This window comes from Cibotium barometz, chromosome 6 (assembly GCF_041138505.1).
Source record: "Cibotium barometz isolate CiBa-2024 chromosome 6, ASM4113850v1, whole genome shotgun sequence".
Classification (NCBI taxonomy): Eukaryota; Viridiplantae; Streptophyta; class Polypodiopsida; order Cyatheales; family Cibotiaceae; genus Cibotium; species Cibotium barometz.
In genome coordinates, this window is record NC_141051.1 from 19,583,176 (window position 1) to 19,651,561 (window position 68,386).

Genomic DNA, 68,386 nt, shown 5'->3' on the forward strand with positions numbered 1-68,386 from the left:
CATCCACATCCATTCTTCACATACACATTCACATCCATTCTTCACACACACATTCACATCCATTCTTTACATACACATCCACATCCATTTTCACATACACATTCACATCCATTCTTCACATACACATCCATATCCATTCTTTGTATACACATTCACATCCATCCATTCACATACACATTCACATCCATCCATTCATTCACATCATCGCATCTCATCACATCTATTCACATCACATCTCATTTCTGTACAAGTTTTCAGTTTGATTTATAATATAAGTAGTATTTCTTGAATCAGTATCCCCAAAACTTCTTGATCGAAATTCTGAATTTTATACCAGAATTCCTCGAATTCTATAACCTTAATCCATAGATCAATTCGAAGGGTCTCAAGCTTAGTTTCAGATTTGGCGAGAGTTTTGAGTGTATTTTTCTAAACTGGTCACTCCTTCTTTCCTCGAAACTGACGAAAGAGTTTGGTCTTGGTCATAGTCTAATTCAAGGTTCGAGTCGGATAAGATTTTTCCTAAACTATCTTTCTCGAAAAGGTTTGATGATTCAGTTACTATTTTACTGAATTTCTTTCTTTGAATATTTACTTAATTGATTTGTAAATTAGTTACAAATTCCAATGAGGAATAGATTAATCATTTATCTGAATATTTCGATCTTGATAGATTTCCTGAATTCTCTTTTTACAATCCGTGTGAATATAAAACGATAGAAATTTCTCTCTTAGAGTATTTAATTATTCATTTATCAAATAATAATAGAATTTAAGAGAATTCTAATTTTGATATAAAAATTCTTTATGCATCTATTTATGCATAAAAATCAAATTTTATAAGAATAATGCTTTTATAATAAAAACTTTCGTTTATGCATCTTTCTATGTATAAAAATCAATTTATGCATCTTTCCTTTATGCATCTTTCTATGTATAAAAATCAATTTTAATGAGAATACCACTTTTGAAATAAAAATAATTCCTTTATGCATCTTTCTATGCATAAAAATCAATTTTAATGAGAATAACACTTTGAAATAAAAATAATTCCTTTATGCATCTTTCTATGCATAAAAATCAAACTTAATGAGAATAACACTTTTGAAATAAAAATAATTCCTTTATGCATCTTTCTATGCATAAAAATCAATTTTAATGAGAATAACACTTTTGAAATAAAAATAATTCCTTTATGCATCTTTCTATGCATAAAAATTAATTTTCATGAGAATAATATTTTGAAATAAAAATAATTCCTTTATGCATCTTTCTATGCATATTCATAGGTGAATATGTACATGGAGTAATTAGAATATTTCTTTTAGATGCAAAAAATGGTGGGAATTACTCTTTTGGAATAACATAAAAACAAACTTTCTTTCTCACAAAATTCTAGAAAATTTTGCCATAACCTCCTTTGTATGCCTGACCATTTCTCATTTTACATTTGAATTTAATTCAATCAACTGTAAAACATGAAAATCAAGAAAACCATAGATTTAAAATTAAACAGGTAAGAAAATTAAATAGGTAAGAAAATTAACTTACATAGAGCTTGTAAGCTCTCCTTTGGCTTGAGGGATTGAGGGTTCTACTCTTGTTTGAAGCAAGAGTGGCCACCAGTTCACTTTGGAGAGGAGTAGGCCAAAACAATTGAATTATTAAAAAATTCAATGTAGATGGCTCAGGACAGGAGCAGAGTAACAGTGCATAAACACCATTAAGCTTTTACAAAGGGGGAGGCTTCTATTTATAAGAAAAAGTGAGCCCCTAACCAAGCAAACTGGTTCTAGAATTTTCCATATCAGTTTGGTAAATTTTGACCATTTAGTTCTGAAATAGGAGAGAGGAGAGATGAAATATCTCATTTTATTGATTAAAAATTGAGGGTAATGATCAGAAAAAGGGGCCTACTTCATGAGGGGAGATCCCCACACTGAGGTGTCAAAATTCAGTTTTTTAATTGTTTTCTTTGGTCCTTAGTCCACTCTTCATCTTATGTGAGTATTTACTCATTTTTGGGAGGTTTTTCTTTTATTCTTCAATTTATTTCCTCCCTACATTTAGATTAAAAGAAATATGTACCCAACCCGAGTCACGTGCTTGATGATGAACAATTGATTTCTCCGACTCAAGGCCAGATAATGCTCCAACCTAAAGATATCCTTGACGTTCGAGAGAAGGTTCTCAGGAGCAGAGTCCTCAGAGAGTTTTTAGTCAAGTGGAAGTTCTTTCCTCTAGAAGACGCCACCTGGGAGAAAGAAGAAGAGTTGGCAAAAGATTACCCCCACTTTGCGAGATGAGGACATCTCTCATTTTTCAAGTGGGAGAGGATGTAAGATTCCTCCTCAGCCTGAGTAATGAATAAGCTTTTACCTCAATCCCCTATAATCATTTCCTATTTCAAAATACAAAGAAAATATTATTTTTCCTTGTTTTTTGTCTAGAGAAAAGAAACATTCTAGAGAGATAATTCAAACATTCTAGAGAGAGGTAATTCAATATTGAGATTTTTTTGGATATAAAAATTCTACAAATATCAAAAATATATTTCCTTGAAATAGAAGTTCAAAATAAATTCTCCAAGGTGCATTAGGACTTTTCTTCTTTGGCCTTTGAGTTTTGCGTTGAGGATGAGGTCTTGATTGTAGTAAAGCACCCATATTGGATTGGCACCTTTGTAGTAGCCTTAGCTATAAGAAGCTGCTTTTCCACCCACATTTTGATACCATTAAGATACCTTAACCTTGTCTTTCATGGTAGAGTTTTCTTTTTGGCTGAAGCAAAAGGTTTGGAGCCCTCCTTCACATTGGTTGGCACTGAGGCTGTAGGTTTGAGACCCATGGGCATTGTTGACGATGAGGCTTGAGTCTCTTATAGAGTGTTGGCTATTCTTGCTGACGTTGAGGCTTTTGAGCATGCAGTTTTCTCCCTTGGTGAGGTTGGTCGATGAGGAGTTTTCAAGATTGAGACGTTTCCTTTAAGTTCCTTTTTAGAGATAGATGGTTACGTTTGGGGGACTTCTTTAAGAACAGCTATTGATTGTGAGGTTTCACCATTGGATGTTGTTGGTGAGGATGGAGTTGAAGGGGTAATTGCTTTGTTGGAGTTGGTCATTGATGCAAATGGTAGGTCTTTGACTAGAGAGACTTTTGAGAAAGAGGCTTGTAGCTTTTTGCACTTAGCTTCATATAGATCCTTCAGAGTAGCTGCTTTCTTTCAGTATGGTATCATCAACTTTGTGTCGTTGACCATCAATGACCCTATCACTAGCAAAGCACAGTGGTGCTTCGACAGCAATAGTCCATTTATGTCCCAAGAACAAATGTGCTTCCAACACATACTCAACCACAAAAAACTTGCAAGTAAGGGGATTAGATTCTATATACATTGTTTGTTCAAAGTACCCTAAACATGGCATGCTCATGTCTTTTGTGAATGGAATTTTCTCTAGATGAGCTTTTACTATTGGTTGACCTAATAAATCCCATAACTCGAGGGTCATGAGATTGTACTCTCGTCATGGATAAATCTATGATTGGATTGTGTTGATTTTATTATAAAGTTCAAATCCAACCATAACCCTTGGGATATTCTGAGTAAGATATGTTGGGAGTTCCAGCTCCTCCAAGGTCTCTTCCTCCTGTAAGAGAAATTTCGCAATGCATGTAGGAGTGTTCAAGGTGACTGTATGCATGGATTCATCAATTGAATACCATGAGTCATGTACCCAAGTTCCACCAAGGATGACATCATCATCATATTCAAGGAAATCTGGGGTCGCATGGAATTCAAATTCCATGATTTGACCGATTGTTTGAATAGCATAGCTAAAGCAACCTGGAACTTCAATGGTTTCTCCATTGGCATCTATCACAAGAGAATTTTCTTTAGGGATGATTGCAAGTTGGCCCAATGATACCCAAGTGTCTATTGTCTCACAAGGTTATGGCTTGCTCGAGGACTAATCAATGTGCGTTTGCACTTAACTTTATTTCCCATAGGGAAATCTAACCATACCATGATAGAATCCTCAAGTAGAACCATGGAAGTTTAAGTTTTTGTTTCAACGTCAATTCCCGTTTTCGATTTCATATCCCCATTCACTATTATCCTCTTCTTGGCTCTCAGCTTTTTCAAGAGTGCCTAATGTGTACAATGCTACCTTGGGTCAATTGACCACTTTAACTGAGGTCTGTTTGGAAACTTACAAATCCTTATAGTTTCATTCTATGTAGCTCTTGAGATCTTGGTACAAGTCATGGTAAGCCTTTAGAGGTGCAAGGACTAAAGCTATGCTAGCCTCACCTCGAGAGAAGAGCACTCCTCCAAATGAGGATTTGAGAGGCTGCTTAAATTTCGTAAGGAATTTATCAAATTTCGCACGTGCATTTTTAATTGCATCATTTGTGCAATCTTCCTCTGATGAGCTTGATGATTTCATTTCTATAGAGAGTGTGTCTTCCTCTTGAAAGGGGAAACAATACTCCTCTTGTTTTTGGGTTTCGATTACTTTTTTAGGTTTGACATTATGAGACTCAATCACAACCGGTGATCCTGTTTGACATTCGTCGACAATGCTAAGCACACTCTTTTGAGCTTGCTTTTTGTGTTCTTCATATGTCATGTGATCATGATTTTTAATTCGGGGTGGTTGGGCAAGCTCTAGTTTCTTGATTGGACTATGAGGTGCACTAAGTGTCGAGTCAAAACTTGTTTCGTCCTCACTAAGTGATATACTAGAACTTATTTCATCCTCTGACTTGCCTTGAATTGTCAAGTTTTCATTATGTCTGCCCATGCAATGAGAATGAACTTTCTTTCGGGTTTTTATATCATGTGTCGCACATGTGGGTTTTGTGATTTCATCAGGGATAGCCTTTGAGGTGGATGCATTCACATCATGTGTAGCTTTTGGCTCTTTTGGGGTTAGGTCCTCCACAGGATCCTTTCCCTTGTCCTTTATTTCAATCTTGGTTTTGACAGTTTGTTGGCCCTTGTTTTTCTTAGGTTTACAAGGTTTTACATCCTCTTTTGGTTTCTTTCTACCCATTTTGAAGTGTGTTCTTTTGCATTCTTTTTGACTGTTTCTCGTGCCTTGGCTTGGCTTGCAAGCATATAAGCACGTTCAAGGGTACCATGGACAATTGCCCGTTTTGCACACTCAAGATGTTAAGAATTGTATTCTACAAGACAGGTTGCATTGAAGCAACTCACCTTGGGAAATCTTAGAATATGTGATTGATGCCACATGGTTCACATATGGGTTGAGGGAGCTCATTCTCTCTTGGATATTTCGGTTCAAAGATTTTAAGTAAGGCTGTGTAGAATTCAGGGAATGACAATTCCGTGATCAATTTTTCTTCAGCCTTTGCTTCACTACATGTAGATGAGGAACATCTCATATCATGATCATCCTCCATCATGTTGTCATCTAAACATATTGCTTCTTTACAACATTGATCGAATGTTTCTAGATTGGATACAAGGATCAAGTTGTGTAAGATGTTTTTCTTTATGCCCATCATGAAACATCTCTTCAAGTAAGCATGGTTTAGTTTCTCCCATGGCTCACATCACGAGTCCAAGATATTTGTCCGAAGGATAAAATCTCTAATGGTTTTGTTTTGTTTTCGCTCAATAGAATAGAGTTCTCTTGCTTCTCTCTACCGATAACCTTGTCTTGAAAAGCCGTGGATAAAGGTTGCTTTCAAGGTCCTAAAATTCGCCAAGCATCAATGTGATGAACCATCGACTAGACTTTCCCACTAAGCAAATGTTTAACGCATGTACCTTGGTAGGGCAGTTTAGATTTTCAAAGGCTTCACATCTCTCTTTAAACATTTGCATAAATTGAATAGGATTAGTCATTCCATTGTACTTGCCCATGATTTTGGAAATCTCTATGGCCGTGTTTTCGGATGAGTCACTAAGGCCATGTGTGGACCTCAAGGGCAACCCCCCTTCCTAGATTAGTCAATATGTCCAAGGTTTGGGCATTTAGGGGTTGCAAAGGGTTGGTACCTAGCACTTCTAAAGGTTTAGGACTTGTGGTAGTTCTAGGCAAGGGACCAAATCCCAGAGGAATTGAGGTGACAGGGGATGTAAAACTCGATGACATGCTTGTTATCAGCATGGCAAATGGTATTGGGAGGTGCATTTGGGGCATGGATCTCAATGGCTCGAAGATTTCAACCATTGGGTTCAGTTTAGGTGTGGGCCCATGTAATCCCTCTATCGTTGCCATATCTTAACGTTGCTAATTGCTCCTTCATGAGCATGTGCACGTGTTTTTTTTTCTTTTTAGGTTTTCTTATAGCCCGTTAATAATAGCCTCAGGAGACTGGTTCACCTTTCTCTGGGTCAAACGAGGGTTCTTTTGCCTTAATTTACTTACGTGTAAGTGCACGTTAACCTCTTAGATATATTTTTTCGATATATTTTTTTGAAAAAAGTGTGTGCCACTGGTGTCTCAGATGGAAGACAAGGTCTCAAAAAGCGCATGTGAATGCCCTCTTAGGATGAACTTTTCTGGAACACGTGCATGCTAGTAGCATCCTAGATGGAAAAGGTCTCAAATCCTAGATGGAAAAGGCGGTCTCAAAACCTATTTTCTATCATTGTCTCAAGATTTTTTTAAAATCCTAGAATGATTTTACTTTTTTCGTAACTCATTTTTTAATGTGTTCCAAAAGGAATTTGGAAAAAAGTTGTATGAGAGAGTTGTATTTTTGAAGTACTATAACTTTATCTCTTTGACTTTTTCATAATTTTGTCGTTTAGACACTCAAAAAGTAGCCCGAATATGGCATGTGATCTTTTCGGGCTATTTTGGATGATTTTTAGTACTTTTAAGCCCGTTTTTTGCCTCAATTTTTGGGTCAAATATTGAGGCTACTGGTCGAAGGCCAAAACGATGGATTTTGCCCTTGGATGCTTGAGACCAATTTCAAAGAGCTCGATTAGGGCTTTCGATGAGGACTAGAATGTGTTCACATCAGCCTCATGGTTTAGGAGATACGGGCCTCCAAAAAGGGTTATTTTTTACTCTCTTTTTTTATGATCTCCCGTTTCATGGAACTAGCCTACAATTTTGCGGAATAAGCTCGCATGCATTTTTTATTTTTTAATACTTCACACGGACCTATCTCATGCTGTGAAGTACCTCGCGTGAGGGGTTTTTTTTAAAACTTCATGGACCTATCTCACACTGTGTAGCTCGTGTGAGATAGTTTTTTTATTATTTTTCTTTTTTTGGAGTCTAGAGGAAATTTTGAGTTTTCTTGTGTGGAGGGAAAATTTTTTAAATTTTAAATTGGGGAGATATGGGCATTTTTCCAAAAAGGTAAGTGGAAATTTAAAAAAATCAACACTTTTATGAAACCCCTTACACGCTTCATAAATGATCCCCAAAATGGACAAGTCGACAACTCATTAGCATCTTTATATTAAACGCTCATTAGCCACTAATTAGTTATGTAAAAATGTGATTAAGAGTTAATCAAAGATTAACTCTTTCACTACTCTTTTTCTCTTTTGGACTAAGGACTCTAATGAACCACTAATCACTCATTAATTCACCATTAAGCACACCATTAGTGGATAGGGTATGAAATTGATAACTAATGTGCATCAACTAATGTGTAAATTAATGCATAATTAGAGATTACTTAAACTCTTAATTTTAGTCTCTTCTCTTTATGCAAAATTAAGCAAAAGAGAGCAAAATTCCTCTAATTAATGAAGAAATTGATGCAATTAGGTGTTTTGATGCATCTAGATGCTGTCAAAACACTCAAGAATACTAATTTCAACCTCTTACATGATCAAAATGGACTGAAAACAACATGTTTATGAAATTTTTAACACTTGGAATCGATTAATCGTTCCTAAACGAGAAAAACCAATCTATTAGTGAAGATTAGTCAATTCCAAGAGTTTTTTAATTTTTTTGAGGGATTAAGCTTCCCTAATTGTTTTTTAACATACTTATGCAAACAAATCTAACAACAAACATGAAAGTTAAGCAAAAATTAACGATTTTCACTCTATGTTAAACTATAAAAGGGAGCTAAAAATCACTAAAAATGCATTCTATTGCATTTTTTGATGCAATGGAAGCAAACAAAGCCTAATATACTCTAAATGCGAGCCCTAGGAACATTTTAAAAACAACAAAAACAGATAAAAATTAAGCAAAAAAGCGTTCTTTACAAAACAAAAAAATGGAGCTATTCCTCACGAAATCACACACAAATCACCATCAAAACCACATCTTTTTCATGGTAAACCATTCTTAAAGACAATAGGCAATGGGTAATGTGTAGATTAGAGAAATACAACGGAGAAAACTAAGGGATAGCTCCCTGGCAGCAATGCCAAAAATGTTATGGCTCGCCTAAACCCTCGTCGAAACACACCAACAAGAAGATTACCTGGTGAACCGCAGCTGTCATGGGGATCTTTCAAATGGCCAAGCTCGTAACCCTTGAGGTCTCCCAGCTCCATCACTCCTTGAGTAGCAATTCTGGCGTAGCCTCCTGAGTGCATTGTCACACCCCTGTGTTGCACTATGTGCACTCATCCCTCCTCTCACCTCACTTCACTCTCACACACACTCACTAGCATGCATTAGAGAGGGATTAGCAAGAGGATTAGTAAGAGCCACACTCTATTGCACAGTGGGAGAGTCCCTTGTATTATGAGATATTTTCACTTATATACATGGCCATAAGTGTTCACAAATCACTTAAACTATGGTCGATCGGGCACTTTAGGCTCATAAGAGGCTTAATGCTATTACAATGACTACTCTCATAATATATCCATGAAGTACTTCATCCTAACTTGTTACCACACACTCTAGAAATAGAAATCGCCAGAAGTATTCCGTTGGACCATTACGAGTGCCCGTCTAAGTTGTAGATTTGGAAACCATTGCTTCATATCTTGAATGTATGACCTTTTGGTGTGTCTACCTTGAGCCCTTGATGTAAGATAATGGTAGCAACTCTTGTTAACCCTAGAAATGGGTTAACATGAACTCAATTGAGAGGAGCTATTTCACCATTACTTAACCTTGCTTCTATGTAGTACCGATAAACTTGAAGATCCGCCTACCCTAAAAGCAAGCTGGACCCTTATACCCATTAACTCATTGCTCAATCATTGAGACATCAGCCTTAGGCCCATAAGCTACCCAGTAACCCCCAAGCCCATCAACCCCCAGAAATAACATACCCAAAAGCTACCCAGTAACCCCCAAGCCCATCAACCCCCAGAAATAACATACCCAAAAACCCTTTAAAACAACTTGTGAGAATCCTACAAAATACCCAAGAATCCTTTTTAAACTCCAGAACCCAACTACCCATTCAACCTTATACCCAAACCCTTCTAGGGAACTTACCCATGGAACCCCACCCTAACCCACCTAATTATGACCAAACCTGCCCAACCAATGAGCCCACTACTCGACTACTCGGGAACCTGTATACCCACCACAAACCCACTCAACCAAGAACCCACACACCACTACCTAGGAACTTGACTATGAACCCCCCTCCTAATTACACTTAATACTCGTCTATACCCAAATACCCTCCACCTTGAATGCCTCTATCTGTGCTGACCATTTACCAAAAGTTGAGTGCACACACTTCACTACATAATCTGCACCACATCCTCTCACAAAAACCTATGTGCCCACAACTCCGCTATGCAAATTGATAGGCGATATGGTGCTAGCCTTAGGAATCCCTTTGGTATGCATTCTCATCATGTCAGAAGTGCAAGTGGTTCCCTTGTTGAATGTGTTGGAAGAACATTTGTGCAAGATGTTTTGATGCTTTAAATAATAGGTTTCTTGATCTTAGAGTTTTTAATTCAATCGATCTATTCAATCCATCTACTTCTCCTTCACATATAATTGAAAGGGGAAAAAAGACTGAAGAATGGTTGCAGAGGCTTATTGGGGCAAGATTAATGTTGATGATTCAACAATTGACATTAGGAAATGTCTTAGTGAAGGAGAGGATCTTGTTGGCATGTTGTAGAGAGTTGCTAGGAGTAGAGGTATGCATGATACTTTGGCAATCTGTAGCAACTTAAAGACTTGGTGGGATACATTTCGATGATTGATACATGCATGGAAAATAAGCAGAGTTATTCCAATAAGTACATCATCATATGAGCAAGGTTTCACTTGATAAAATGCCATAAAGAATGATTTGCAAAGCACAACTTGTGTTTGGAGACCCTTGATGCATTGATGTTGTTATCACTTAATGCAAGTGATGCATCTCTAGTTTGTTAGAAAGATGTTTTTTATCAAGGTAAATATAGGAGGGCAACGCCACTAGTAGAGTGATTTGTTCTCTAAAGTCATGTCACTGCACCTATAGACAAGTGCAACACAACTAAATAGTGGGCCAGGTTTTTTGGAAAGATAGATGGTTGGACACAACAGCTCCTCTCGAGCTTCAACACAACTACTAATCGGGTGTCCTACTAGGGTGTTTGGGTCTATTTTGGCATATGGTTGGGAAGGCATGGTTGGGTAGCCTATGGGTACCCAAGATGGTTAGACAATAGCATCCAAGAAATCTAGGCTTAAACACAACTAGCGAGTGGGTCTTACAAGGTGCTTGGGCCCCATTTTGGCAAGCTATACACGTAGGACAGATGGCAGCCAGTTGGGATTGATACCCAAGATTGTTGAACAAAACTATCAGCTACTTGGGCTTGAATACAACTTGAGAGCAGGTCCTACCATGGTGTTTAGGCCCCATTTTGGCAAGTCCTTAAGGTCCCCATTGCATTTATGATGTTTATAAAAGTAGTTTTTGCAAGTCGATAATGCCAATCACAACCTCGGTTGGGATCTAGTAGGGATTCTTTTTATTTATAAACAAACAATTGTAGATATATCTATTTATAATGCAAGGATAAGTTGTCACGCACATGCACATCTCTCTCTCTCTCTCTCTCTCTCTCTCTCTCTCTCTCATAGCATTAGTAATCTTACATCGATGCTTTTCATTCTGATTTAAAAAGTACTAGATTGGGTGTTGCGACATATACAAATTTCATTGAGTATTATATATAATTTTGTACTTTAAAAAATGAAGCTTTATGATTGGATGTTTATGTATACAAATTTCATTGAGTATTATATATAATTCTATCCTTAAAAAATAACCTTTTCATTTTGATATATTACATGCCAGTGGAATTTTCATATAAAGAACCTTTTTTATTTTGATGTATTACATGCAGGTGGAATTGTCATATGTTTTATGTATACAAATTTCATTGAGTATTATACATAATTCTGTACTTTTTAAAGAACCTTTTCATTTTGATATATTACATGCCAGTGGAATTGTATGAATTTAAAGTTTCATGTCATATGAAAAGGTGCTTTAAAAACTCCTTGCGACTTGAAACTTTAAGGAACTCGTCAAACTTTGGCCATGATCCTACTCTTGGAGTGGCCACTGGTTCCACTCCTCTACCATCTTTCACACACCACTTTCGCGTGCCTTCTTGTGTATATGAGGAGATTCACCATGCTTCTATTAAGTCTACATCTCCTTCTCCATATTCCACGTCCCATCCCACAAGGAGGAGGAGATTCTTATCTTTGACATAGACCCTCCATACCTCACACCTCTCCATATTCCACGTCCCATCCCACAAGGAGGAGGAGATTCTTATCTTTGACATAGACCCTCCATACCTCACACCTCTCCAAGCTTAGATCACGTTGTCCCTCTCCAGCCCACACCTCTCCACGCTCACATTTCACCCATCAACCCTCTCCACCCAACACCTCTCTAGGCTTAACCTCGAGAGCCACCCTGTTCCATCTTCTCTATAGACGTATGCTTTCTAGGATTTATAGGAACCTTATCCATCTTCTATATAGGTGGATGCTTCCAGGAGGTTGCTCCATCTACTCTATTGGTGGATGATTTTTCCCATGTTCTAAAGGGGGTTGCTCGATCTTCTCTATTGATGGATGCTTCCCAAGTTTTACAGGAGGTTACTCCATCTTTTGTATTGATGGATGCTTCCCAAGTTTTACAAGAGGTTACACTCTATCTTCTCTATAGGTGGATGAATCTTGGGTTTTGTAGGAGGTTTGTCCCTCTCAATATCCTATCTTCTGTTGAGTTTAAATTAGCTCTTATTGAGTTGATTCAAATGTTGCTAAAATTCTGGTAGATGTACTTTGAATGAATTATATTTCAAAGGCATGAGCAAGCTCTTAGTTGATAGTGTAAAGGTCTTTATAAAAGTAGGTACATCAATGTATATGTTCAAACAAGAACAAGAATATATTATGGCTTTTGTCCTCACATTGGCAAGCGTTTTTAAGAAGCCTTTAGTGGATGTGGAATAGTTTACAAGAAAAGGTTCTAGATTTCTAACCATGAGAGGTCTATTTTTGTTGAGGCACCTCAAACACACATATTGTTGCCTAGATGTGGATGTAGGCATGATATAACCCATCCTATTTGAAGTTAATACTAAGAAGGTCATGCGTGAGAGTTATCAAAGAAAAATTTGTTTAGGTGATGTACACTAGGTCTTGGATAAGTTTTAAGTACTTGAAGCTTTTATGTTATTATACCTTTAGTATGTGGCACATGTTACATCTAATCCTACATTTATAATATCAACAATTCATCCTCATACAATTAAAAAAAGCTATACGTCTAAATCCATTTTTACTCTTAAATAATTGGTACATAAAAGCTATTTTTAATGAGAATTTTATAATAAATCTCAAGGATTTTCTATAGAGCTCATTCCTTGAATCATCACATTCTCATAATGCTTTTCCAACTTTTATTAATGTTTTTCTATTGCAGGGCTACCTTATGATTGAACATTTTTGTACATGTATATTCTCTCAATTTCAACATTTGAAAGTAGATTTGGAAACTTACTATACACTCTTGGCGTGGCTTTCTCTATTTTTGACTAAAATGCATCTGTGGTGTGATATACTCCTTGGCCTTTTATGTAGATTTAGTTGCAATTTTCTAATCCAATGATGCACCTCTTGTCTTTCTACATATATCCATATTTACAACTACATCTATATCCATGTCTATCTAGATATTGGTTTTAGTTGTAGTTGAAGCAGCGTTCACACAGAACCTCCAAACCTTTACAATGCACCTGCAAAATTCACAATCTGATCACTTGTAAAAAATAATTTTGCAATTTTAAAAATAGATAAAATTTTATGCATTTTAGTTATATTTTGATGAAAAAACTTGTAAATGTTGAAGAAAAACTTGTAAATTTTAAAATTGCAAGTCCTTCTATTTGAGAAGGAAAATATTCTCCGTGAACACTGAGTTGAAGTTCTAATTTCTAATTTCTATTCATTTTAAATAAGTTCCCCTGCCAAGTGGCGAGATTAAGGCCGTGGAAATATTGGGCGGAGGAAGCCATGAAGAGCGCATTAATTATGCTGTATTTTAGAAATAAATTAATCCTGTTTGAACTTTGAAATACGGCCAATTACATGCACAGATGATCCACAAAATCTAATCAAGTTAATATGGAAGCTGGGTCTGACATTAATCCGGACATTAATCACTCATCTAATTACAATTCTAATGTTGGAGCTTTGGCTTGGACTTCACGTGCTAATGCCTTTCAATCATCATCATCATCATCAAAGTTAACTAAGCAGCTATCAAGTTCTGCGCCTCGCCGCTCAACTGTGAGTACCGGATTTGCTGTGTTAGTATTAGGTACTACCAATTTGGTATAATGATGTGATTAGCAACGTTAATTAAACTTTCAATCTGATTTGATGAGAGTTACATGATCTGCTATTCTCATCACTTTCCTATCCTATCACCTTTGTGTTTAGGGCTTAATTTCATTATCAGTAGTTTACAATACTATCGATTAGTACGTCACATTCTATGTAATTATGATCTAATTACATTATAACCAGTATGGACTTATGATCAGTATGTACTTATGATGTAATTACATTATCTAATGATCAGTACATAGCCTAATGACCATGCTAATATGTGGATTATTGTCATGGTGATGGTTAACAGACCATCGCGGATGGATCATCTGACAGTAATGGCTCGAGCATTCGGAGATTGGGAGAATCCAGGAGGACCAAAAAGGGATCAGAGAGCAATAAGTATCCATCAATTGCTGATAGTATTGAAATGGGAACTGTGCCTGCTGCTGATATTAATCAGAGTTCTGTTAATGAAAATATTTCTGATCAAGAACCCCCCCTCGTCATGATGGATCCTCCCTCATCCAAGCCAACAATCATTAATCACTCCTCTTCTACTCCCCTTGATGCTACCTCGCCAATTAAGCTAACCAGCTGCAATATCACAGATCAGAAGATTGCTCGCTCTGCTTCATGTAATCTCAGTCATAATCGTGATTATGATGAGTTTAATCTGGATGATCATCCAGTCCCGCAAGGTGATCATATCAACGGCGGTATGTACCAGAGAAATTGCAGTAGCCTCTCAAAATCTGCTCCTTATCCTGACATGGCAGCTGATTTAGTGCTCACTAATCACGACAATAATCAAGATTCAGAGGCCTTGATCAAGACACAGATACACAGAGTAATGAGAGCTTTGCATAATGAGGTGAAGAAAAGCATTGAAAAGCTGAAGCTGATACACAGTGCTTCGATGTGCACATTAACATATAATTACAGGTTGATTAATCTTGGGTTTAATGAAAAGACTGCAAAGCTGAAAGGCGCTGTATTGCAGAGATGGTTCTGCAGTAGAAGTAAAGCAAAAAGCACACGAGAAAGCAAAAGCAAAAGGAAGATCATGTCAAGAAACGATGTGCCTCGCGAACCCATTTCAGCTGGGAGCAATCATACAATTGGGTTAGCTGCAGGTGATGATCCGATGAAGGCTAGTTACAGGTTTAATCACGCGATTAGCCGGAAAACGCTGGCTGCTAATCGTGATTTGGGAGCAATATCATCGCCTCCTTATAAGCACTGCAACCGTGTGATTAATTGCCGAATTCCTGCACTGCGCGAAGAGGACGAATTAAGTAATTGTACTCATGGCTACCGATCAGAAAGTGCAATGTCGCTGCATAAAAGCATTAACAATAAGAGACAGCTAGTTAATTATCATCATAAGCATGGACGTGTGAGTGCTAGCATGAGATTAAATGTGGAGAAGGCGAAGCTTAACCATGATACAGAGATTCTAAATCAATTCTTAAGACAGCAGAGGAGAAAGGTGGAGAGCTTTAATGGTGAAGAAAAAGATTGCCGTTTCCATATTCTTCTATCAAGGCCTGGATCAGGTATTAATTCAAGTTTTTAGTATTAATGTTCAGTTCCAATTACCCTTTTTTCAAAACAAATTTTTAATGCTTCAAACTTATTTTAAATTTTATTAGAATTAATTACCTTTAGCCAATTAATTATTATATTCTATTACATATTGACCATGGACAACCAAGGCACAAGGAGAGGCGAGAAAAAAGAAATCCTGGATTTCTAAAAAATAAGAGGAAAAAATCCCTTCGATTGCCGTTTTTAGCCTTTGTATTCTAGTTTCCATTCATGTGTTTCACTTCTTAATGTCTTTTACATACCGAAGCAATGCGTGGGTTGAGTACTAGTAATCTTATAATGTACTACCACCACCACCACCACCAAAACCCAAGATAGTTTAGGTTACCTTGTGCAGGTCTCAGCTCCATGATATCCACTATTTGTTATGCATGGATTCTTGAGCATACTAGTTTGAGTAGTGATGGAAGTGATTGGATACCTTTACCGGTCATAAACATCACAAAGCATGGCTTATGGAGTAATAAACCAGCAATATGGCTTTTTCAACAAGCTGGAATAGACATTGAAGCTCTTCTATTCTACAATGAGGTACTCTACTTTTGTAAATCAAGGATCTCTAACTTAAATGAGTTAGCATTGTTACTCGCCACATGTGCATGTGTGTGTGTGTGTGTGTGTGTGTGTGTGTGTGTGTGTGTGAGAGAGAGAGAGAGAGAGAGAGAGAGAGAGAGAGAGAGGAAGGATATAGAAGATATTGTGTGTGTGTGTGTGTGAGAGAGAGAGAGAGAGAGAGAGAGAGGAAGGATATAGAAGATATTTTTCTCAATATTAAGTGGTAGAAAAATAAAATCTCATGTTTCTCAAAAAAAGCGTAGGATTCCCCTAAAATCTTTAAACTTCTGATGTAAAGGTAGTTACATGTAGTCTTTTCCCCCAATATGATTATTTTACTAAATTTCCATCAAAGTGGTGGGATATCTAACATGGTTTTCTTCCAAAATATTTCATGTCACTAAAAATATTTTTTTTAATCAAATTTTGCTAGGCACTCATAAAAAGTAGCTAATTCTCATTTTATCAAATTTTGATGGGATCTCATAAACAATATATGATTCTCATTTTAAACAATGTCCAGACATGCTCTCTAAAAGAGAGACACAAGCTGTTTAAAGGGCTAAGAACAGGCCATCTCTTTCATATGGGGAGACCTATTAATGACACTTCAATAGCATTTAAGATTTTTTAATAGGATTACTTGTGTTTTAGACATGCATAGGACACCTTGTAATGCTCCATATTGCAATTCAATGGTTTCCTTTCATTGTTATAAGAAAATAGGTTCATCATGGCCTCTCATTAACTGAGTGCATGGATAGGTTACTTAAGTGCTTAAAAATGTTTAGAGATTAGTGCTCATAGATATGTTGGCTACACAATAGTCACTAACACAACACTGAGTTTTACAAACAATTACCCAGAACAACATATGCATGTCAAATATTGTAATGAATTTAGCTCACAAATAGTGAAAATTTTGTTGAGGATTAGACTAAGCTATCTTACTTTGTATTTTAAAATTAGGTCAAGTTGGACAACTTGGTAGAAACTGGACACTACAAGATTTCTACATCATGTGAAGACATTCTTTGCCTGAATCAAGAGGTTGTTATCTTACCTATATTTTTTTAGATCATGTTAGAAAACATAAAAATCCAGCATAAGCTTGGTAGAAACTGGACACTACAAGATTTCTACATTACATGAAGGCATTCTTTGCCTAAATCAAGAGGTCATTATCTTACCTATATTTTGTTAGATCATGTTAGAAAACAAAAAAATCCAGCATAAGCTTTAAGGCATTTTTAATTCATCTATTCTAGTTCAATTCATATAGTTCTTTAACATACACTTTTAAGACACTTGCAAGATGAGTGTAGAATGTACACTGTTAAGATGAGCGTGGTAGGTATATTCTTCACATGTTTTTGTCTCATGGTAGGTAGCATCTTGTTGTACCATCTTGGTGGAGAAATATTTTACCGAGGTTGATACAAAATTTCATCTACGTTGCATTGAGACACTTTTGGTATGAGAAGAGAGCTCATAAAATTTTGAAAAAGATTTATCCTTGTTACTTTTTCAAGATTTTAAGTGTCAAAAAAGGTGTTATTGAAATCTCCCCATTTATCTAGCTTGCAGGACTTATTCTGGATACAAGGAATATGGATGCTAGATTGGTTTCTTATAAGAGAAGGGACAAACTGGCATTTAATACTCTTGTACCAAATGCCCCTTTTAAGTGTCAAAAAAGGTGTTATTGAAAGCTCCCCATTTATCCAGCTTGCAGGACTTATTCTGGATACAAGGAATATGGATGCTAGATTGGTTTCTTATAAGAGAAGGGACAAACTGGCATTTAATACTCTTGTACCAAATGCCCCTTTTATTAATTTGTGAAAGTGATTTGAAAGGATAAATCCTTTTAAAAAAGTATTTTCTTTCTCTTCTTTGTGATTTCACAACCAACTATCCATTTTGAAGAAAAAATTTAATGAGAGTAATGAGACTATTATGTTACCCACCATTAAAGAAGTGAGAGCTTGACTATATGTATCAAATTCAATCGATTTCAAGGAGTGATCATAGTCATATTGTATTTCATAAACGCTGAAGAAATATTGATTAAATGAAGGGCTTATTGCTAGATAATGAAGTCACAACAATGTTAAGACCAAGTAATAACCACAATAAATGGGTTGTTTTGGCATAGATTATTAGGGAAAAAAATTAAGTTTTTTAAGTAAATCTTTCTATCCAAGGATAAAAACAAATCTTTCTATCCAAGGACAAAAACAAGAATATTCTTAAGATGGGTTGTTTTGGCATACATTAGCAAAAAATTTAGTTTTTTAAGGAAATCTTTTTATCCAATACAAAACAAGAATATTCTTAAGGATATCCATACTAATGGGAAACACTTACTTGAGACGAGCATAATACATGGTTTGCCTATATCTATTAGAATAGAACATTGGATTGCATATTTTGGCTCCACACTTGCCATCTAAATGGATGGAGTAAGAATAGTGTTGTTGGCTACATGATTGGCCTAGCCTTAATCTTTCAAATATGCAATTTTTATGTCTTCTTACCTATGCCAAGAGGTTTCCATTTTTATCTTGCATTTAGGCTCAAAATTTCTAGAATCTCCCTAATCCACACGTCCAAGATTGCCACCTACTATAACTACTATTTTTTCCATGAGCATGCCACATTTTAACTTAACTTAAACACCCCCTTAGCCCCATATTATAACTTAAACACCCTATTTTTTCCATGAGCATGCCATATCTTATAACTTAACTTAAACACCCTATTGTTTCCATGAGCATGCCATATCAACTTAACTTAAACACCCTATTTTTTCCATGATCATGCCATATCTTATAACTTAAACACCCTATTTTTTCTTGAGCATGCCATATCTTATAACTTAAACACCCTATTTTTTCTTGAGCATGCCATATCTTATAACTTAGCTTAAACACCCTATTGACCCTAATAACTACCCTTTCTAGACTTCATATAGCATTCACTACAAGAGTATCCATAGGCCCATAACGATGACTTGGAAGTAATAATAGGCGCACCGTTAGGAGTCTTGTATGGGATCCATTGTTAAATGACACTGTAGACATATTTAGTGACATATCAGCCTTAAAAAAGTGCCAGTGAACATGTCACTAGCGACACTATTTGTATCATTAAAGAGTTGCTAGACAGCTATCTGGATACCTGAGCAAATTGTCGTGTTTTTTCTACTTTTGTTTTTAAAGTGTTACACTCTCAAGCTCTCTCTCTCCCTCTCTCTAATCACTTGTGGGATGCTATTTTCACACATATGAGAGCATTCTTGTAATGTTTTATATAAGTGTCCATCAACTCTTTACACATTTGGCTTCATTGACATGGAGGTTAGTTATAATGACTATTTATATATCTCTCTTTTTATATATTGTGTTTAATCAATAATTTTTTGTTTGTTTATTTTAGTTTATATATATATATAATTTTTTCCATTTTGTCTAATGTTGAATGAATTTACATATGTAACAAATTACAAAGATTGAGAACAAAGGTCACAATATCTTTGTATGTATGTACGTATATATATATATATTAATGGTCCTATCACTCCCTCTATCCCTTGTTGTGTTTGTCCAGCCATCTCTTGAGCTACCAAAAGGCATTCCTTACAATAGCTTATGACATTCTAATAACATCATCTATAGACTTCATTCTTATTAAGGGAGTAGGATGAATTAGAAGTTCAACTAGAATGGGTCTTTCTAATGGTGTTGGAGAAAGTACTCTCGTAGTTGCTTCTCCTCCTATTGGAATAGCATGCACACTTCGAGGAGTGTAGGTAGGAGAAGTTATTGCTATTAATAGATAGCATTGGCATGCTTCTCACAAAAGGATGAGCATATGTGTGTTCCTTGTCAAAAATATGTGGAACGATTGTATTAACATAATTGTAAGGCACATATCTAAGATACCCATCATCATAGGTTCCACCAGTGAGAGAGTTGGGCACCATATAATCATAACGAGGTGGGGGTGTTGTTGGTGGTGCACTTTCTACTAGGGTATTGTAAAAGGTAAATTTAGGGAATCCACTAGAGACCCCTATTTCCTTTAGAGATTGCCTCGCCATCCCCTCTCCTTGCATTTGCATCAACATAGGTCGATCCAAAGCTAGATGAATGAGGTTCTAGGTGAGAGATGGCTTTTTCTCCCCCTGCCTAGTCTCTTTCAAAAATTACTCCACTTTTGGCTCATCACAAGGAATGTATCTATTATCTCAAACATCCTTGTAGAAATAAAAATCTTAAGTCAGGTCTATCCACCCAAAATATATTTGGGGTTTTTTTTATCTGGACTCGAGCTCATTCCCTAGTTGCGAATCACATTGAAAACTCTATGTTTTGAGTCCATATACACATACTTCCCCACGGAAGTTAAAACCTTTCCAATTTTGTTGCCTCCATAGATTTTCTTGCCCAATATCCACCATGGAGGTTCACTTAGAGATTCTGTTAGGCCTAACAAGTTTTGTTCCACTACAAACTATGGGAGCATGAGAGGCTCTATCCATCCACCTAACAGAGAGTTACCTATGACTCTTCCACTATGCAAGTTCATAGAAACACTACCTTAATGAGTCTAAACTCAAAGGGGACTTTGGTCTCAACAAATTCCCTTGATGACGGGTACATTTAGGCTAGTAAAAGTCAGAGAATTACTCTTCTTCCACTATGCTCTCAATTTCTTATTCATAGAAACCTAGGTCTCCACTTCTCCAGTCAGTGTCATCATTATTTGGCTACCGTGTGTCATGGTTTGTCCCACATGCTTGTATAAAGGTCTAAAAGACCTTAGATATAGGGTCAAATGACCCTAAGGCCCCCTCATCCCTCTACCACCCTTTACGGGTGTGTGGTGCACGTGGGATCGAAGGGCTCTGGGGAGGACACACCTCATTGGCTGTCATCGCATGTGCATGTTGCACTACCACTTCCAACATGGTATCAAACCTCCACTCTACCTCATCCTCTCCTGACCGTCGGTGAAACTCCTACCTTGTGTATATGCTTTAAGGCTATAGGAGGCCTTGATCAAGCCATTGAGCCACCCTAAGCCTGGCCATGACTCTGATCCAAGACATTGTAGCCATGGCCAAGCCTTTGAGCCTAAGCTTGTTGTTGTGCCTATGAGGCAAGTCATCATTATAAGCTACAGCCTCTATCGTGTTTTGTGTAGGGAGTCGCGCGTCGACATCAGAGAGTGGTGACGTCGTTCTCTGGCTCTACCACATGTCAGGGTTTGTCCCACATGCTTCTATAAAGGTCTACAAGACCTTAGATATAGGGTCAAATGACCCTAAGACCCCCTCATCCCTCTACCACCCTTTACGGGTGTGTGGTGCACATGGGATCGAAGGGCTCTAGGGGGGATGTGGTCATTGTTTGTTATGCTTTCACTTCCAACAATGTCTATTAGTCTCGTCTCAAAAGAGAAAGCCAATTATTCATCAAATTTAGGAATGGTCAGAAGTCTTGGAAAGGAGTTGCCCTTAAATTTTCAAAGTATTCACCTATATAGCGGTCTCAAGAATATCCAAAGGTGATAGTGACAAATTTAAGATGCTCTACAATTCCAAGGATGTAACATAGTTGATCATACACAAGATTCTCTTCCCAACCTTGATCCCAAGTAGTTTATTATGATAGCAGTCAACTAACAAGATGATCCCTCTAAGATCTACTATGTAAGATCAAGGAATCACTTGCAAAATTCTAAATTGGATACTCTCGGGAAAATTACTTATGTATGCATACAATGGATCTATAATGGCACTGTTCATGAGAGCACACGTCTCAGAACAAAATCTAGACTCTGGAAGTGCAAAACTATTCAATTTTGGGCAAAAAGCAAGACCGCTAAAAATAGAAGTCTCTGGGAACTTCACCCAAGGGAATGTCCAAGGGGTCTGTATGACTTGGGATGATCCAAACCCAATAACTTTTTGGGCAAAAAAAAACTCGTTGTGGTCATGGAAAACCAATAACTTTTCTTAGCATGGGTTTTAAAAAAACTCGTTGTGGTCATGGAAAACCATGAACTTTTCTTAGCATGGGTTCAAAAAATTTGTCCCACTAGGGGAGCTACCTTCATAGAGTGCCCGAAATACCTATTTTTCAAACCGTCTTAAGCTATGGGACTCTAGTCCTTAATGAGATTAGCTTATAGGCATAGCCCTAGGCTAATCTAGTCCCAAATACACTGATTTAGTCAAGTCAAGGCAAAATAGGCTAATCTAGTCCCAAATACACTGATTTAATCAAGTCAAGGCAAAACATGCTTAAAATAGCATGTATACCAAAGTTGCCAAAATGAGCTCAAACTTGGTGTGTAGATGTTCCATGAGCATGGCCCTATAAGTTTTCAAAACTGGTTCACAAATGAGTGTTCGAGAACTAGGCGCAAAAAACTGACCTCACTTGACGGCTTTTTTGATTAGTCTGCAGCATAAGCTCTCAGAATCTAGTCTCTAAGAAGTGAGTTGACAGGCATGGACTATGTGGTACAAACTAGCTCTACAAAACTTTATGAGAGATGGACTCATAAGTTAGGAGTTATAATTGCTCCAAAATTACTCTCCTTTAAGATTTTTCCAAGTTCCACACTTGGAAAAAATTTGGTGTTTTACCTCTAAAAGAACCCGAAAAAGCCTTCCAGCTTTTCTGATACTTGTCCAATTAGGATCAAAATTGAGAAAGTGGGCTTCTTAGGGTGTCAAGCACACTATGAATCCTTCAAACCAACTTTTCAATAATCAACTAATTTTAGCAAGAACTGCTAAAAATACATAGTAATCCCACTGTGTTGGGGATTGGGACCAAATTTGGCATAAGGGTAGCCCTATGTGCCGCCCATGCAAGTGTGAGCTCAGATTTGCAAACAAGCATCCATTCTAGGAGAAAGAGCCAGATGTTTTCTTGAGGCCCACATAGGTAGTCAAAACTTCACTTGGGCAGTTCTCTTAGCTCGGGTGCCCGATTTGAGATCTATCTGGATTGGTTGATAGAGTTCAATTGGGACTTTCTTCATGCAAGGCTGGTTCCAAAACCAGTGAGTGAACAAGGTGGGAGAATCATCTAGGAGAGTTTTTAATGTCTACATAGGGGTTGGGGATCTGGAGAGGATATTTAGTAAGGGAAAGCTATGCCCAGAGTGATATGGAGGTAGTTTGGGGTAAGAACAATCCATGTGTAGTTTTTGGTTAGATTCTGCTTCCCCGTTTTCCTGATAGAGCCAAGCGAGTTTCTCAGGAGCCCTAGGTTTGCCCAGCTTTGCTTCTTTGGGCACCCGATGTATCCAAAAGTCCACTTAGTAACTTTTGACCTACATGTTTGATTTGAGATCCATTTGGACCTACATGTTCGATTTGAGATCCATTTGGACTACCTATAGAGTTTGCTGACAACTTACCAAGGACCCATTATGGCTCAGATCCACTTTCATTTGTTACTATTTTTGGTCAGGTGGAAGTGCAAAAGTTAGAACTCCACCTGGCTTCCATTTTTGGTAAGGTGGAAGTGCAAAAGTTAGAACTCCACCTGGCTTCCATTTTCACATTGGACACATGAATCAAGGTATGTCTCCAGGATCCATCCCTATGGTAAGATTCACCCACATGCCAAACCTTGTTTATAACTACTTCTGGAGAGAAACAAGCGAGTTTCTAGGGAGTTCTTTGTCTTGGGATTGCTCTTCATTTTCCCACTTATGTCCTCTTTTCCAGAGTTTGCAAAAGGGTGTAGAATGCTCGAAATTCTACCAAATTTTATATTCTTAGTGTAAATGTTACACCAAACTTCACAAACCCAAATTAGCCCCAAAAACTGCTAAAAATAAGCACTGATATAATCTACATAGGCTTGTCTCATCTAGCATTAAAGTTGTTTGTTTGGGCTCAAGGTTAATAGAACCCTATGCTCAAAATTTCCAAATCCTAAATGTTGAGGGAGAGCAAGTCATGCATTTTTCTAACTTTACAACACTTTTTGGCATTGCCTCAGCTTGTCTGGGCTATATCTAGAGTTCTAAGACTCCAATTTTGATGTTTAGAGCTAAAACCTACCTGCAGAATTTAAAATTAGATTTCAATTCTAGACTACATCGTAAAAACTACAATAGTTTAGGGAATTCCTACTTCTTATACAGACACGTATCCTTGAACCCTGCTTTGCTCATTTCATTGTGTGGCGATTCTTTAAGTGTTGATATGATTTAAGATGTGCTAAGTGACCACCAATATGCAGGGTTTAATGTTTAGAACTTACTTGGATGTGGTAGAAGCTCCCTTGATGCCATGGAGATATCCAAAACTAGGTTGGAACTTCCTATTGGGAACCCTTTGTAAGCGGGTTGTCTACGCTTAAAATCTCTCCCTTTCTTACAAGTGTAAGATCCAAACTTGCAAAGACCACTTTCTTGATAAAAAGTTAGAATTTTTGTTAGAGTTTTGGTAATATTTGAGGGCATTAGAGACTTTGGACTAACAATAGTGACCCAAAAGAGTAAGCTGCTAATAATGGTGAATTGGATGCAAGGATGGAATACAAAGGCTTTTACCGCCACTTATTACCAACCCTTCTTCATACTTGTCAACTGACTTATGGATGTTGCGGTGCTTCTTAAGGACCTTTCTACATAGCTATTCATATGGCACCAACACTCTCTCCTGTCCCCTGAGGTCCTCATGGAGATTTGCTAAATACAAGCTAAGAAAACACATAAACATGTAGAATTTAAACCATTATGCAGAGAATCAGTGAAATAAGAGATTAAGCATGTATGAGGTGTAGGATAAGTGAGATCCATCATGTTGAATCCAACAACATAATCAGTTTCTCAATTCGATACCATGTTTAAGCATTATGAGCTTCAAGAATTTCTTTCTACTCACTGTTATGTGTTATGTAAAAACCTCAAAAAACTCACAAAACCTTTCACGTGCAAATGGGAATCGGTGAAATCAAAATGACATCAATCTCAGGCATTTAATCAATCCCATGGAAGCAACCAATGCTCAAAGTTCTTAAAAAATGCCCAGCCATCGTCTATCAAGAATCCCTCAAAGTGGAAGTACAAATAGAAGCATGCCAAGGCACCAAAGCTTCATCCACCACAAGATGAGCCCCACTATAAACTTATTATAGTAGTCCAAGGGTACTATGAAGGTAACCCTTACATCTAGGTCCCAAATTAAAAGATACCCTCACCCCAAGTCCAAAAACTCTATCAAGTGCCAAAACCAAGATGGAGTGGAGACAAAAAGCTCTACCTTTGACACCATCCTCAAAGTCTATACAAGTATGGAGAGAAATAGCTACCACTCCTACCAAGCTTCAAGAGCCAACACAATCCTTATAGGAGTCGGAATCAAATACCAAGAAAGGTGAAGTAATGCCAACGTCTAGGGAGAAGGCCTTACCCATTTCCACTATAGGCATGGAACTAGTTATTATAGTACCAAAGTGAAAAGAGAGTTGCCCACCACTAACACCCACATCTTATAAGCACCATCAAGATCCTCCAAGGTAAAAGTGAACCACCAAGGTCCCACACATCTTCCAAGTGCCATAATGCAACATCAACTCAATTGTCATCAACTAGAAGGCCAAAGCCCAATCAGTGCACTAGCAAAATCAGCAGGTGATGCCCACTAAGTTATCATCATGGATGAGCAAGATATTTTTCTCTCTTGGTCAATGAGCTCATAAGAGCCGATGCTTCACTTATACATATGCAACACTATGAAGGAAACCTTCTTCTCTTTGCCTCCAACCATTAAGATAGTTAAAGCTCTTCCTCCATATCCTATTGTTATGGAGCTCCCTATTACAGGTATGCCGAAGAACCATGGTGCAAACTAGGTATATCAATGGCCTTCTTGGACAACAACCTTCTTCTACGCATCTAGCTCTCCTAGAAATCCATCTTCTGTCCAGCATCAAAAGTCTCTTTGCTTGAGAAGTCTGGAGCCCTTCAACATGGGTGCTTACACATTGAAGCCGCCCAATATAAAGGGTAGTCCAGAGCTCTTGGGAACCAGTCCAAGGCACTTTGCATTTGATTTCAAACTGGTTAGGTTCCTCCTATTGAAAAGAACAGAAGGATGTTTTCCTTTTTTTTTTTTTCACATAGGTGGTGGGCATTGGGCTTGGGGGCACCACACCTTGATTATCCTATTCAGTTTATATGTGGCCATTGCCCAATTCATTTGTAAAATAAAAGAAAGAAAGAAAGAAAGTAAGCCGTGTGTGACGAATCATTTGTAAGCAAAATTAATAGGCCGTGGGCTAAAGGAAGAAAAGCAAAAATAGATAAAAGAAAATTTAAAAGGACAAAATCAAAAATGTCCACAAAAGTGCTTTTCAGCACTCGACATTGCAGGAGTCCGGAGCATCGCTCCCGAGATTGTCCCAAATGTTCGGCATGTGGCGGATTCGGATCAAACCATTTTCTGATTCCAACTTGCTCCAAATGTCAGTAACATGGCCATCACAAAAAAGATTCTCCATTCGTGTTTTGCAACAAGGAGTGCAAGGAAGTTGGCCATGATAATAGTTATTGTCCTAGTGTATTTGAGGAGGAGGTACTTTACATTCCTGATGCTCTAAAAGTCTCCACCTATGCATGGGAAAAATCAGTGTTAGAAAATTTTGAGGCAAGGCTAGATAAGGCATGTGAATTGAATGCTAAGTATGTCCAGTATTGTTGTGACCATGTGACGTGCAAATTTTTTCAGGGTAAGCATGCAGATAGTGTTTGCATCACGAAAAGGTTTAGAGAATTGCAGAACAAGCTACTTAAATTGTATGCATCCCTAGAGGAGAGGGAGAGGGAGAGCAAGAACATGGTGGAACAAAATAGGGACCTTGATAGCCAGGAAATCAAGACCGGTTTGGTGGAGTCTGAGGGAGCATGAGAGGATGAGAAGAGCCAGGAGAGCCAGGTGTCTTCGAATGTCCCTAGCCTCACATCAGATGGGTCCAGTGGATGGGCGGATGGTCTATTCGATTCTTGCTCATGATAGTTCTTGTGCTGGATGTCCGACTCCAACTGTTGACATGTCAGATAGACAGGAGCTCACCACTGCTGATTTACTGGAGTCAGATGATTCATGTGCTGATTCCTCTTCCCTATCTCTCTCTATGGTATTGCAGGATGTTGATGATAATGTTTTACATATGGATATCTCTGTTCTTGATGATGATCCAGAGGAGATAGCTTTGGCTAGCAATAATACAGATGTGAGGGCTCTCTTTGAGTCTATTTTTCAAGTTCTTGATACTCATGTGGAGGTCCCATTGCTTGGGCCTACCATGCATGCTTGTGATGATATTCTAGGGCACATAGGATGGTCACATGGATAAGTTGTAGTCAGATAATCAGATGTCAGTTCCAGTTGACAATCCCCACTTCATGATCACTAGTGTGGTAGAGTCAAGACTTCCCGACTTGTGATTCAAATATGCTTGATTATGCCTATGATGTAGTTGCTAGAGGCTACATCGACATATTTACATGCTAATATCTTTATGATGGTGTCCAGATGTTGGATACATGGTCTGTTCCATGCTCTTGGAGTGTGGACATTTTGATTCATACATGGTTTTATGTTTTCATTTTATATGATCATGTGTGGATGGAATTGTATTTGATGGGAGCCTTGGCATATTGCCACAAAATGGTTGCAATGTACTTACACTATGATATATATTATGTGCACGACACTCACATGGACCTATGCTTATGGGTTTGAGTCATCAGATTGGGAATCCGACCCACCGAGTGTGCCAAGTGTTAGCCCGTGTGTGCATGCACTCCATGTGCACACATCCTTAGTAGGAGGGTAGCATCCACTTATATTAGCACTAAGATATAGTGGGATTACTTCATTAGGAGTAATTTTCCATTCAAGAAAATGGTGTTACAAGCATGAGGAGTGGTTGGAGGTTACATAGGAGAGTGCGGAACACCCACATGCTTGGGGGCTTATACAAGAGAGTGGGGTAGCCCAAGAGTTACTCATCCATTGCTATACACCCCACCCCACCCCATTGTATCTTGTAGGAAATGAGGAGGAGATGATAATGTGATCCTTATGCCCCAATTATGCATGTTCATTAATTCTTTTTACGCCTTAATTAATTAAGTTCATTAAGTATTATCTTCATGAGCATGTAATCTCTCTTTCTCTTTCTTTCTTTGCAATTAATACCATGTTAGGATAATGGCCCTAACACACTGAGATCATCTTTTAGCATTATAAGGCCCATTGGTGCTTCTGTATCTGCCACCCTCATCTTGAATTTTCTATTGTCATCCACGACCCTGATCATGGGTTCCCTATTATCTTCCAAGGTGAAGATCCGATGTGTTCTATCTCAAACTGATCCAAGGTGCAAATCCAAGGTGTTCTATCTCAAACTAGTCCATCTCGGTTCCCTCATAGTAGTAACTTATTGTTGAGTTGGAGCCATCTATCCATCTTGGGCTTCCATAGGCTTCCAGATGTCACACCCTATGTAGTCTACACCATATTCCTCTTAGATGTGTTTGTGGTCCTCCCATCCAACAAGCTTACTCTTTTCCTTCAAGATTTCTCCCAAAGTGGAAAATCTAACCGAATCATTCAATCAAGTGATCATAAGCACTTGAGGATCTTATTTCTCCTCATCTTTGATTTGTGCGATGCCTACCATGTTCACACGAGCAGGGAACTTGTCTCGCTCTTGCCCCTTCCACCAAAGGCATCACATGCTCGTGTAGCTACTATAAAGGACACTCTATCTTCCTTGATGCCCTTTCAATAATAGCACTGGAATCCATTTGGGTCTTCGCGTAACCAAGCTACCTCACACGCTGCCACCGCAGCTCCTCTATACTCTACCTCTATACTCGACAAGGCAACTGTGGGCTGCTTCTTGCTGCTCCATGTCACAGCAGCACTCCCCAATGAAAACATAAATCCATTGGTAGATCTCCTGTCTAAGATACTACCTGCCCAATCTGCATCTGTGTACCCATATAGCTCCAATGATACATCTGCTGCATAAAACAATGCATAATCAACAGTGGCCCTCAAATACCGAAGTGTGCGTTGCACACTGTCAAGATGTGGTTTGCGCGGAACCTACATAAACTGGTGGTTTGCGCGGAACCTGCATAAACTGGCTCTCTAAGCCAATGGTGTAACTCAAATTTGGCCTGCTGATGATCGGGACATAGATCAAACTCCCCATAATCTTCCTGTACTACATAGTGGGATCCTCCAACACATAACCTGCATCTACACTAAGCTTGCCATTTTGATCTAATGGCACCGAGATTGACTTACAATCAACTATCCCATACTTGGACAACATGTCCAATATACATAGTGTCTCTGTGAAGACAGCCAAATACAATCAAGTGTGCGAATGACCTCAATTTCCAAAAAGTAGCGTAGATCTCCCAAATGCTTCATCTCAAACTTCTTTTTGAGAAGACTTTTTCACATGCTCAATCTCATCCAAGTTGTCACCCCCAACAATAAGATCATCTATATAGATGGTGATGATCACAATACCCTTATCGCTCTTGCACACATACAAAGAGTGATTTGCATCTTCCATATGAAAACCAATAGTGACAAGATACTCAGCAATCTTGTCATGTCATGCTCGTGGAGCTTGCTTCAGCCCATACAAAGCCTTACGAAGCTTACATATATTTATTTATATTCTTATTATGTCATCTTGCTAATCTCTCGCTCATCTTAATTAGCACTTAGACTATGTCTAAACCATGTTTTATTATGATTGGATGCACCATGAGCTTAGATTGTGTCTAAACCACATTTTTAGTATGCTTTGATCCACCCCATGAGCTTGATCCAATGTTGATTTTGTTCACACTATTAAGAACAGAGATAAGAGGGCTAATAGAGAATAATTTGATGCAATTAGTGCTTCAAGAACTTGCCTGGACAACACTCCTATATGACCACTTTATACCTAGTAAGTGTAAATTTAATGAAATGAATCACCCAAATGAGGCCAAAAATAGCACAAATTTTACATTTAATTTGATTCCCTAATCATCCTCCCCAAAACAGGGTTTCTTTGCTCCTCAAACTAAAAAATTATCTCCCATTCAGTATATTGTTCCAAAAAAATTCCTACCAAGATCTTAGTTAAATTTTTTTATATCAAGTGTCAAAAGACTATTTTTTAAAGCACATTACAAATGCAATACAAAAATTCTATATCTATTTGTGCCTATTTGCAGATGTACCTTTTCTATCAATTAAAGACACACATTTTTATACACATCTTCTCGAAGAGAAGGCTATTTTACAACATATTTATGCTATTTTTAATAATTTTAAAAACTATAAATCTACTAGGCACATGATTTTATAAAATAACTTTTACCATGTGTATATGCATACAAAGCATTATCAGGTATTCACTATTAATTATTAATTAAGACCTTAGGTGAGCCAAGGTTCTTTCTCTCTCTCTCTCTCTCTCTCTCTCTCCCCTCCAGCGTTGGCTCCTCATCCCTCTCCAACTTGTGCCCCGCTTGGCGTGCACACCCACAAAAGTTTTCATCACTTTCCAAAGTGGAGAGTGATTCCTGTGGAAGTGGCCCGTGTTGAAAAAATGCTATGAAGAGCTCTCCATCATCGTAAATGCATACAAATGGGTTTGCGAGCAGAACAGGTGAATTGTTGAGCTCTTGGCAGGAGAACAGATGGGCGTGTAAGCTTTTCGCTCAAAACAGGAAAAAATGCCGCATCCTTCTGTAGTTCTGGCCACCGCTGGGTACGACCACACCATCCGATTCTGGGAAGCCCCCACTGGTCGATGCTATCGCACTCTTCAGTACCCCGATTCGGTAAGGGTTTAACTTTAATGCACTTCCTAAAATCACTGTATGGGCGCAAGAAATTAATTTAAATCGGCCAAAAAAGTTATACTTTCATACGGGCATGAATGTTTTTGCCCATTTTTGACCTTGAATCATCTCTTTGCATGCCAAGTCTCTCTAGAAAAAACGTGTAATCGCATTTGGTCACAAAGGGTTTGTGCTTGCATTTTCAATTGCTCAAACGTATGTAAGTGTTAAGAAGATTTGGGTCCATTTTTTGACACATGTGTGGCAGATTGCCACTAGGATATGGCTTTTGCATGGTCAATGGCCCAAAAGTATGGAATATCATGTGAAGTTACACTATCACGGGGGTCTATGTGGCTTGCAACATGTTCATATGTAAGTTAGTTATCACAAGGCTCTGGCATTTTGTATCTGCTAATCACAGCCCCAGCTGGAGACTTTTCAACATATTTTTTTGCATCAAATAGTGGGCATGGCAAGAGAAGCTATGATTACTTATCACTGTTCAGTGGCCATCTTGTAACTGATGAATGGTGGATGGAGGAACAATTCTCAAAGGTTAGAATTAGTGGTAAAGTCATTACATGCATGCGTTGAGTTGTAGAAGAAAATGGTGCAAAGAGTAGGCGTTTATGGCTTCATTTGGATGAGCACTTGCTTGCTTCATCCTAGCTTCTGCTGCCCACTATCTCGGTGGGTGGTCTCTTGTCTTTGCCTGATCCGCAACTTGTGGGGGCCTTGCTTCTCTCTTCCTCAAGGTCTCGGATGTGAGTTGGTTTTTATTTTCAAAGTTAAGTAGTCACTTGTCTTCCTGCTCTTGCTCTGTGATGGTGTCTTGGCTTAGAGGGAATACATTAGCACCTACCTCATAATTTGTGATGACACAGTTTACTGAGGGTTCTATCATCTTCTTTCAGGAAGAGCTTCCACACCTGGCAAGTTGTGTTAGTGTCGCCTTTGTGAGGACAAAAGGACGAAAGGACTAGATGTAAGAGAGATCAGAGGAAAACAACACAACATGAAATAGGTGAGTGAGTCTATATATAATGGTGAACCATGAATGAACATATGTACAAGAGCTCTCTGATGTGAGGTGACTCTGAGTAGAAAGACCAGTGCGGAAGCAGAGATGATGTCGGAGCTGAAGCACGGTTGATGATGAAGGCTCGCGTCAATGTGAGGCAAAGCACTCCGAGAGGTGGTCGGTGTCGATGGCTCGTGTCGGTGGATGCAGAGGCACTCTGAGGTGGTAGTGGCAGCAGAAGATGAGGTGATGTAGGCTCTGGTGACAAGGGTGCTGCGGTACTTGAGGTGGTAGATGAAGAGCAGCGAGGGCTGCCGTCCCAAGTGGTGTAGTGGTGCAAGCTCTGGTGACAAGGGTGCTGCAGCCTGCAAGACCTGAAGGGTGCAGGCTCTGGTGACAAGGGTGCTGCGTACCTGAGGGGTGCAGGCTTTGGTGACAAGGGTGCTGTGTACCTGAGGGGTGGTGAAGAGTAGACAGGGTTGCCGTTTTGAGTGGTATGGATGGTGAAGATAAGCAGAGAGTGGGCTGCCATCCTGATGGTGTGATGTAGTAGAGAGTGGGCTGCTGTCCCAGAGAGTATTGATGATAAAACGATGATGTCTTGTATTGTAGTAGAGAGTGGGCTGTTATCCCGACGGTGTGAGCTAAGGAAAAATGCTGAAGTGCTCTATGTAGCAGAGAGGGCTGCTGTCCCATGAGCTGAAGATAAAACGCTGATATGCTCTACTGTAGTAGAGAGGGCTGCAATCCCATGAACAGATATGTAACGCTGATGTGATCTATGTGGCAGAGAGGGCTGCTGTTCCAAAGTGTAGCCAGATGTAAAACACTGAAGTACTGTGCTGTAGCAGAGCGGGCTGCTGTCCCAAGGTGTGGCTTGTAGTAGAGAGTGGACTGCTGTCCCAAGGTGTAGCCAGTAATAAACGCTGATGTGTTGGGGCTGACAAGCGAAGATGATAAAGCAGGTATGGTGTATGCGCTGGCAACAGCAACAGCAGTAGCAGCAGCAGCAGCAGCAACAGCAGATGGTACGTGATATGGTCAAGAAGTGGTACAATGGTGAGGTAATGAGGCAAAGCTATATATAGTCTAAGGGACTGCTGGTCGGCTAGCCTAGAGACTGTCGGCCAGCAGCAAAGACACAAAAATCCCAAATAAAACCAATAAAGCCCCCTAAAATCTCCTTTTTAGGCTGGGAAAAATGTTGTATTCACACATCCCCTCTTAGGCCAAAAAGGGGACCATGAGAGAAGATGATGGATGTGAGGGTCCCACACTGACACACTGGCAGAAGGAATGTGTCCCTTTTTGAAAACAAAATCTGATAAAGTTAGAGAGGGCGATCGTGATGGCAAAGGTGGTGAAGGTGAGCTGATGTAGATGGGTTGATCGTCTCCCAAAGTAAGATCTTGAACGGGACTCTCCACTGAGTAAGAAGTCCCATTCCCTGTGTGGTCCAGATCAGAGTTTGGAGAATCAACTTCTGGTAAGAAGAATTGGTCCTCCGAGAGTGCGGGTAGACAATCCATGCTTGCACGGTCGATGACAAAGGCTTGCGTCGATGTGAGGCAAAGCACTCCGAGAGGTGGTCAGTGTCGAAGGCTCGCGTTGGTGGATGCAGAGGCACTCCGAGGTGGTGGTGGCAGTGGAAGACGAGGTGATGCAGGCTCTGGTGACAAGGGTGTTGCGGTACTTGAGGTGGTAGTGTTAGAAGTCATCTCCTATCTATACCTATTTACTAGGGCCTCTGTTGTGGGTGTGTCCGCCCTTTTAGGTGTTTTCTCATTTTTCCTCACTTCCCGTATTTTTCCCCCATTTTTCCTATTTTTTCTGTGGCTTGGGAGGCAGCCTTGTGGTGGCAGGAGTTCTTAGTAGGTGGCCGACTGCAGCTGTATGCCTATTGGTGCTGGCCGACTGTGTGATAGGTCGTGGACACCTTCTCCATGCAGGCCGACTATTCATACCTGGCCTGTCAAATCCCCACCGGATCTGCTCGTGGAACGCTCCTGGTATGATACTTGAAACCTGCAAACAAACAAACAAAGGGGGGGGTGCAGGCCTGACTCACCTCCCAACCATGACATCCGTGGGCAAGCCCATAGTCTTGGCTGTCCCCACCGAGCCACGAGCTGAGCTAACTAGGTTGACGTACTGACCAATCTCCTCCTCGTGACGTCCCATACCGCCACGAAGCTACCCTCGCGGGCCTCGAGATTGCTGCCGGCCTTGGTTGCGTAAAGCAGGTGCACGTTTGCACTAGATCCAGGCTCCAAGACCATAGAGCTCTCACAAATCACGCGAGACACTATATCACTAATGACTAACCTTGGCCACCCTTTTATAGGCTCTTGGCCGGTCATCGGGCGTCCACACTTGGGTGCCCGCCCGTCCATACTTGGGTGCCCGCCCGTTAGTCTATCCCTAACTCAGCTCGCCAATCAGCCTACCTAGCTCCAAGCTTCCCCAAACCTCGAAGCTAGTCTTGTGTGCGTATAGCACACGATAGATACACACTGTGCACATGACATAGTCCCCTTCCTCTAAGAGCTCACTCCTGAGCTCACTAAAAAGCCAGGGTAATCTCTCTGAAGAGTAGTCAATGTCTCCCATGTAGCGTCCTCCTCAACACGATCCTTCCACTTGATCTTGTAGTGATAAGCGTATTACGCAATCTTCTTTCATGAAATCCAAGAATCTTTTCAGGTTCGTGCGGAATAAATGTCATGTCCTCGACATCTATGATTTCTTGAGGAGTAACTAACTGGTATGTTCCACCCAGCACTTCCTCAAGTCTACTGACATGAAATACAGGATGAACTTTCACATGAGAAGGCAAATCCAATGCATATGCAACTGAACCAATCCTTCGTGTAATACGAAATGGTCCATAGTATCTAGGAGATAATTTCGGAGATCGACCTGTTCGTAAAGTCTTGGAATCTTTTGGAACTCGCAAATACACCATCGTTCCTTCAGAGAACTCTTTGCGTGAACGATGTCTATTAGAATAAAATCTATCTCGGTCTTGAGCACTTCTAATAGATTCCTTCGCAACTTGTAACATTTCTTGCATATCTTGCAAAAAATTACGTGCTGCATCATGCTGAAGTCCTGAGAATCCTATTGTAACAGGTGATCTAGGTTGAAAACCATACATAAGCATGAAAGGACTAAAACCTGTACTCATATGCTTAGTACTGTTATATGCAAATTCTAACATAGGAAGATAATCCTCCCATGAACTCTGTCTTTTGGATACATATGCTCGAAGCATATCCTCCAAAATCTGATTCACTCTTTCAGTCTGGCCATCAGATTGAGGATGATCGGAGGAACTCAAATTCAAAGTTGTTTCCAACTTCTCAAAAACAAGTTTCCAAAAATCACTCGTAAACTTACGAGTCCCTATCACTGACTATGTCCTGCGGTAACACGTACAGTCTAAACAATTGCTCGATAAACTGCCGTGCTAATATAGCTGTAATAGTCTTTCGAGTCGGTAAAAATCTAGCCATTTTTGTCAAGTGATCTACCACAATCCAAATAGAATCGTGGCCTTGATGTGTTCTTGGCAATCCTGTAATAAAATCCATGGAAATACTTTCCCATTTATTACCTGGCATTTGCAAAGGATGCAACAACCCAGCTTGTCTAAAGCGTTCAGCTTTATTTGCCTGACAAATTTGACACTTGAGAACATAATCTTCTACATACCCTTTCATCTTTGGCTAATAAAAAGTGTGTTTCACTAACGATAGCGTCATGTGTACCCCAGGGTGTCCAACAGAAGGGGCGTTGTGACACTCCTTAAGAATCTTGGACCTAATGTCCGGGATCTGTGGTACACATCAATCAATGAGCTCCCGTCCTGGATCTTCTGCCAAAATGGACCAAAATAACTATCAGTCTTGCAAAGCCCTCTCAATAACTGAAATAAGTCAGTAGAAATCTCGGTGAACGACAAAGTATTCACCTCTCTAATTCGACTAAGCGCATCTGCAACACTATTCATGGACCCTTTCTGATAACGGATCTCAAAATCAAAATCTTGCATTAACTTAGCCCAACGAGCTTTCCTTCCTCTCAAATCATCCGCATCACACACATACTTGATTGACTGATGATCAGTCAATACCACAAACTTGGAGCCATATAAATAATGTCTCCAAACCTTGAGAGCATGAATCACAGCATAAAGCTCCTTCTCAAGGGTTGGCCAACGAGATTGAGTGTCGTCTAGCTTTTTACTTTCAAAAGCAACCGGTCTACCATCTTGAAATAGAGCAGCCCCGATGGCATAGTCACTGGCATCAGTTTCAAGAACATAAGAAAGACTAGGATCGGGTAATGCTAAGATAGGTGCTTCCTTGACTTTATCTTTCAAAAGTCTGAAGGCCATATCCAAATCGTTATTCCAAGTGATAGGCTGATTTGACTTATGTTGGGTTTTATGCTGTGTATGCACCTAGAGGAGTGCTAGTGATTATCAGTAGATTACTGGGGCACTTTTTACTTCAGTTAGTGGAGGTTTTTTCCCAGTTTAGCTTAGTTTCACTTATAACAGTTTATAAGTGTTTTGGTCCACCTGGCACACTTTATGGCCGGACATGTGAACACATCTTTTAGGTCACTTCATTATGTGGCTATTGTACTTCACTTTATCACAACTGAATACAAGAAGAGTCGTGTTCTCTCTCTCTGCTCTCTACGTTTCTGTTTGCAGTACCTCCAAACCCTAACCCTAACTGTTGAAAGCCTTCATTTGGTATCAGAGCCATCCGTATAGGCCATCGCCACCAGCTGCTACTGTACCTGCTTCCGTACTGTACCTGCTCGCCCTGCTCCGTACAGTGCCACGACTATAGTACTCTCCGCTGTACAGTCATCGTATTTGCAGTTTGCTCCGTACAGCCATCCGTACCTGCACAGTACAACATCGTGGGGGTTGAAAAACCTTACTTCGAGGAGCAGATGGCTCAACTCCGAGTAGAGTTTCGGGTTGAAATCCAGCTTTTGCGGGATCAAATGGTTGTACTTCAGAGAGTGGTGATTGGTGCAATGGCTCCTATGGGACCGGTCGGCAGCAGTAGCTCCTTCATTCGCACCCAAGGCTTTACCCAAGGCTTTTGTAGGTGAGAAAAAGGAGAGGACCTAGGAGGTGGTTGACTTTTGGCTCAACCGTTAGAACATACACTTTGAGTTTCACCCGTTCCCAAAATCTCAGAAGATTCAGATGGTTAGGGGTCTCCTGAAGGGGAACCATGACATGGTCATGAGAACTTAGAAAAAACCGAGTACTTGGGCAGAGTTTGAGACTGTTTTGCGATGAGTTCCTCTGGGCCGAGGATGGGTTTGATATCATGGCCAAGTTTACAGACTCGGACATGAGAAAAGTTGTCTTTTGACATACTTACAGAGATTCAGAGTTGCAGTCCCAAGCGGCACACATGGATGTCACAACATTTCGTGGATTTTTATTCCATGGGTTGGCATAGGAACACAAGCTCTGGGTTAAGAACAATCATAGGAAGACATTGGAGGATGCCATCCGGTATGCTAGAATTTATGAAGAGACGATGGATGGCCAAACGTAGAAGAACGTTTGTGAGAGGCTAGCCCCAAATCCTCTTGTGTCAAAGGAAAGACCAACAACTAGCCCATCCTCATAGTCGTAATGTGATTTTAACACTGAAGAATCCACACGATGAACTTGGAACTCATGGCTCTACAAACAGAGAAACTCTGAGCAGGCGTCTAGGCATAAACGAAAGTTTACGTCTGAGGAGGCTCCACAGAACCAAACCTTTCTTCGGGTGAACTCAATCTGAAGACGGATCACAAGCATAGGGAGGACAAGTGTTTCTCTTGCGGTCAGAAGGGCCATATGAAGGCGAGTTGTCCGAAGGCAAAGACCAAGGCAGTTCATTTGACCAAAGTAACAGGTAAACCTCAAGTTGCCCGTAGATATTATGGTTTTAGGTCAGGGTGCTTACATGGAATGTGTTTTTTGCATGGTAGTCTTTTGTCCTAACGACTTAATACGTATGTATGAGTCAGTGTTAGGGAAGGCTGTGCACATCCTTTATTTACCTTGGTAGCACTCACAACTTTATTAATGCCAACTTGTGCAGAAGCTGGGAGTGAAGACACAACCGAGTGATCACGTGTATCGTGGATTCGCGTGAACTTGGCGTCAGGATTTGAACAGATCTGGGACAGGCGTGTGTCTCAGTTACTGATATATATTCAGAGTTATTCGTCCATGTAGATTGAAAGGATCATGTTTTGTCCTTTGTAGGAAGATGCTCAAGTATATTTGAGGGGTGATTTTGCAATCTCACTCTCTATTTTTTATAACTCAGGAGGACTTTGTAATATAATGTATATTTGTTATGAAGTGTTTAAATGTGTTGGTACCCTTTCATTTGATATTAATTGTGCTTTATAACGGTTAAGTTAGATGTTTTGAGGAACACTAGACTAGGAAGCATCGATGTGGAGTATTGTAGATGTTTTTTGTGTTGAGTTAGGTTGTGGTTTTCTAGCTGGACTTTTGGTTGATCATAGGATTGTTTGATCCCAGAGTCTCAGCCTTTGAGGATGAGCCAGTTGGGGGAGGAAGTGATTGCCTAACAATAGTCAGAACATCTCTCAGCATTGGTACAGATCGCATGGTATAATTCCCTGTGGGAGCTCCATTAGGATGAGAGTTGTCGGATGTGTAGACGTGTGTGAATTATTTCACTGTTTATTCCAATGGTTTACTTGTAGGGCGGACCATGACATGGAGTGGAGGTATAGTGCACCAAGACTTAGTTGGGAAAGGATTGATTACCTTGCCCTGACCTTACAAGTCCCAAGGCAATTTTATATGGTGTGGGACACTAGAATCTGCAGTATGTAGAGTTTTGGGTGTGTCTATATTTTCTAACCTTGCTATGTCCTATTCTTATGAGAGGTAGTTACCCTATGGCATAGTTCATATCATATGTTTCATACTGCCATACGTCAGGGAGAATGATAGGTATGATAAAGTATGATTTAACTCTTGGTGGAGTTTCATACGTGGCCTTAAATTTGGGGCTATATATGCATGTGGGAGTTGGGACTTAAAAATATTGACAATTTGACACTTGAAAGTTGAAACTTGAAGCTTGAATGTACATTGTACATACCATGTACTATATGTACTAATAAGTATGTGCAGAACATTTGTACAGTGTAAGCTTTTTCATAGCATAGTGCCCATTGCCCAACCTGAGGCCCAGGTTCCTTACAACATGAGCCTAGTACTTACAATAGGGTGCAGACCACCCACAGTATCTCTTTCAGCAAAAAAGTCTCAAAAATTTTATTTAAAAAAAAGAACAAAAATTATAGGCCATTTTACCATACATTAGCAAACGTTTGTTTTACAAATCATACACGAGTATGATATGAACTATGCCCTATGGTAGACAGAGTTACGCAAGACTTGATAAGGAAATCGGAAGGTGGGGTTGCTAGGATTGGGTGAGTGAATCTTTTACCCAATTTTTGGTGACTTATATGATTCCTTGCGAAGGCGCTCTCCATCTGCCCATCAGACTGAGCATGATGAGAAAAAACACAAAAACACAAGTCCATCGAATCTCCAAATGACTTGTTGTAGGAGCGTCATGACAATCACAAGGAATTCCTCTCCTAATCCCATCTGGCGCACAGACTACAACAAAAACCCATTCCGAATAAGGTACTGACTACCTTCCACACTAACAAGTGGAATGACCCTTGAGTCTTGGTCTAAATCAATGGAGCTCCTTGCTTGGACCTACTACCAATACTGAATGAAATGCCCATCGGCCCGACATGGTGGGATCAGGTTTTGGAGGTTATGCTTTGTGCTCACGATCTAGGCGACCATTTTATTAGGAGAGGTACATTCCTATGGTTGAGTTTGCCTATGGTACCACTGAGCATATGGTTTTGGCAATAGCTAGAATATGTTTGGTAGAAGTTGGGTTAAGACTCAGATTCCAGATTCCCTCAGACTTTGATAGCTTGAAGGATACATAGTTGTGATGCCTTTTAGTTAGGAGTCTCTGAGAGGGAGGTACGATATTCCCTAGGTACGAGGATTTACCAGATCTTGGAAAGGATGGGTATGATGTTGCAAAGCTAGCAGATATTTATCTGGGCGATTTCACATTTCCAATTCCATGAGTTGGAGGATTGACGGATGAACTATGTCCTTCAAGGTGCTAAAAAGGTTTTGTTTTTGTCTTATTTCCATGGTCATATGTTGGAGGAACAACAACTTCAGCAGAGCTGTTCCTTGATATGTGGCTATGTGGATTTGATAGACAGGTATAAACTTGATTTCGAAGACAGTTGATGCAGGTAGCTGGTTTCTGCTTCATTTATTTCCAAGAGTGGGAATGTTCTAAGTGGGAAGGAATGTTATGTATCTAGCACTAACCCTTTGGGTTAGGGACTAATCTAGCAGGGTTAGGGGTGTAACCAAACCGGGCCGGGGGGACTAAGGTCTTCGACACACTTTTGCATGACCATCAATCTAAACTTAAACATTTAAACGCTAGCCGCATCCATTAACATAATCACATATGTTGAAAAAAATAAAATCAGATACACAGGACACCGCAGGACACCGCACTGGGGCCGGAACAGCCAGCCCTCCTTTGATGGAATTCTCTATTCCTTAGGAGGTATCTCATTGGAATTTTCCGAGTACAGAAGATTTCCAATCAAAGAAAGAAAATGAATCTGCGAGAACACTGTCCCACAAACTCATAAAGTTCTATGCTTGTAACCCAAGGTTAGGTTTTCAAGATATCTTTCAAAGCAAGCAGCTTCTCGATGAAACTTTCCAAAATCGCTGCCTGGGGCACTATCTATGCACGGGTCACCATGAAAACATCTTAGGCACCCAAAAGCGTGCATAAAGAGTCACATCTATCGTGATAAATCATGCTGTCCAATTGTGAAATTTCTGTTTTCAGCCTGAAAACACTTGAAAGAAGAGCTTCTGCCCTATGGGATAGGGTATTGTAGAGCCTGCTATTGTTGGATTATATATCATCTCCAGAGAGTCTATTTCATCATTTTCATGCTTGTATTGGCCATTTATGAGGCCCTGCATTGGCATATCTTAGCATATATTATTCAACAATTTTCTACCATTTTTAAGGTATTTTATAGCATTTTATGCTATTGTCCAGCTGTCAGCCTGCCACAGCTGGCCGACCAGCACTCTCAGGGATATATAAGGGTTCTCACCCTTTCCCTCACTTTCATCTCATTCTTTTGCATCCAGTTGAGGTCATTAGCAGGTGCTTCTGCTTCTTACCATTGTACAGCACCTACGGGCTTCCCTCGTGCTCAGTTTTCAGCAATAAACATCAGTTTTCAGCATTTACAGGTCTTGTACCTAGGCCTACATCTGTGTTTTCTATTTGCTTCACTTTCTTTCAGCTATGGGGCTGTCCATAACAGAAAAACAGCAAACCACCACCCTATATGTCAGTGCAACATAGAAGGAAAAGCCCATGCTCATGCGAGACAGATGCATATTGACCAGCTGAAATTACCCCCTTCATCAAGTTGGCCAGCTGAAAATAGCTCCCCTGCCTTCTTTTACAAGTCAACCAGCTCAAAATAACTTCCCAGGCTCTTTTTAGCAACTCGTGGAGCTATTTGTAGCTTCAAGGCACGCAAACTTGTGTTTTGTTTGTAATTCATTAAAATAGTCAACCTTTGGTGTGTATTCACTTATAAGTTATTATCTGTTTGGCGGCCCAAACTTCAATGAGTGTGTACTCATATACTTATAAACCTTAAAAACCATATAAATGAATAAAATTCCACTTACCATTATATGAGGATATCATGGAGTTCTCACAGCTGGGGGAAGTCCTACTCGAGGATTTCAACGCCAAGACGGGAAGTCAATAGGTCCCACTACTCGATCTAGACGAACCTATCAGACTACAGGAGCTGGACATCACTGACACAGGGCTGCAGCGATCATCACAGGACCGTGAGGAGGTCACAGTGTCCGGTTCATCTGGGTTTAAAGGCAGTAAGAAATTGAGCAAGAAAGCTGAAAAATTTGGGCATGCTTCTCGTGATGCTAAAGGGTCTTCAGAGACGAAGTATAAGAAGTTGCCCATGCCCAAGAGGACTTCTGAGGAAAGACAGGTTTTGAGAGATGCTCATAAGTGTTTTTACTGTACTGAAGAGGGGCATATGTCATTCAATTGTCCCAAAAGAAAGTCCCAAAAGGACTCTGACAATAAAGGAGAGCCCAAGCCAAAGAAACAAAAGCCTTTTGCAGGCTTAGTTCCTGATCTTGTGGGGGAACAGCCAGGTGGAGAAGCTACAGAGTTGTGCAGGGCATGGGACAAAGTGAGAGATCAGAATGCTTTGATCTTCTTTGACACAGGTGCTAGAGCCAACTTCATTTCACCAGATTTGGCTGGCCGATTGGGGATTCGCGCAGAGGAGATGGGGCCGTTACATGAGGCTAATATGGCTTGTCCAGGGTATGCAGAACCCGTTACTCCTATCATTGGGAAGCTTCGGCTTCATTTGCAGGGTTATATGGACAGCGAAGAGTTCTTCATCATGCCTTTGGATGGCTGTGATGTTTTGTTGGGGATGCCATGGTGCCACTGGGTACATGCAGTGGTGGATACTTACAATAGGAAAATCACTCTGACTCATAGAGGGAAAGAACATGTATTGGATGTAAAACTCAAAGGGAAATCTGTTCCTATTGTATCCGCTTCGGCGATTTCATCAGTAATGAAAAAGCATCTTTCCGCGTACTTGATTTATGTAAAGGATGCACAGGATGATGAGTCTAAGTCTAATTTGTCTATGTTAGATAAGGACAGGACTGATTTCTTATGTGGGTTTCAAGACTGTTTTTCCGAGTCATTGCCAGGAGAACTTCCTCCTGAGAGGCCAGAAGATCATGCCATTGATCTGATTCCTGGTAGTACTCCACCGAATAGACCGCCGTACCGTGTTAGTGCAGCCCAACAGGAAGAGATTATGAGTCAGGTGCAGGAGCTTTTGAATAAGGGGTTGATACAGCCTAGCTCATCACCCTTTTGCTCACCTGTGCTCTTAGTGCAGAAGAAGGATGGTTCTTGGCGCATGTGTATTGATTACAGGGCGCTGAACAAGAACACCATCAAGAATCGATTCCCCATACCGAGGATCGATGACATCTTGGACCGCTTACAGGGCTCCACAGTTTTTAGTCGTATTGACTTGAAAAGCGGGTATCATCAGATACGCATTAGACCCAAGGATGTGCATAAGACAGCATTCCGAACCACGTTTGGGTTGTATGAGTTCTTGCTTATGCCCTTTGGTTTGACGAATGCGCCTGCCACATTTAACAGAATGATGGACAGGATTTTCAAGCCTCATAGAGAGTTTGTGGGCACATCTTTGATGATATGATTGTGCATTCACAAACTGAGGAAGAGCATAGAAGGCATTTGGCCATTGTGTTTGCAGAACTCAGAAACCATAGGTTGGTTGTTAATGGCAAGAAGAGTGAGTTTTTCTTGCAGGAGATACATTTCTTGGGGCATATTGTGTTTGCGCATGGAGTCCGTATGGATCCAGCAAAGGTGGAAGCAATACTTAATTGGCCAGCTTTGAGGACCGTGCATGATGTACGCAGTTTTCTAGGATTGTGTTACTATTACAGGCGGTACATACGGCACTTTGCTGAAATTGCTTCGCCTCTTCATGCTTTGACCAAGAAGGCAACTCCGTTTAGATGGGCTGATCGGGAAATTACAGCATTCAAAAAGCTCAAAGAAAAGCTTACTTCGGACCCAGTATTAGTGTTACCGGACCTCCGAAAGGCTTTTGTTGTCCAGTGTGATGCATGTGGAAGTAGCATTGGTGCAGTTCTCATGCAAGAGGGACATGTCATAGCCTATGAGAGTAGAGTTTTGCAAGATGCTGAGAAGCATTTACAGGTTTATGAGAAAGAGATGTTGGCTGTAATTCACGCTCTTTCTACATGGAAACACTACTTGCTTGGGGCTGATTTCACTGTACAGACAGATCATCAGACCTTGCGCTATTTCCTCACGCAGACTAAGCTTTCAGAGAAGCATATGCGTTGGGCAAACTTTTTGTCAATGTTTCACTTCCAGATTGTGCATGTGGAAGGCAAAAAGAATGTAGTGGCAGATGCTTTGTCACGCAAGCCACAGGTCTCTGCAGTTTCACTTGCTTATCATCATGAGCTTGATGAAATGAAAGAGCAGTACGCCCATGATGACGACTTTGAAAGGTTGTATGATCAGATGTCTGAGGGTCAGCGGCATGAGCATTATACTCTCAGAGATGGGTTTTTATTGATGCATGGCAGACTGTGTGTTACCAGGCCATTGCGACTCAAGGTTATGATTGAAAGTCATGCTCCACCGTATGCAGGTCATAGAGGTATTGACGCCACGGTCAAAGCAGTGGAGACTTTCTTTTATTGGCCAACCTTGAGAAGAGATGTTGATGCCTTTGTGAGGCAATGCATCGTATGTCAGAAGGTAAAGTTTGACCGTCAGAAGACACCAGGGTTATTATAGCCTTTACCTATTCCAGATAGACCTTGGGAGAGCATTGCCATGGATTTTGTATTTGATCTTCCACGGACACAAACGGGAAATGATGGCATCTGGACTATCATATGCAGGTTCAGTAAGCAGGCTCATTTTATTCCCGTGCGTAAGACGATCAAAGTGGATCATATGGTGAAGTTGTTCATGGCGAACATCTTCAAGTATCATGGATTGCCTACATCTATCATTAGTGACCGTGATCCACGGATGACGAGTTTGTTCTGGAGAGGGTTGTTTGACAACATGGGTACAACTCTCAAGTTTTCATCGTCATTTCATCCACATACAGATGGTCAGTCAGAAGAAGCTAACTCTACAGTGTTAGATCTTCTCAAGTGTTATGTGTCAGAGCACAATCAACAATGGGAAAAGTATCTTCCTTTGGTGGAGTTTGCATATAACAACACTGTACATACCTCGACAGGCAAGGCACCTTTTGAGATTGTGGAAGGAGGGAAGAAGGTACCACCCATTTTGCATACAAAAGATAAGATCTTTGAGGCTGATCAGTATGTGGAAAGTTTGGATGAAGCTTATCGGAGAGTTAAGTTGGCCCTCCAGAAAACTCAGCAGAAGCAAAAGAAAGCCGCAGACCGTCACAGACGTGATTTACAGTTTGCATTGGGTGATTGGGTTCTTTTGCGCTTTGAAAAGGCTAGACTCAAGAAGATGAAGGGTAAAGAGCGCTTATTCCCTAAGTTGAGCATGCGATATTATGGGCCTTTTCAGGTTTTGGAAAAGATTGGTGAGGTAACCTATCGTTTGAAGTTACCAGATCACTGGAGGATTCACAATGCTTTTCACGTGAGTCTTCTTAGACCTTTCCGTGGGGATGTGCCTGAGGATGTATCAGATGAGGCTCAGCCGGAAGTTGAGGAACTTGATGAGGTTCTGATTCCAGAGCAGATACTGGCACATAAAGAAAGGAAGGTACGAGGTAAAGTTTCCCGTCGCTATCTTGTGAAGTTCAAGAACTATTCACCGATGGATGCGAAGTGGATGGAGGAAGGTGACTTAACAGATTCACCTCAGGTTTTGCAGCTTTATCTCGATGCCTTTGAGTTAGAGCCGACTCTTGTTGTGGCTCATTCAGGTTCAGCAGAGCATGGGTCTGGAGCATTACCTGATGCTCAAGAAGGGGGTAGCACCTCCACTCCCTTGATACAGACAGGCTCCGATGACATCTAGAGGTCGCTTGGTGCAGTTTTTATCTCACCCGAAGGTACTGAGGCTGACAGTACATCTGTTTATGGGACTTCTATGATATATGTGTACCAGTCACATGGAATTTTGTGGATATGTATGGTTCACAGTGGTATACAACTTGGACTATTACTATGCCATTGGTTTGCAGTGAATGTTGATACATGTGTATGGCTTAGAGAGATTGGGACGCTGATCTTGCCATATTGTATATTTCACTTTGGATATTTTGCTGCATCACCAGAATGCAATCGAGGACGCTTGCCATTTTTCAAGAGGGGGGTATGTCATGGCCCTGTGAAAATGGAACAGCACAAGTGTGGGCATGGTGGTTGCTGAGTCAGAATATTGAATGATTCACATGGGGGGTGCCCGGACAGAGTTAAAGATGTGTGGACATCCCTAGGTGTGAAGGGGGGAACTAGAACATTAAACTTTTAATGTTTATTAAAGTTGCCCCTAGGCCTTAGTGGCCCCTAGGGACTTTTAAAGTTTGGGGCCCTAGGATTATTATGGGGAGGAGGCCACTCCACTTTTGGAGTGTGTGCTTCTCTCTCCTCCCTCTCTCTAGCTTTTGGGAAAAAGAGTCGTGGGGCAAACTCGCTTGTTCTCATGCATGGAAAAGCTGAAGAGAAGGGGTCGACTGCTGATTAAGGGCGGCTGCTGCTGACTTCTGTGTGCTGGAGCAGGCCGTACAGCAGCCGTACAGTGCTGTACGACAGCAGGTACTGCTGTGGATAGAGACGGCGCAGAGCTGTGGGACAGAGACAGGCGGTTGCAGCTGCTGAATTCAGGCTGTACAGGTTGTACGACTGCAAGTACAGTTCTGTACTTCTGCAGGTGCACTGTACGGCCAGTTCTGGTGCAAGTACAGGTGCTGGGCAACACTATTGCAGGCGGCGCAGGCAACCAGCAGCAAATCAGCAGGCGGCTACTACTGGCTGCGCAGGTACAGGTGTGTACAAGTGCTGGCTGCAGGCAAGGATAGCTTCTGGCACGTATCCCGAGGTAGTACAGACGGGTACGGGGCTGTTTTTCAGATCTGTATAGTTAAAGACAGCATAGAAGTGAACACAAGGAGGAGGGTACATACTACAGACAAGTACGTGCATGCGTGTGAAGCAGGGTTGTGGAAACAAGTGCCTGCAAGTACAGATTGGTACCGTTGCTTCCTCCAGTGCTGATTCACGAGCTGATTTTGGTAAGCTCCTCATCTGTTCATCTATCTGTCTTTCTACTGCTTGATGTCTGTTGCAGATATGAGCTATCTGGCCCCTTGTGAGAGGAGGGATATGGTAGATTGACAAGGGTTGAGACAGAGTTTGGACAGTACATGTATGTATGAGCTGAGATGTTGAATCATGTACTTGAGTTATGCCAGATGTATGCTCATGGCTGCCCTGCTTAGTGGTCTTGGCTGATCAGAGGGAGGCACAATGTGTTATTTTGAGACACAGATCTGTGTGCATAGATCTACTGTGCTAAGAGGTATTGTGGGCCGTCAGATTGGACATACAGGTGTAATCTCTTGGCTGATTTTTGTTGTACTCAGCCATTCATATTTTTGGAATTGAATAAAGAAATACCGCAAGGGGCGCCAAGCTTTGGGGTCAACAGGTGTCGCCTTGTTTTCAGATTTGGGCACTCTAGCTCCAATCTGTTTTGTTTTCACATCTAGACTACAAGTGGACGGGTGACTGCTAGTCTACCGCACTCTGGTTTCTATTAGAGCTCGGTTTCACTTATAACCTCAAAATCCCTTTTGTCCCCTTTTACACTTGGGTTGGCCACACTTATGAGTCTACCGCACTCTGGTTTCTATTAGAGCTCGGTTTCACTTATAACCTCAAAATCCCTTTTGTCCCCTTTTACACTTGGGTTGGCCACACTTATGAGTTTCCTTTTCACATTCAACTGATGCCTGTCCACACTGTGCGTCCCGTGCCCGTGCCCACCTGCTTGTTGTCTGGAGGGAAAAACACAAGGTCGTAACATACCCCCCTCTTGAAAAATAGCAAGCGTCCTCGATTGCACTCAATAACACAGTAAGCATCCAATGAAGAAGGATTCCCCATATGACCAAAGCAATGCCCCTCCACTGCATCTGGGTGATGAAACAATCATCCTGAACAATAAGGCCAAACCGTCACGTCAGAGTGACAAACAACTCTTGCTTGTTCCTTCAAAACCTGCAACCAAAGTCTAAAACCAAGTGGAAACACGTTACGTGTGTTAGCCAAAAACAAAACGATGCATCATTCAACATATGACAAACATATGCATGACACATATATGCATTTGCAAACAATATGCTCCTCAAGATGCTCTACCCACTCCAAAATAACAGTCTCAGGGTTGCTTGCAAGCCTTACACCCATGGGTATCCCTGGAGGACCCACGACTGAAGGTACAACATGAGCATATGAAAGCACTCAATGCATCTAAACTATACATCCACGAAGTACTTCCCACATATGTCCCTCTTGATGCTTTACACACTCTACTTATGGCCATCCCTCAGGAGCCACATTCAGTGATACACCATGAACATGGTAAAGGACCTGATGTATCATATCAACATACATGCATCTCATCTTGACACATCCAGAGTATTGCCCAATGTATTCTCAAGGGTACCAGGATCCAATGGCACCAGAATATCATAATATCTCATAAAGTGTATAAATACATGCACAAATAGAGTTTAATCCATATATATCAATGAACCAAACCAATTCTAGGACTGCTCGCAAGACTTATGCCCTCCATAAAGTCTCGAAGTGTTAGCTCAGGTTGCTTTTGCCCTATTAAAATTAAATTATATCTAATTATATACAAAAAAGCAAGGAAAAATAAAGTATGAAGCTTGGTAAGAAGAACAATATTCAAATTATTAAGAGAACTACTTACAATTTAATCTGTCCATGCATGCCAATCAGGCTATTCAAAAAAATAACACTTGTTCTCAGAATGTTAATAACACAAGCACTCAAGTGTCCATTGGAAAAAAGTAAAAGAAATATTTAAGAAAGAGAATATCCTTAAAAGAAACACATGTCATATAGTAAAAACATAAGAAGCATCAGTTAAAGATGAACCTCTCTACATATGGCAAAACAACATAAACAAAAGGAAAAATAAACAAAATAGAAAATATTCATGCATTAAATACATGAGAACACTATATTCGTACCTTAAATGCAAGCTTTGAGCTCAACCAAACCATGCCATTCCAAAGGAGACCAACTCCACAAATAGCATCCATCTCAAAATCCAATTGACCAATCCTGTGGTCAAGAACAGCCAGAACCATATGACAAAGATCAATGTCCCGATCTTCCTTAGTCATACCTTAGTTCCAAAGGCAAAAGCCATCCATAGTTGCAGTTATAGTTCATGGTGCGGCCGATTATGAACCAAACCCAACTTTACCATCTCATGTGACTAGTACACAATATCATATAACCATAAGCAGATGTACTGTCAGCCTCAGTACCTCGGGTGAATACAAAGATGTCACCAAGCAACTCCTAGATGAAGAGCTGAGCCTGTCTATAACAAGGGAGCGGAGGTGCTACCCCCCTCTTGAGCATCAGGCAATGCTCCAGACCTATGCTATGCTGAACCTGAATGAGCCGTCGCAAGAGTCGGCTCCAACTCAAAAGCATCAAGATAAAGCTGCAAAACCTAAGGTGAATCTGCTAAGTCACCCTTCTCCATCCACTTTGCATCCATTGGTGAACAATTCTTGAACTTCACAAGATAGTGACGAGAAACTTTACCTTGTACCTTTCCTTCCTGGTGTGCCAGTATCTGCTTGGGAATAAGAACCTTATCAAGTTCCTCCACTTCCAACTGAGCCTCACTTGATACATCCACAGGCACCCAAAACTTGCTTGTACTCCATCCAAGTGGTAAGCACAAGTCCCTAATGAAGAATAGTAGATCACCACTGCTAAACATAGAAAGAAGCTGCCTTCTGAACCCCATGAAGCCTCCTTGAAAATACCACTGGCGACAAAGTGTCGAAAGCCATAACCTTCAACCCATCTCTTGCACCATAACACTTCAACTGCTACTTGTTCCTGGCTGACTACTTCTTGTCCTTGGTGTCTTTTCTCCTGAGCTTCATCTTTAGCTTTTGCTCTTCACCTCATATAGGCAAAGACACACAATCCTGTACTGTCTCCTGTACTTCCTTTCCACTTTCCACATGTTGAAGCTTTTGATGTGACAACCACGGGCTCGCCTTCTTGAGAAACCCGGCAATGGAACCATGAAACTGGCCTTCAGAAATCTGACGGGTGGTGAAACAAACACTCGCACACAAAACACTTCATCACCCATGGGGACCTGGAAAAGGAAACAAACAGGGGGAGCTAGAGTGCTCCTGCAAACAATACACGGACACCGATTGGCCCCAAAACGCAGTGGCGCCCCTTGTGGTATTTCTTTACTTGATCAAATTTGAGTACAAAGTACAACTCGTCGAATCCTCTACCAATGGGATCCCTTGAAGCTTTCACCTAGGACTTCCAAATAAGAACTCTTGTTATTACAGCAAAGCATTCCATAGAGAAGGCACACCTGTACAACATCTTCCTGCTAGAAAAGGTCTTCTCCATCTCAACCATGGATCCCACGAACCCTTTTCCAAACAGCAGTAGGGCTGTACCAAACCATATGTCCTTCCTATAGTCACAACTTGCGTGTAACCTCGAGAAAAACTAGAACCTGTTCACATGAATCCAGAGACATGCTTTTCTCATAAAACCAAAGACCTGTATCCATAGACTTGTATCCATAAACCATAGTCTTGTATCCTCGATACCAAAGTCCTGTTTCTTCTCGAAAGACCAATGTCCTATTTCCATGACAGATAAACCATCAGATCATGGTTGCCAAACCTAGAGAGAGAAAGATAGAGGACGTGTCAAGCAATCCCTGAATACACATAAGTCCAAGTCGAAGAGCAACAACACATCTCTTCCAAGAACATCATCTCGTGCATATGCAGCTTGATCCTCTGTATCCCAATCTCGTAAACAAGGCCTGCAATCCATGATACCAAAGTTTGCCCGCCTGGTTGCTTCCACATATGCAGCTGCCATTGGTATGCTTGTTCCACATTGCAGAAGGTTGCCGTAAACTCCCCAACCAGCCCTCTCATAAACGTGCAGTCCAGTCCTCTGCGAATCAAGCGAAAGAGGGAGACGGAGAGCACACACGACTGAAAACAGTACGGAAGCGTACTCTACAGCAGCCCAGTCGAGGTGCCACCCACACGTGCAGCCTCCCTGCTTGAAGCCCGCCTGGCACCTGTTGCGCAACCCGTGCACACAGCACGTATGATAGCCGCCTGGTCACCTGTCTGGTAGACGCCTGGTAGCCCGACTAGTAGCAACCCCTACAGCCAGCCCTTGTGCAGCAACCTGGTAGTCTGACTAGCAGCAGCCCCTCCAGCCAGCCCTTGCGCAGCAGCCTGGCTGCACGTGGCGGCAGCAACGCCCAACAGCAGCAGCAGCTCCTGGCGGTGGCAGCAACAACAGCAGCTTCTAGCTCCTGCACAGCAGCACCACCCCACGCGCAACAGCAGCACCCAGCGTAAGCCATCTGGCGACCTCCACACGGCCACCTTCCTCTTCAGCTCGCCACCCTTTATAAAAAAAACGATGCGCTTTTTCTCAAAAACACCAAAAGCAACTTAACAAAAACGCATGCCTTCAAATAATATTATTATTTTTATCATCAAAGGTTTTAAAAACCTTATAACCTCAAAATCCCTTTTGTCCCCTTTCACACTTGGGCTGGCCACACTTATGAGTTTCCTTTTCACATTCAACTGATGCCTGTCCACACTGTGCATCCCGTGCCCGTGCCCGTGCCCACTTGCTTGTTGTCCCAGGGTCGTAACAATTTCTCAAGCAAAAGTTTTTTGGCTTGAAGATGAAAGAAAATGATACATTAAGAGAACATTTGAGCACTTTAGGGTCTCTCCTTCAACAACTTATTGCTCTCAAGGAAAAAGTTAATGAAGATGATCAGAAAGGAGTCCTCCTTAAAAGCATTGAAGGCATTACAAAATACAATGAGGTTCTAGTAGTGTTGAGGGTGGCCAGAGAGATGATAGCAATTCTCACCGACGAAGACGGACGCATCACAGAACAAGTTGAAGTCATGCACAGAAAATATTCTTTTCAAAGATGAAAGGCAACGAGGGAGGTAGAACCTTCAAGTGCACCTATTGCAAAAAGCTCGGACACACGGAAGACAAGTGCTTCAAGAAGATGGCCAAGGTACAATCCAATGAGCATGCGAACCTAGTTGAAGAAGAAGAAGAAGTCGGAGACGAAGACAAAGCTGAAGTCATGCTTGAGTCGGAGAAAATGTTCTTTTCAAAGATGAAAGGCAAAAAGGGAGGTACTTCAAGTGCACCTATTGCAAAAAGCTGAGACACACGGAAGATAGGTGCTTCAAGAAGATGGCCAAGGTACAATTTAATGAGCATGCGAACCTAATTGCAGAAGAAGATGACGACAAAGATGAAGATGATTGGGCTTTCTAAAGCCTTTATTGTATGGTGATGACTATTCTTTCTCTTAATGAGGAGGATTATGATTGGGATTTCTAAAGCCTTTATTGTATGGGTCAAGGGTTCTCTGGATAGTCCCCCAAAATATGATAAATAATCTGTGTGTGTTCTTTTGTAAAGCCTTAATGTTTTAAAAGGCTCCATCATTCTCTACATATCCCTGTTTAGAGTCAGGGGGGATTGCTTTTGCCATTTGGGTAGACTGATGTAGGCACAACCATGAGTGGTCAAGCTCTTATATCAGGCCTGACATGAGAGTTTAGGTGTTGGCACACTGTGATCTTTTGTATCACGTGTTGCAATCTTGGGCCCAAATCACCATGGTTATTAAAGGTCTTCTTATGTCTTTATACCTGTTTGACATAAGCAATGATGTCATCGAGAAGAGCCTCTTAGGCTATAAAAGCATTGTACTTGGTGAAGCATATACATCAATCTAATCAAGTAATCATTGAGTCATGCAATCATTGTCTCTCTTAGTTTTATCACTTCACTCTCACTCTCGCTCTCCCTCCACGGTGTCCTTTCACCTTGCCCGTGTGCTGGAAATTGTAGTTGCCAACATAGATATTACTTGAAAAGATGGATATAATCAAATTATTGCGGAGTTGATAGTTATATAGTCTTGAGGGTTGACTACCATGAGTATATAACATGCATGTTCCTAAAAGGTGAATTTGGGCATGTTCTGGATTCATTTGGGTATATAATCAAATTATTGATGCAAAACATTGCTCAAGTTTTTCAACTCTCGAAGATAACATGGCAACTCCAAACTATGAAGTTACAATGGTTCAAGATGTTTTCGTGCAAGACAAGACAACATGATCTTCCACAATGGATTTGGATGAGCAAATGGATGAAATAGATAAATTTTTGGATTCATCATATGAAGATGAAGATTTGACAAAGCTTGACTTGATTGAAGATGCAAAGATGACACACGTAGTTGTTGTTTAAAGTACATCAGAAAGATATTCTTCGCAATGTTTAGAGGCAGTCTTATTCAATATGCAGATGGATACTGTTCTCAACACTGATTAACAAGTTTTACAATTTTCTCAAATTCTTATGGAAGACTATGTCACAATGGAATTATTATGTGACACATGGTGACTCAAGGAATAACTTCATACCTCGTCGTGAAGACTTTCAAAAAACAAAAGCTATGTAACTATTCAATACAAAGTTCAACAAAAGACACTGGATTTTGATTAGAGACCGAAGAATAATTCTACAACATGGGACTTGACATTCCGAGCAAGAAGATACATCAACAATCATTTTTCTACCTGGATCTTATTTTAAGTGGGAGGACATGTTACGGTTTGTCCCTAATCTCTTTTAAATACCTTAATCATTTATTATTGGTGAAAGCATATCATCGAAAGGTCACAACCCGTTGCAAGGGGTATTATGAAAGGACATCTATTCATCTAAGAGTCACAACCCTATCCTAGGGATGTGCCTCTTTATTGGTACCTTTTTGGGCCCTATCTAAGAATGGCCCTAGTCTGAATGCAACAACACAGCCTTCAGCTCTATTTGTCTTAACTTTCAGTACTAAGTCTTTAATCATGTCTTATAAATATCATTAGACTAAGAAGACCTTACAGCTGGGAGCGTACAACATGTATGTAGAAGCACCTGTCGGGCCAACTGTCTGAGCCACCATTGTGGCAATCCAATGTGCTTGCCTCTTGACGACAAATCTTCTTGGATTGGCCCAGCTCATGGCACTTGAAACCTCGTAATCTCTTTCTTCTTTTGAATGTTCTTCCCTTTGTGTTCTCCTCCTTGTGAGTCCTCCCTCTGAATTCTGTTGATGGATGGGCTTACATCGTTATATCTGAGAGGCCCCTTACTCGCAAACACCCTCAAGGTCTCTAGGAGCAGCAATGTGTCTGTAATCATGTTTTCACTCCCTATCGTCCACTTGTATGTTTTACGCTAATATCTGGTAACATTTGTCGGGTCCACAATCTTTGATTTCTGTGTTGATTTGTTTTGCAGCAAGTTAATCACCTTGAAATTACTCCTGATAAGCAGTATGTGGCTGCAGCAGGCAATCCTCACATACGGCTTTATGAAGTCAACACAGAAAACACTCAACATGTGGGTTCTTTGCATATAAGAGTTTTTTGGTTGGACAGTAAGGTCATGATTCTAATGTCAATGTTGCTTGTGCTTGAGCAGATCCTCAGCTATGATGGGCACTCCAACAATGTCACGGCAGTGGGCTTTCAGTGTGATGGAAAGTGGATGTATTCAGGCTCTGAGGATGGCACTGTCAAGATATGGGATCTTCGGTATTTTGCATCAATTTGCACATCCGCTGTTTTTTAAGGCTGAGCGTGGTTGTCTTGAGTTTGATTAATGTGGTGTGCTGGGAACCTTATGCCATAGACTCGCACGGCATTCATCTATTTAAAATGTGGTTTTGTTGTATTGTCATCTTGATACTCAATAGGTGTTCCTGATTAAACATGTACTACAATTTGCACACTTCAATGTCATACATCACCTTATGTTGACTAAGATGATGATTTGTAGTGCTTTGCATCACACACACACACACACACTCACACACACACACACGCACGCATGCACGCGCGCGCGCACGCACACACACCGTGTCACCACCCCAATTCATTGGAGATTAATTTGGCAAGGATCAAGTAGATCAAGGCCTATAATGTGATGTTTCAAGTAAAGATCAATGGATCAAGGCTGAGAGATAAGTCATTGTGCTTGAGGACTGGAAGTCCAAAGAAGAGCAACAACGCCCATGGTGGCATGAGATAGTGGGTACCATCACCTACGTCATAGGTGTGAACGCTGATATGAGTTTGGAGGCCGAAGGAAGATCGGGTTCATAGGCTAGGCCAAGCAGGCAAGAGAGGGCCTATTGGTGCGTACGCACGGGGACCAGTTAACGGGCAAAACATAAGGTTTGGACTTGTTTGTAGGGTGGCCATTTTGGATTAACAAAGGATGCTCCTCCAATTGAGGACATTAATAAGTGTCATGGTATGTAGGTAATAAGATCAAGTTGAGAAATGTGTCAAAGTGACATAAATTTTTGAGATGTCCTATGGTTGATAAAGAAAACTAGAGAAGCTGTATCTTGAAATAGGCAGCGTTCTTCAGAGTTTAGTCGTCGAGGATGATGAATCTTGTTAAGTGGGTGAGAATGTCACCACCCCAATTGATTGGAGATTAATTTGGCAAATATCAAGTAGATCAAGGCCTATTATGTGATATTTCGAGTAAAGAATAATCAAGGCCGAGAGATAGGCCATTGTGCTTGAGGGCGGGAAGTCCGAAGGAGAGCGACAACACCCATGGTTAACATGAGATAGTGCATACCATCACCTATGTCACAGGTGTGAATGATGGTCTGAGGCTGGAGGCCAAAGGAAGATCGGGTTCATTGGCTAGGCCAAGCAAGCAAGAGAGGGCCTATTGGCATGTACGCACTAGGGACCAGTTAACCAGGCAAAAGATAAGGTCTGTCCACATCTAGGCGCCCAGAGGTTAATTGGTATATACAGTTGGGTGGTTAGTTCATTTCATTCCATGCGAGTGGGTCCGCTTGCTTTTGCAGACCCACTCGCATGGAATGTTGAGGAGGTCGTTTTGTGTGATGAGCTGTTAGGGTTAGCTAACTTAGAAAGGCCCTCACACGCGTGCGCGCGCGCGCACACACACACACACGTGTTACGTGTATGTGTGTGCATGGGGCATGCCTGCCTACATCATAAGTTAAATGTTTCTAACAGGCATTGTGTACTGCTGTGATCCAGTGCCCCTGGCTGTCAAAGAGAGTATGAAAGTCGGGCAGCCGTTAATACAGTGGTGCTTCACCCAAACCAGGTGAGTTTACAAACAGAATATTTAATTTATTTTTGTAGTCAAAATTTCACTTCTCGTTCAATGTTGGACTTTGCTAGAAAACACGTCTAGATGAAAATGTGAGCATCACCCTCGTCTTTATTCTCATTTTGTTGCAAATTCTGATTTTGTGAATGTTGGCAGACAGAGCTGATATCAGGCGATCAGAATGGCAATATCCGTGTGTGGGATTTGACAGCAAATTCTTGCAGTTGTGAATTGGTGTGTGTCTAGTCTCTACCATTGTAAATGCTAACAGTTTGCTACATCAAATCTTAACATATTATTCAGTGGATGTTGAAGTGGAAATATTTTCTTTTGAGTTTGTGAACTCTTCTTACTCCAAGGTCTCTTGCATTTACATTCCCCATAATATTTGTGACGATTTGGAGAGCTCTTCTTCTTGCATTCAGGACTTGCTTCATTGATGCAAACTGCCTTTATCAAGTAATCAAAAGGCAGATGCTCGGTGAAATTAGTACGATGGATTAACCATGTGTTAATCTAGTCTCTTTTAACTGGATAACAGAATGGTTAGAGATTAAGCGTATGCAAAGGGAGGTTTTAATTTTAATAGTTGACCTAAAAAGTAGTTGTTAGTATTATTAGGTTCATTGAGTTAATTATAAGGAATAGGCAGGCTTGGTTTGGCTTTTAAAAGCCACGTGGATCTCTCAGTCTCTGTGACTCTGTCAGGATTGGTCTTCTGTGATTAGCCTGTGTGTGTGCCATGTGGTATGGGACGTATGCACCAGATCTACCGTCTCACAGGTTGATCCTTTGTAGCTCAAGGGTGAGTTCACTGCAGTTCATTTTGGATCCGCAGTTCTTGGTTGGGGTGCCATTTAGAGACCAACGTCTCCTGGTCCAACGACAGATGCCTACGCATCCTGTGCTTGCAGTAAGTTGACCTCGTTTAAGACTTGGATTGAGGAGGTAGGACACTACAGTTGCTTGCTGTGAGTTGATCTTGAGCCATAATGCAGTTTTACACTCTTAAACTCATAAGTCTATAGTGTCGCACAAGATTGCAACTTGGCGATATAGATATAGGTGTGCCTGTTTTGGGCTCTGCCGAGGAGAAAAAGTTACTCTCCTTGCCCATTGCCTAATGAACGACCTTCAACTATTGTGTGACTGATTCACCGTCCTTACTCCTTGGAAAGTTACCCTCTTCATTAGGCAATGGGCAAAGTTACCCTCTTTGCCCGTTGCCTAATGATGGATTCACTGTCCATACTCCTTGGAAATGCTTTGGTGATTGAACACATACATCTGTTGTATTGGACATGCAGAACCAATCATCAAGGAACATACTTAGAACTGGTTTAGTATTGAATACATACATCTGTTGTACTGGATTTTCAGAACCAATCATCAAGGAACATCCTTCTTCATACACTTATGTAAGCAGTAAATACGAAGAATATGGTTTCTTAGAGGATCGGCTCATGCATGACACAGTGGGGCATATGGCGTGTGTCTCCCATCATGGAAGCTGTTGTATACACCGGGTGACATTTAAGTGTTGTTTTAAACAGGCAATTCAAAAATCTGCTGAATTCTTCCAATGCAAGCTTGTTTTGGGAAAAAGTTTAGTTTTTTTAGGCCTGACTATGCCCAGATGTGCAGGTCCCAGAGGTGGATACAGCTATTCGATCACTGACAGTTATGTGGGATGGGAGCTTGGTGGTCGCAGCAAACAATAATGGCACCTGTTACGTGTGGCGTGTCTCTCGCAAGAAGAATCAGGTGCCTGTTTTATATTTCCTTTTCCGCTTCTTCTCAGGTACCCCCAGTTGGTGGTCCCATGGTCATTGGTTCCACTCTGTACATATATAAATATAAATATAGTTATGAGTATGATCGCATGCGTACACACAGGGCATTGGACTTTATTGAAGTCTTGTAGATGTTTTCATGCCTTTTTTGTGAGCTTAACTTCTAGAAGTCTTATTTTTGAGGTGCAGACAATGACAAACTTTGAACCCTTACATAAGCTGCAAGCACACAACACCTACATCCTAAAATGTCTATTATCACCGGAGTTTTGCGAGAATCGGTAAGGCTTTGAGATATAACATTTCAATGCATGTTTTACAGAATAAAACACTATGATAGGGCTTCTTAACTTCAGCAAAATGTTCAGTTTTTAATCAAAATATGCTTTCAGGGTTGTTACTGAGAGCCTAGCTGACCTATTTTTGCAGTTATCTTGCAACAACTTCCTCAGACCAGACGGTTAAAATATGGAATGTGGATGGTTTCACATTGGAACGGACACTTACAGGTGATCTCATATTGTGGTCATGGCATCTTCTCTTTCTTTTCAAAACTTCAAGGGTGCTTCACAAGCAATGTTTAAGGGAAATTTGCCATGACAGAAAGCCAGATTTTTATACATTGACTTGTGATGCAGGTCATCAACGGTGGGTTTGGGATTGCGTATTCTCTGTAGATGGGGCCTACCTGGTGACTGGTAAGGTTTTATACTAAATGGTCAGTTATAGGGTTTTATGCTCTAAGGGCTTTACAGAGGTAGTATGGGGTGGGTGGGTGGGAGGGTGGGGTGTGGGATCACACAGGCATGTTGTACATAGACCGGCGATAGCCCCCAGCCCCGACCCCTGCCTGTCGGATGCACATGATATGGTGTGTAGTGGCCGTAATTGGATTTAATTTGTGTACCACTTTTCTCCAGCATCGTCTGATTACACAGCAAAACTTTGGGAACTATCAAGTGGGACAGCAATCCAAACATATCAAGGGCATCAAAAAGCAGCTGTTTGCTGTGCCCTGAATGATGGTACTGATCCTCATGCATAAGGTGGGTTCATACAATACACTATGGTTTGTTATTTTCTTAAAAATATACATGTTATAAGTACTGTAGGGGGAGCCTGCCACGGGGTCGGGGAAGACAAAAAATATTTGAAAGATGAAATGCATAATTAGGGCTTTCAAATTTTCTATTTAAAAGATCTTGTGAGGATGGAAAAGTGGAAAAGCCCAGGATTGAAAAGCAAGAACTGGAAAAATTAAAGCTTTCTCCACTTTCAATCCTAATCATTCATTTTAAATACATTCAATCTATGGTGTAGATTGCTGGGTAGAGAACATCCCATGCGGGCAGCTCTTGATGGGTGGCCAAGATGTGGCCCTGTTCTCCATTTGTGGGGGCTTATTATTTTCATCTGCTGCTTGCAGGGGCAGCTTCTTTTCGTGTGCTAGGTGGCTTTGATGTCATAGACAAAGACCTGGTGGAGTAAGTTGAACACTTGTTTAAAGAATTGTTCTTAAAAGATTTGATTCATGATCATTTATTTTCACGGCCGCATACGGGGAGCAGACTTTGAAAGCCATTTTTAGCTGCATCATTTATCTGCAGGTAGGCTGTGTTGAATAAGGCTCTAAGCTTAGTTTTGAGCAATCTTTTTAACACTTTGTGGCTCTGAGACTCTTTGAAGGCCCTATGAGTGTCAGTTTTCACGCCTCAATTGTTCCTTACAGTGTAACAGGTAACAAGCAGAATAAACCCTAAAAAGTTTGTACAAATTTGTTTGTGCTTCCTTACCATAATAAAGCACCAAATCTCATTTTTACAATTTTACATTTAAGCGTGTGCTCATCTCAAAAGCATTCAGGCAGTGAGTCACGGCATGCGTGTGCATGTGTATGTGGATCCATCCACAAAATAAGTAAGACCCCTGCAAACATGAAATAAAGGCCTCTTTCTACTGCTATAATGTTATGATTATATTACTAAGGAAAATCACAAGACATTTTGGTAATGCAAGGTTAGTGAAAAATTAAGTCCTAGAAGCATGAGTTGATGTGCACTTCATGGTGCAAGTTTTCAAAGTGCATGCCAAAAGTCTTCTAAGAGGCTGCGAAAGCAAGACTCGACGCTAACTTGAGTTTGCAAAGGTTGTGTGACCAGGTGGGGGAGAACTTGAAAAATCTTGCATGAAAGTAATCTCGAAGTCAAATGTTGTAGATGCTACAAAAGTATGGAACCCTCACATTAAAGGATAAGTGATAGTATCCATTAGCATGCCAATATTAGAGAAATTGCATCACCTTTCAATGATCCAAGTATTGAGTGTTTATATTCCTTAAAAAGAAAAGAACAAAAAAATAAGAGCGCGATAGAAAGACAAAGAAAAGATTGTATGTAGCTAGTTGTAGCCAAGGGAGGGGTTGTCAAGGTAGGTCCATGCATTGGAAGTTGGAACCTCTTAGCCCTCCTTGCAAACCTACACATGGACTTATCATGCAAGTGATGCATCTATTGTTGTGATTTAATAATGTAAGGCTATGGCAACACTTTATTCTTTTTAAGTTTGACTATAAATTCTTTATGTAGGCACTTAAAAAATATTCATATGTGAAAAGTAGTGAAGTTTTACATAACCTTGTAATAAATGTATCCTAAGATCATGTAAAAAAGTTTTAGTATTTGGCTTTTGCTTACACATGTCTAATGTGTATAATATTATGGCATGTTAATATTCTATACAATGAATCTCTAGATAATTGATTTGTTATTACATCATAAAGATATAATGTTGATTTAAACAAGAATATTAGTATATCTTAAAATAATATCAATTTTACTTATTCCATTATATACTAATTCTAAGATCCCCTTGTGCACATGCACATGTGTGTGTGCACATACATCCTGCACGTACAGATGCACACAACAAAGAACTATTTTCTCTCTTCAACCCTTTAAAAAAATGCACTAGTTATTTTCTATGCAAAACAATGTTGTAATTTTAATGAAATATGCCATTCTAAAGGTTGACATAATCATAATCCGACTTGTCAACTTTAGGATTTGAGTCGCTTTCTTGAATGATGAACTAAATTTAAACCATAAAAGCTTAGATAAAATTCTATGTAAAAAATCATGAGCATGATTTTGATAAGTTACAAACATTCTCTCATAGTTGTTCCAAGCACACCCTTTGTTACACTAATAGTCTCTAGTGATGTGGTGGTCTAGATACTAGTTAAGTTCATTGAAATATATTATCTTCATCTAAGGTAGTGCTTTAGTTAAAAAGGTGGAGTTCAAATAGAGTTGTTTTCAAATTCTATTTAGACATATAGCTCTTCCTAGAGGTAAGGTTCACAATGGAGTCTAATTCAATCTCTCATAGCTTCACATTGTTTTTGTTCCAATGCAACTATCCGTTTTTTTTTCTTTGCTATTAGTGGAGTTGTGGACATCCCTCTTGTGTGAACACATGAATATGATCCCTCGCCTATGATTCTTTTTCAAAGACTTTCTCCACCTTTGAAGCTAATCCTTGTGCATCACAACCTTCACCCTTTTCATCCTCATCACCACCATCATTGAACCCTGTGTCCTTGCGTAAGAGGTAATCATCATGAAAATTGGCATTGTACTTGAGCCAAACTCCTCCTCTCTCAACTTGAAGCTAATAAAGCCAATCTCTTTTTTGAAAGTTCCTACCACTTACTAAAATGTAGTGCTTAATTTTCCTATGTTTTCAAAAGAAACATAAGAAAGCAACACATATTAATATAGGATCAAATGCTGTGTCTGATAGCCCTTTGATTAACCTCTCAAGCTTCTTAATATTGCATTTACATGCCTCTGTTTGGAAAAATAATGTGTTAAAAATACCATAACTCCAATTAATATGGTCCCTAGGTATGTATTTTGTGTAGACTTTATCTAGTAAGGGTTCTCATTTACTTGGAAAACACATGAGAGGTAATTTGATGCACTAATTTTAGAGCTTTGTTTATCAATTACCAACTCGAGGTAAAGATTCTCATTTACTTGGAAAACACTTCAGAGGTAATTTGATGCACTAATTCTAGAGCCTTTTTTTATCAATTACCAACTCCAGGAACCCCTTAGCACCATTTGGTGTTTTCGAGGTGTCTTTTTAACATATGGGTTAATTTATTTGGCGAGTATTTGGTAGTGAATTTGTTTTTTGGTGAGCTTTGGTTCAATGAGTTTTGTTTTTTTGGTGAGGTTTGGTTCCATGGGTTTTGCTTATGTGGACTCCTCTGATGATGTGGCACATGTGTCCATATCAACATGTGACGAGTTCATGTCAGCATGTGACATGGCATGGACATACATGCATCGTGGACGTACATGCTATCATGTGGACTCCTCTGATGATGTGGCACGTGTCCATATCAACATGCGACGAGTTCATGTCAGCATGTGACATGGCATGGACATACATGCATCGTGGACGTACATGCTATCATGTGCACCATGGACACACATGCATCATCCATATGATGCCTATTCATGATGTCATAGATCATGGCCTTAGATGGTCCATATGGTCGAAATGGGATTTATGTAATATCTATATGCTTGGTGTTGTCTTGTTGTGGTGTGTACGGTCTATATGTCCTGCACATGGTTGTGCTCTCTATATGACCGGTGTTATTTGCATGGTGCATATGTGTTGTATATGGTCGAGGTAGGTTGCTTGAGATCTTCACATGCTCATTATTATTACGGTGGGGCCTATATGGTCAGGATAGGATGTATGTGAAATTTACTTTGTCGGTATATTCCCATCGTTTGAATGCTCTAAATGGTCCGTATGTGTGGTCCTATTTATGCGGTCATGGCCTAGATAATCCATACAGCATGTGCATGATTCTGATGGCCCACTAGTGATCTTAAAGTGGTCAGTATAAGTGTATGAACAAGGTCAATGATGTTTATGGTCTAGATAAGGTGTCAAAGGGCTACATGTGATCCGTATGTGCTTGATATAGCTTTTATGTCTTCAAAGTGGTCCATATAGAGTGTGTATGATTGGTATGGCGTCATACAAGGGATCTATGCATGCTCAATATAGCCCATGTGTTATCCACATGGTTTATATGGTATATATAAGGTGGAAATGGGTTCTTTTATGTGGTCCAGGTATCATCTCAACATGTGCCCTATATCCATGTGTCCCATACATGGGTGGTGGAGTGGGCTCTATGCCCTATATCCATGTGTCCCATACATGGGTGGTGGAGTGGACTCTATGTGATCTCTATATGCTCTCTCTTCTCATGGTGTGCTTTACATGGTCCATGTGGTCTATACATGGTCGAAACGGATTGCCTAGTATGTTTACATGCTTGATGTCGTGGTCTACACATTACATATGATCTGCATATATTCAGAATAAGAAGAACAAGCTTCTCGAGATCTTTAGATTCTCATTGTTACCTTAGTGTGGCTTCTTGTATGGTGGGTACGACCTGTACATGGTTAGAATGGAGTGTTCGAGATCTTTACATGCTTAAGTATCATCCATACAGAATGGAGTTCTCAAGATCTTTACATGCTTAGTATCATCCATATGGCCTTGGATAGTCCATATGGTCCATACATGTGTGGAATGGGTTATACCATCCATAGATCATGGCCTTGGATAGTCCATATGGTCTATACATCTATGCTTTGTCTTCTCTCGGTGTGCATAGAATCTTCACATGCTTAGACTTCTCTCGATGTGTTATGTATAGTCCATGTAATCCACATATAGTTGGAATGGGTGTCTATATGCTTGGTCTTCTCACCCTATGCTCTATTTCATGGTCCATGGTATGTGATCCATATGGTCTATATGGTCCATATAAGGTGGGAATGGGCTGGATATCATCTTTATGTATTTTTCATTGTCCGTGTCATATGGTTAACATAGTGTATACGACACATGTATGATTCAAATGGTCTATAAGTGATCTTCATGTGCTCATTGTAGCCGTTAATGTTTCTCATTATAACCGTTGTCTAGTCCATATGGTCTATACAACCTCTATTATGTGGCGATGGGTTGTTTGCATGGCCTATATGATCGAGATGGCCTCCAAATGAAATGTATGTGCTTAGTAAAGCCCATGCTTGGGTTTGTATAGTCTTTATGGTTCGTATAGGACAACAATGGGTTGCATGTGATCTTTATGGGATTAGTATTATCCTGTGTGGTCTATATGGTCAATACACCATGCATATAGTCTACTTGTATGTGATCTTGATATGCTTGGTCCACCTTAATGTATGCTTTGTATAGTCCATGTGATCTGTATTGGGTGGAATGGGCTCTACATGGTTTCTATGTGTTTTGGATCTCTCATGGTATGCTCTTCATAGTTCCATGTGGGCTATCCATGGTCGGAATGGGTTGTTCGTGTTTACATGGTCAACGTTGTACCGACATGCTTAGTACATATACAATATGGTCCTCACATAGTCAGAACAAGCTTTTCAAATGTTTATATGCTCAGTGTCATCCTGATGTAACATGTATTGTCCATATAATCCGTGTCACCCGATCGATATGGTCCATGCGTGGGTATACATCAGGACGAGCGGCTCGAGATCTTTATATGCTGAGTATCATCCTGGTCCAGCCTCCTATATAGTTGGAATGGGATGCATGTGATCTTAGTATATTCCCATTGTGGTCTGTATAGTCTAAGTGGAGATCATGTGTGTGTAGTGGCCATTTATTCCTTGTGGTTTGTATAGCATAGATGGTCCATATATTCCCTGTGGTTTTTATAGACTAGATAGTGTGCCTATGTATGTGCTTTGTAATTGGGCAATGAAGATGCTGTGAATGAGATTTGTGCATTATCTGTATGATCAATGTGCATACTATGATGAGATTTATGCATTGTCTGTAGTATGATCCATATGGTATGTACATTGTTCGAATTGGTTGCATGTGATATTTATGTGTGGTGGTATTGTTTTGGTTTATTCTCTGCAGTCCATATGATATGTGCATTATTGGAATAGGATCCATGTGATCTTGCATATTGGTTAACACATTCCTATGACAACTATGTCCGCACACTTATGTAATGGGCACCGGCACTATATATTGTAAATCCCATCATCTGATAAGGGAAACACCCTAAAGACGCTTAAGTATTGAGCTTAGAAGGACAAACAAGAGGATCTTGGTCAACTGGCCAATCCATAGAGAAAAACCTTGTAACTATGTTTTGGGCTCCCTGGGTCACTTACTCTCAGGCGGTTTGGAACTATAAAAGCTATAGGAGTGGAGTGTTCTCTCCCTCCCTCTCTCTTGCAACTCTAATCTAGCATGTGTGGTGTGCTTAGGGTTAGGGTTTACGAGTGATTAGTATTAATCACTTGTTCTCTTATGCTTCCCTCTTGCTTCCTCTCTCTCTCTTACTTGAGTGATTAGGCTACCAACGCAATTTTCTTCCGCGAAGATCCCACACAATCTTCGTGAGAGAGGTTGCATACCCGTTGGATTAGAGCAACCCCCTCAAGGTGACAATGAGTGCGGGAGGATGGTAGGCAGTGACGAGCGGCTATGGTGGAGCTCTTGAGCCTTACTTGAGCTCGGCGGTGGCGGATAGGAAACTTTCCACACGACACATTAGGGTAGGTTTTTCTTAACATCTTTGGCATTGCTACCGGCGGGGAGCGCTAATCTGGTACTTGTCAAAACCATCTTTGATTCGAATCCGACGGAGTCTCCATAACTTGGTGCTAAGTACTTTAACATGTGATTTTTTTATTTTTTGATGTTTTGCATGGTTGTTTTTGATGTTTTTGTTGTGATTCATGTATAGCTTTGTGTTTAGAGTAGGATTACTACTAGTTTGAGTGAAAAAATTTGAGATTGGGTGATTACAGAGCCTAATTAAGAGAGTTTTTCCTTAAAGCTCGATTATTTATCTTAACTTTTAGCTTAATCTTAATTTTTTACTTAATTATTTTGCATAGGTAGGTTAGCATTGTTAGATAGAATCCTAATCCATCAAAAAACCCAAAAAAATCATAAACTATCTCTTAATTTTTATTGATTATCACTAATCTATTGGTTAGTGTGATTAGTAAACTTAAAGAGAGTAAAAAATCAAGAAATTGAGCCTAATTGCTTGTAATTTAACACTTGCCTTAACCCAAATCCATGTTTAGTCCACTTCCATTAGGCCTTAATTAGCAAGAATTAGCACTAATTAGGTCTCATCTAGCTAATTTTTTTTCTTTTGAGTGGGTTAATTAGAGACCTAATTAGTGAGATTATTTAGGGATAATCACATATTTGGATTAGCCTAAACATTGCTAATGCACCTATCAAATCCCTATCCCTAAACTTCTCAACATTTAGGAATAATTAGAGTGCAAAGAAGAGGGTTAAAAGGTAATTAACAATGGGATTAAGAAGATTAATCATTAGTTAAGTTAGAGTGCCTCTAAATTAATCAAAATCTACTAATTTAGAGGTAGCCTCTAACTTTAGCCTTTTCCCACCTACCTTGCATGTTAATGAGAGGGTCTTAGTTGTAAATTTCAAACTTGCCACGGCCGTACCTTCCTAAACGTATTCCCATACCAACCTCTGCAGCAACATGTGCCATGGCCCTCTATCGATTTTACAGTCTTGTGACAGCATTAAGCGGGGCTTCTCGGATGAAACCCTCTCTAACACTCAGCAGGTTAAGGTTGGTGCTAGGATTAGCTTCGTGAGCCTTTCCAATCATTCTTGATCGTAGCAAACAACACACAATGGGGTCAAGGCAGGAGTACTCACCATCCCCTTCCTGTTGGGATACTCAGCCACTCGGTGAGGTCCTGCACAATCATAGCACTGTATGGGTGGTCATTTTTTCATCTAATTCATGTTTCTAGCCCGTGGTACTAGGGCTACTAAGTACACAAGGTACATTTGATCTCCCTCCATAATGTAATGACTAAAGGTTTATAAGGCTAGGCTTGTAGGCTATTGGGTTTCGTAGATAGGAACTTATGAAATTTCCCCTTTGTTCCCATCTTCAAAGAGTTCCATGAGGGTTAGCTGATGAACTGGTGTAGCTCTTGGTAGCGGGGGCTGAGGTGGAAGAACTGGAGATGGTAAGGGCATTTCAGGTACCTGTAAGATTCCTCTTTGGGCCACTTCTTGGCCAGGTTGAGGTGCATTATGATGCGCAGGTGCTCGCAAGGCCAGCGGTTGCCTAAGGTTTGCGAGCAACACTTGAGGTAGGGCTCTGCTAAGGCAGCTTTGTGATGGTAGCAGTTGGAGACCTCATGATTGCCCCATTTGACACAATATGTACAGTACAAGCTTGGATGAGGTCTCACGTGTGGACACTGTTCTCGTATGGTTAGCTTGACATGTAGGGCACCATACAAGTTCCCTCCTAGGATAAAGATGAGGTTGGGTTCTCCACCATTGTTGGGTCATTTGCTGCATTAAAGCATCAAGGCCAATTGCTAAACATTCTGTGCCAATAAGGACTCCTCACTTTTTCCATCAGGCTTTGTACTAATGGTCTTGAAAGAAGATTCTGATGTGCCTTTGTGCATGGAGTTCTTGAGAATGAGTCCCCTTGGAATTACCCTTAAAATCCATAGCACTCCTGCAGCATTGCTCAAAGGAGGTATGGCCCAAGGCATACAATGAGTTGTGTAAGGACACATCATGAAGAAGACCCTCTAGAAATCTCCCTATTAGCCTTTCGAGAGCTTGTCTCTAGCACTACAGCGAGAGTGGAGATATCTAACTCTGTTGATATAGTCTTTGATGGTCTCACCCTCCTTTTACTTTACATTATGTAGCTGCTCAATAGGGCTCCACCTAGTGCCTTGGTGAGAATATCCCCCCTTGAAAGCCTCTTTCAAAGATTCAAAGGTGGCCTTATCCTCAGTCTTCAAGGACCGAAACCATTGGTCTACTTTGCCACGCCGAAGGCACTCACCTCCTTGACTTGATCTTCTACATGGCCGAAGGCAGGCATCGCATATTTGAGTAAACATATCTAAATGTGGAATCGGATCTCTAGTCCCATTAAATTTTGTAATAAGTTTCGAGATGTTTACGGGTTTATTCCACTCTATCCTTGGTACCGGTGGTTGTACTTGTGTTGGTGTAATACCGGTAGCCACCCCTCTCCCTATTTCTATGGCTAATCTTAGCATTTCCGGCATCAGCGCCCTGATGCGGTTTGAGGAAGGGTTGGTTAAGGAGTGGGGTCGAGATGATAATATACCATAGGAGGCCCATGTCTGATTGGTGGGTTTAGATGTACCCCTTGTGGTCCCATGTGGTACCCAGGGTAGACTCCTTGTTGTGGGTACTGATGATATACAAGCAGAGCGGGCTGATTTC

At 40.5% G+C, this 68,386-nt stretch overlaps 2 protein-coding genes across 7 annotated transcripts; both read left to right on the forward strand.

The window, feature by feature from the left end:
• Nucleotides 1-13,563: 13,563 nt before the first annotated feature.
• On the forward strand, nucleotides 13,564-17,857 carry LOC147637489 (uncharacterized). Of its 4 annotated transcripts, none has more exons than XM_086798895.1 (6): nucleotides 13,564-13,747; nucleotides 14,100-15,348; nucleotides 15,738-15,931; nucleotides 16,925-17,005; nucleotides 17,343-17,429; nucleotides 17,543-17,857. In XM_086798895.1, exons 1-6 carry the CDS (start codon nucleotides 13,583-13,585, stop codon nucleotides 17,798-17,800), a joined length of 2,034 nt encoding a protein of 677 aa, XP_086655021.1. In that variant the 5' UTR covers nucleotides 13,564-13,582; the 3' UTR covers nucleotides 17,801-17,857. The 4 variants fall into 4 exon arrangements, with proteins under 4 accessions (XP_086655021.1, XP_086655024.1, XP_086655022.1 ...); XM_086798898.1 differs by having other exon boundaries at nucleotides 17,536-17,777; XM_086798896.1 differs by lacking the exon at nucleotides 17,343-17,429.
• A 12,620-nt stretch (nucleotides 17,858-30,477) lies between these two features.
• On the forward strand, nucleotides 30,478-60,559 carry LOC147637490 (target of rapamycin complex subunit LST8-1-like). 3 transcript variants are annotated; one of them, XM_086799275.1, is made up of 12 exons: nucleotides 30,478-30,862; nucleotides 54,342-54,443; nucleotides 54,525-54,637; nucleotides 56,135-56,204; nucleotides 56,367-56,444; nucleotides 57,855-57,974; nucleotides 58,193-58,284; nucleotides 58,433-58,512; nucleotides 58,642-58,701; nucleotides 58,924-59,049; nucleotides 59,430-59,740; nucleotides 60,150-60,559. In XM_086799275.1, exons 1-10 carry the CDS (start codon nucleotides 30,755-30,757, stop codon nucleotides 59,046-59,048), a joined length of 948 nt encoding a protein of 315 aa, XP_086655401.1. In that variant the 5' UTR covers nucleotides 30,478-30,754; the 3' UTR covers nucleotide 59,049; nucleotides 59,430-59,740; nucleotides 60,150-60,559. The 3 variants fall into 3 exon arrangements, with proteins under 3 accessions (XP_086655401.1, XP_086655400.1, XP_086655402.1); XM_086799274.1 differs by having other exon boundaries at nucleotides 60,163-60,559; XM_086799276.1 differs by lacking the exon at nucleotides 60,150-60,559 and having other exon boundaries at nucleotides 54,391-54,443; nucleotides 59,430-59,716.
• The last annotated feature ends 7,827 nt before the right edge of the window (nucleotides 60,560-68,386 follow it).

Coding starts and splice junctions, on each gene's coding strand:
- LOC147637489 (XM_086798895.1), top strand. CDS start 13,583: ATGGAAGCTGGGTCTGACATTAATCCGGACATTAATCACTCATCTAAT. Junction 15,932..16,924: donor CTCTTCTATTCTACAATGAG/GTACTCTACTTT, acceptor TTTTAAAATTAG/GTCAAGTTGGACAACTTGGT. Junction 17,006..17,342: donor TTCTTTGCCTGAATCAAGAG/GTTGTTATCTTA, acceptor GTCTCATGGTAG/GTAGCATCTTGTTGTACCAT.
- LOC147637490 (XM_086799275.1), top strand. CDS start 30,755: ATGCCGCATCCTTCTGTAGTTCTGGCCACCGCTGGGTACGACCACACC. Junction 54,444..54,524: donor ACACAGAAAACACTCAACAT/GTGGGTTCTTTG, acceptor GTGCTTGAGCAG/ATCCTCAGCTATGATGGGCA. Junction 54,638..56,134: donor GTCAAGATATGGGATCTTCG/GTATTTTGCATC, acceptor GCTGTGATCCAG/TGCCCCTGGCTGTCAAAGAG.